The 72,089-nt window shown below is 30.7% G+C and overlaps 1 protein-coding gene across 4 annotated transcripts; it reads right to left on the bottom strand.

The window, feature by feature from the left end:
• Window positions 1-12,351: 12,351 nt before the first annotated feature.
• On the bottom strand, window positions 12,352-66,689 carry LOC143057498 (uncharacterized). Of its 4 annotated transcripts, none has more exons than XM_076230807.1 (14): window positions 66,493-66,689; window positions 42,310-42,453; window positions 39,492-39,661; window positions 34,404-34,447; window positions 29,142-29,458; window positions 24,653-24,725; window positions 24,040-24,397; window positions 23,501-23,605; window positions 23,050-23,137; window positions 22,108-22,356; window positions 21,351-21,571; window positions 20,511-20,693; window positions 17,239-18,158; window positions 12,352-16,837 (listed from the first exon to the last, which is right to left on the bottom strand). In XM_076230807.1, exons 1-14 carry the CDS (start codon window positions 66,533-66,535, stop codon window positions 16,675-16,677), a joined length of 3,078 nt encoding a protein of 1,025 aa, XP_076086922.1. In that variant the 5' UTR covers window positions 66,536-66,689; the 3' UTR covers window positions 12,352-16,674. The 4 variants fall into 4 exon arrangements, with proteins under 4 accessions (XP_076086922.1, XP_076086923.1, XP_076086920.1 ...); XM_076230808.1 differs by lacking the exon at window positions 66,493-66,689 and adding an exon at window positions 66,231-66,288; XM_076230805.1 differs by lacking the exon at window positions 66,493-66,689 and adding an exon at window positions 56,093-56,280.
• Between the last annotated feature and the right edge of the window lie 5,400 nt (window positions 66,690-72,089).

Raw genomic sequence — 72,089 nt, 5'->3', positions numbered from 1 at the left:
TCATTAAATGATGTTATTTTTCTTGTCTGTTCTCTCATGATATTTCCATACATTGCTGTTGTATTCTGTCTGTTATTTTGACGTTTCCATTTGTTCTGTCATCCCTTTGATTATTCTATTTTAGTCCGTCCTGTAAATGATGTTTAAATTCAAAGATGTCCTTCATTATTATGTTCATTCTTATGTACCCTTCGTTGGTCCTTTCTTTCAGTTTTCATGTTGTTGCTGAAGGTCCTTATATTCATTATTTTTTTTTAGTTTTTGGTCCTTACATTCTGTTTCCATTCTGTTCTGTCCCTACATGTTTTATTATCACCAGTTCTTATAAAGTGAATTTAGTTTTTACTGTTATCCGTTGACGTATTCATTAATCTGTGTGTCTCTTCGTTTTTTTCTTCCATTAATTTATGTTAAAAATGTTCCTCGTTTTGACGTTTTACTCTGATCTGTATTTCATTGATACTATAATCCTCCTCTAATCTTTATTATTTAATGCCATTTCAAATCATTGATGATTTATTCCCGTCAGTAAGTATAATCCATTGAAATTTACTTTCACGTATGTCTTATAATTGTCTGTCCTTCATTGATGTTTATATTCTCGTCTGACGTTCTACGCTCTTTCCTTTCATTCATGATTATTTCTGTTTGACTTTGTTTTCTTTCATTGATGTTTTTATTCTCGTCTGTTCTAATTTTGTTTTTTCCTTCCATTGATGTTTTTTTTATTCCGGTCTGTCTTTTATTGATGTTTTATTCAGTCCTGTCGTTCACTGATCTTTTTATTCTGGCCTGTTTTTCATTGATGATATTATCGTTGCATATTCTTAATTTAGAAAAAAAACATTATGTTTTTATAAGAAATAGGAGATAACTCTGAAAACTAATAAACATTTTTAGCAGGCGAAAAGACATAACGAGTTAAGTACCATTTTAAAACTTCAACAAACATTAATTGAATTGTGATGGAAATCTCTGATTCCTTTCACGGATTTGGCTATACTTTTTGGACCTTTTTGGTTATAGCTCTTCATCGTTTATATAAGCTTTGGATTTCAAATATTTTGGCCACGAGCATCACTGAAGAGACATGTATTGTCGAAATGCGCATCTGGTGCAAGAAAATCGGTACCGTTAATTTTATTGTTATCAATGCATTAAATAGATCTATTGTCTTATTTAGGTCACATTGATATGATTTTTAATTTTAGTTTCTTTTGTATAATTTGGAGTTTAATATGACGTCCCTTTTCACTGAGCTGGTATAGATGTTTGTTTGGGGGCAGCCTAAGAACGTCTCCGGATGCGGGGTTTCCCGCTGCATTTAAGACCTATTTGGTGACCTTCTGCTGTTCTATGGTCTGGTTGTTGTCTCTTTGACACATTAACCATTTCCATTTTCAATTTTACACAAAGAAGAAGAGTTACATCTGTACTATATGCACACACATTTCCCTTCTCCATCTATACTTTTTGTGGTCAAAGATGACTACTAAATCAAACAACTGAAATATAAGACATAACATGTTGGGAAAAAATATATCAAAAAACGATTACAACAAAAGGAAGCTAGCTTCTATGCCCACAACTGTTGGTTAAACACTGCATCCTAAAAAAATAGAATTAGAATTAGAAACGACACTCATTACAGATTTCATGAAATGTAATGATGAAATCTATAGTAGTTGAGAGATCCTAGTACATACTGTCATTACAGCAGCCAGACAGAATAGAGAGATCCTAGTACATACTGTTATTACAGCAGCCAGACAGCATGAAGAGATCAACATGTCATTACAGCAGCCAGACAGAATAGAGAGATCCTAGTACATACTGTTATTACAGCAGCCAGACAGCATGAAGAGATCAACATGTCATTACAGCAGCCAGACAGCATGGATATATCAATACTTCTTCAGTATGTCATTTATCTGTTATAATTGCAGAAACCCGCATCTTATATTGATTAAAGATGATACTTTAACGTCATTTTAGATACAATTAATGACAAAAGTAGTTTACTGATATTCAAAACTCATAATCTATTCTCATCATACAGATTAGGTGAGAACAACTTAGGGAATCACATAACATCTAACAGGAGCTAGACAGAGATAATTATCAAGGTTAACGTATTCTCCTGTGTTTGCCTGACTCATTGAAATGCAAGTTCGTAAGAGCATTATTTTCGGTTTTTGTTTTGGCATTTGTTGTTAAACGTGTTTGTGCTATAATAATGCTGTTATGTTTCGTACAGATCAACTAATATTCCTCACTAAAGCCTTATCAAACGCCAAATTAGAAATTAAATTACCGAGGCTAAAATTAGGCAACCTTCAAATTATTGTTCAGTCGTCGTTCTATTACTTTTATGTCATGCTCCATCGTGGAAAACTACCCAAGACATTGCATACATTATGATAACATTTTTTTTTTCAGACGAACATGGGTACTAGTAATCCCAATTCCAAATTTTTCCAAAAGATATTATAAATGTAACCTGACTAATGACACCCAATAGTCAACAAGAAAAATCAATGTAAGGCGCTGAATGTTTGGCAAGATAAATACTATTGTATTTCATCGAGAGTTATTTATTTTAGAAGGTTCCTAGGCATAGTTTAAGACTGCAAAACGAAGTGATATCATAATCTTGGAAATTTATTAGAGGCGTCTGTAAAAGTACCATCAGATAAAAAACCAACAAAATAATGCAATGGTTTGAAAAAAACAAGTGACGCGTTAAACATCTGTCAAATATTGTTTGTGAAACACGGAGGTGTTGTAAGATTGACCAAAACAGATGAGTATGAAAAAAATTGAAGGTATACAATGAGCAATTCACATCATATATATATAGGTATATGAGGTATAAATGCCTGTTATTGGCAATATGTGGAACAATTCAAGAGACAAAATCAAAGGTCTGATAAATGCTCAAAACAATACTTCAGCAAAACAAATGACAGACAGCAATCAACTGCAACTACTGAAAAACAGGATTTTTGCTTGGAACAGGAACAAATACAATGTTGTTTGGTAATACACGTTTGCAAGCGCCCAACCAGCACCTTAATCTAAGACAGTTGAAACACAGCAATACATTAGACAAACTGATTAAACCAATACTAAGTTAATATCCCCGTGCAGGAAAATATATCCCCGAGAGTATGTAAAGTGTCGGTCCTGTCCTGATTGACAACTCACAGAGATTTAGTTTAATTTAGCTTTTTTCTATTAATTCGTTTTGGTCGTATCCCTCCTAACGTTTCTTCATATTTGTCTATCTCTGACTTTCAAATTTTTAGGTTACAGTGTTCCTGGTGAAGGTAGATCAATAAACATCTTCAGACGCATGGAATTCATTAAGTTATTTGTTGATAACGAAATCCCGGATTTAAAAAGTTCACAGTTATACATAGATTGTGTTCATTAAAATTTATAACTTACCTACAGACGCAGGCATAGCGAATGAGTTTGAAAATTAACTCAACGTAAGGATATATGGAATTGATTTCAAAGTGAATACCTACATTATGCCTTTGAATTATATTGGTGCAGTAGAAAATTGACAGCTTTAAAAGAAAATATCAAGTACAGTACTATTTCGTGCTACCTACCAGTTGCAGATCCAGAATTTTTCATAAGAGGGGGCCCACTGACTGTCTAAGAAGGGGCCCGCTCAAGTCTTGCCTCAGTGATTCCCTATATAATCCACAAAATTTGAACCTCTGAAAAACCCTGTAATCCGCCTGTGCCTACGCACATTTCTTCAACAGGAACGCTAAAACCTCGAAAGCATGTTAATCAGTTCGCGTTTAATTCGCATGTTACAGTTTATACATTTGTCATGTAAATAATAATTACATTATATTCTACATTATGTATATACATGATACGATAAAAAGAATAGTACAAAGGGCCTAAATCTATAACATTGTGTTGGGATCAACAATTAACGAAAAATCAAATTGTGAGTAGCACATAATCTTCATCAAGTAATATGGATCATAACCGTATTGGTGTACTAGTAACGTGTTAGGCGCTTGTGTGTTGGTTGCTGGTATTGGTTTATTCTATAGAGAAGTTTATCCTTTATGTTTTGATTTTATGAAGTCTTTGTGCGTTGAGTATAGGTTAATTTTGTCGTTTTGCTTGTCTTTCGTATGTTTGAGTTGATAGGAGACATTTTGTCTTAGTATGCTGGAAACATGCTTGTTTATGATGAGCGGTGAACTGAGAAAGTTGGAGAAAGTTTTGTGATGCAATCGGTTTTCTTTGTTGATTTAATGACTTGTTTTTGTGTTGGAGTAAATCGTTCGCTTATTATGTGTACTTATATAAGTTACTAAATATTTTGATATGAGCGTCTCTGATGAGTTTTATGTAGACGAAACGCGCGTCTGGCGTACTTAATTATAATCCTGGTATTTTTCGAAACTAAAGATTTTCTTGCACCAGACATAGATTACCTTAGCCGTATTTGTTATAACTTTTTGGAATTTTTCGATCCTCAATGCTCTTCAACTTTGTACTTGTTTATCTTTATAAATAGTGTGATATGAGTGTCACTGATGAGTCTTATGTATATCTATAATGTGATCATTTTCATAAATATTCTATTTACAAAACTTTGAATTTTTCGAAAAACTCAGGATTTTCTCATCCCAGGCATAGATTAATTTTGGATCCTCGATGCTCTTTAACATTGTACTTTTTGGGCTTTTTAAATATTTTGAAATGAGCGTCACTGATGAGTCTTATGTCTGGTGAACTAAATTATAATCTTAGTACCTTTGATAACTATTTACTGACTTAGTACACGACAATGTGGTATGTCAATAATCATATTAGTTTTATCATCATTAGAACTGTATGGACAGGAAAATGAAATGTCAAAAACTATAAAAATGTTGTTTTTTTTTTTTTTATATCTGTTCCCATTGATTAATTCAGTACTGATCAGACTTTTCGATTGCATTCAATCAAACATTTTTAAGTTTCTTTCCTAACAATTAAGAATTTATCATTTTCCATATATAAATATCAACTGATAAGCATTTTGTTCTGAAAACGGATGGAACGAGTCTTAATAGCATCAAACAAAGCGTCGAAAAGTAATAATTCAACCGTAGCAGATTTGTGTAATAATTTAGCATCAAGAATGTCTTTTGTATGTTAATACTTAGTTAATTGTATAGAAGTATTTTGAGTGATGTGTCGGGAAAGTCAATAGAAGTGTTTGTCTTTGGAACGTTGACATTAGTTACTTAGAAAATCGTTTTGTTCTTTGTGGTTTGCACATTGGTTGATTTTGTGGGAATGTTTATTTCTTCGTATTTATGTTAGTTTCTTTTTTAATTTGTTAATTTTACAAATGGATATAACTCTTCGTGTTCAGGATTATTTGTTTTGTTTACAATAATGTCTGCGGTAATAGACTTTTTCCGAAAGAGGTAATATTGTTTCATGTTAGGGTTTTTTCGTAACGAATTGTTGTTGGTTGGACTTACATCTGTACGAGCAAATAATTACATTAGATGATGTATATTTTATTAAAATACGTTATACTATCAAATTATACCAGAATGTGTAATAAATTATGTTTTATGTGCAGTTTACTAAACAAATACGCTCAAATGGTATGAATTGTTTTACTTCCCTAACGAGAGTATGAATGTAATTCCGTGAGAAAGTGTCTTTTGTTTATTTTCAGTTCAGTTCAATAAATGATTTCTTTTAACAGTAACAAGTTAATCTAATTCCACAAACAATATAAGAATCCAACTATTTACATCAGATGTGATTTCATAAGTAAGGTAATGAACTTAAAGAAATGTTCAATTAAAACATAATTCAAAGGTTCAACTTAAACTAACCCCAATATATAAATACTATTCCTACTAGCTGTTGATCCAGTAACCTGAAATGTTTTGTTAATGTATTAGCTTCTTTTCTTTGTTATTGCTTTCATACAATTTATTTTTTTGCAATTTTATCAATATTGAAATTATAACTTTAGCGGTACCAGTAAACTTTAATGTATTTTCTATTTCTAACCAATTTTTATTCAGTTGCAATTATTAAAATGTAAACCATTCCACTCGAATATATATTCCTCGGGCAGTGGTAACTCATTTATAGAAATTTTATTATTTAAACATAAAGCCTAAACAATAGGACAATCACTTACTTAGAACACGATTTACACTCATTCCTCACAATTAAGTAAAAACAAACCTTACAAATTCATTGCAGGAGAGCACTTTTCTATATTCCAATTTTATATACATTTGTGTCAATCCAGCACTGTTAAGTCTGTTATCTGACAATTCACCTGGCTTGCCCTTTTGCACAGGTAATTCAGCTGCTAGTTATTCTTTCCAAACAATACGTAATTTTTTTTTGTCAGCGTGCAGTATATGCAAACAGTAATTAAAACCTTTACTAAATTCTTCCATAGATATTACGATTTGGTTTTAAAGTTTGGTTGTGCCTGTAGAAAACTTATTTCAAACGGAAGAGCACATCCCCATTTTACGTGCCCGAAAATTTAGAAACGATCCTGGTTAACTTATCGATCCTTTCAATAAACTTATTCTAAAAGGTTACCTATTCAACACTGTAATTAAATCATTGCATATTCTTTTTATTGGTATTGATATTGATTTTCTTATCAGTGAATTAAAAGCAAACTAAATATTATTGGTTTATAAATATACACATGAATGGATCTACAATCTCTCGATACCTATATCTTGGCATTGCACAAGGTCATGTTTTTCTCTGACTGTTTATGACGTCTTTACACTAAATCCATTGGATGTTTGATGTGTACTGATTGATAATTTAGTCTTAGATGCATGATTTTTTTTTTTAAGTTGTTTGTCTTTGAACTTGCCGTCAGTAACTGCGAGTACTGTCAGATCTTTACTTCGTGTCTTTTTGTTGTTGGAATGTACAAGTACCCGGCCACGACCACTTGTATTTGTATTTTTATCCATCTGATGAGTTAAGCTTTTCTCAATTGATTTTTATAGTTCGTTCTTATGTTGTACTGTTATACCACCGTCCAAGGTTAGGAGAAGGTTGATACATATCAGATAGGCCGTTATTTTTTTCTTTTGAAACGTTTCATATTGTCAATTCGGGGACTTTTATAGCTGACTACCAATCAACTGAACAAGTGAAAAGCAACTGTCATATTTCTGACTTTGTATAAGCAATTTTCGAAGACAAATGGTGAATGAAACCTGGTTTTATAGATAGCCTCGCAAAAACAAACAATTTTATTCCATTTTATTTTGTTATTAATGTCAAATATTATGAAGTCAAAGTAATTTTTCTTAAAAAATGAAATAGCGATTCTTTTTAATTTAAAACTATTAAAATTTACGAGAAAGATTCTTTGATTTCCGCCTGGCATTGTTTTTGGCATTTGTAGATAATGTGACACAGTGTTTTCTTCAAAAGTAGACCTTAAAATTTCACTGCGATGATTACAATACCAATTTTACTTTTGATGTTTTCTTATGACTGTTCGATCAAGAAAAATATAAAATCCGTTAGAAATACATTCAAACAAACGACAAACACTAAGTTCTGCAATTCGATTCTCTCCTCTCATCTACAGCCTCTAAATCTATTTGGAATCAACCCAAACTCAGTATTAGTAAGGGAGTTTGAACCAATAGTGACAGAATATACAAGGGACAATCTGAGGTACGTTTAAAATCTAAATTTTTTACTTGAATCCTGTAGTATATTTAGAAATATCGGGGTGTTTTTTTAACTTCACTGATAGTGTTACAATCTAATTTTAAAACATTCTACAACCACTGGGTCGATCCCACTGCTGGTGGAGTTTTAATTCTTCGAAGGTATCACCAGCCCAGTAGTCAGCACTTCTGTGTTGTCTTGAGTTATCATTGATATGTTCATAATCATAAATAAGCTGTTAATAAAACTTTGAAAATGAAATACTAAGGCTTTTCTACCTCAGGAATAGATAACCTTAGCTGTATTGGGCAAAACGTTTAGGAATTTGGTCCTCAATGCCCTTCAACTTCGTACTTTATTTTGTTTTTTTATCATTTTTCGATTCGAGTGTCACTGATGAGTCTTTGTAGACGTAACGCGCGTCTGGCGTAAATATAAAATTTCAATCCTGGTATCTATGATGAGATTATTATCAACACCGTATAGATTTTGGCTGAAATTTGAAAACAAATCCAAGGAATCAGAAATACCATTAACTAAACAGGTGAAAGACACAACGACCTATTGTATGCGTTAAAAAATCCTCAACAATTTTAACAACTATATACTTCCCATTATGAATACATAGGATCTATCATTACTTTGATATAGTTAATGAAATATAAGGCAACACCGAGACGTTAACCGTTGTTCAAATCTTGTGAATTCACGAAGACGGTACAAATCAAGATTTACAAATCCTTGTCCAAATCAAGATTTACAAATCCTTGTCCAAATAAAGATTTACAAACCCTTGTCCAAATCAAAGTGTAAAAGACACACTCTAAAACTGAGATAATCGCATTCAATTCAAGACAAGAAGTCATAACAGATACATGCATTAAACTTTTTATTACAAGAACAAGAACAACAATTTTTATTTGTCAATCAAGACGCCCTGAGGAGCAGTACAATTACAATTTAAATTAATATATATACAAATAATTGTGGTGATTTTTTTCATTGAACTATTTGAAATTACAATACATGACAATAAAACTATATAGGAAAAGGGAGATAACAAACACAGTATATATTCCCAAAGATAATGACCATAAAGCGGGAGGTTTGTCTTGCTATTTAACCAGGTTCAACCCACCATTTTTTTTTCTTAAAAGGTCCTGTATCAAGTAAGAAATATGACAGTTGTTATCAAATAGTTCCTTTCTATGTATGCTATCGTTTGTTTTTGCTGCACTTCAGAGTTACTGCTGTTTCTTTGTATTTTTCTTATTGTTGATTTGTTATCCTGATTTTAGTTTGTAACCAGGATTTGTTTTCTTTTAATCGATTTATGACTTTTAAACACTGGTATACTAATATTGCCTTCCTTTATCTAGGATCATAATAATTTATTATGTCAAGGCATGAATTACCAATCATGTTGTAGTTGTTTTTGCGGACACCATTTTGTGTTGTTTATTGATCACTTAGTAGCTGATTTGACACAACTGCAATCTTGATTGACAGATGTTATTATGTCCCATTTATGAACATTGTATTTTCTGGTCTGTGCGTTCGTTTGTCCGTCCGTCCGCTCGTTCGTTCGTCTGTCTGTCTGTCCGGCTTCAGGATAAATTGTGGTCGATGTAGTTTTTGATGAAGTTGAATTCCAATCAACTTGAAACTTAGTACATATGTTCCCTATGATATGAACTTTCTAATTTTAATGCCAACTGATTATAGTTTTTACCCACATTTTCACGGTCCACTGAACATACAAAATAATAGTGCGGATGGGGCATCCGTGAACAATGGACACATTCTTGTTCTAATTACAATGGACGTTAAGTTTGAAGGATGACATTTATATAGTCTGTTTCCCGGCCGTTATTGAAATTCTCGACCGTTAGTATTTGTATATTCCGAAGGCATACTAAATATTTTAAGGAGGGGACCAACCTAACATTTATATAACGTGTTTTTTCATTTTTTTTTTTTATATCCCTATATATACTATCAGGCCCCGAGGGTATCATCAACTCAGTAGTCAGTCGATACTGACATGATTTATAAAAGAGGGGTGAACGATACAAGAGGGACAGTCCTTTCAAAAAGTGTCCGTTCATAAATTTTAAAATTATTGAGAAACACAGGATTTAACTCCCTCAGACAAAGTTGGTATTAGATGGTTATGGCTATTTTATTAGGTTAGTTTTTGGTCATATAGCTCTTCAATTATTTTGGATCTTATAAATCCTTGGCGTTCAAATACTTTTCGAACGCATACAATTTATTTAGCTGTTGTTTCAATTGTTTGATGAACTACAAATGTATTAACATTAAATACCGGTTTGTTTTTTTACATAGATTGCTCTAAATAATCTGTTCTTTGTAAGTGAATTTAATGAAGATCTTATAAACAAATATATTGGTATTAATGAAGTTTGAATGACATAAAGATTTGAAGAATTTGTTGCAGGAGACAGTGATAGGACATGTTTAACTGTTGTGTAAGGAACACTGTAGTCTTTTTCCAAGATAATAACTTGTGATGAAGCTGAAATAAATCTTAACTATTTTGTTTTCGATTTTCTTTTCAGTTTTCCCAATACAACAAGCTGCTGTACAAGTCTGAAAATTTTAGAAATGTGGATTCATTTATTTTCGTGGATTGATGAAAACTTGTATTTTTGTTGTTTTGCAGAAGTCTGCATACAACCTGATGGAAAATTTGTTATTCGTTGAACATTTAAATTGGTTCAACTGTACCTACGGAATCAACGAAACTTTGAATCCAACGAATAATAAAGAATCCACAGTAGTTGATCGTCCTTTGAATGTTGAAAATAATTGGGTAAAAAGATTTTATGTCAAGTTATAAACACATACTTATCATTAAACACTTTCCGTGCATTTAATCGTTTAACCCACTGCAGTTGTTGGCACCTATCTTAAGTCAGGAATCTGGACAGTGGTGTTCAGAAGTTATCGTTTGTTGATGTGGTTCATATGTGTTTCTCATTTTATATAGATTATACCGTTGGTTTTCCCGTTTGAACGGTTTTAAACTAGATATTTATGGGGCCCTTTATAGGTTGATGTTCGGTGTGAGCCAAGGCTCCGTGTTGAAGACTACATTGACCTATCATAGTTTACTTATGTAGATTGTGACTTGGATAGATAGTGGTCTTATTGGCACACATACCACATCTGCTTCTATCTATTAATCGAAATTATAGGACTGATATTCATTTATCAGTTTGGATTCTGCAGTTCTGATAATTGGAACAAGATTCCAGTGAAATCTGTTCCTGACCAATTATGAAATCATTCCTTAATAAAGAAGATTATTAATATGTAATGAAGGTATTAGACAAACATACTAATGGACAAAATGATTATTGATACCATTGTGAGTAGGGGTATAATTACAGTACCTTCAAAACACCGAAGATTATCTCTTATTTTGATAGTTTTTTTTTTTATTGTTCATTGTTTTATTTTCTGTGTTATGTTATTATTGTTATTTTCTTTTTTCATTTGATTGCTATGGGATTGTCTGTTTTTATTGGATTGCATTGCAACTGCACATGTTTCTATCTAAAATTGTCATATTTTCAAAATCTCCATAATTTATTCTTCATACACGTGTGTTGCAGAACCAGTTTATCAAAGTAAATAAGAGCTTATTGATACTCAATTTTGAAAGTATTTTGGGAAAGGCCAAAATTTTGAAATGCTATTTATTATTGTATAAAAAAGAAGATGTGTTATGATTTCCAATGAGAAAACTCTTCACAAGATACCAAATGATGCAGAAATTAATAATTATAGGCATTGTAGTAGTGTTGGTCTTTATACATATACTTTTGATAATGTGTTTTATACCTTGTGTCCCTTTAGTCATACAGGAGTCAGATGTATACAATTGTTTGCATCTTTCCTAAGTCTGGAATCTGAAGTTCAGTGGATGTCGTCTGTTTATGTGGTTCATAAATGTTTCTCGTTTTTCGTTGGTACATAGATTAGACTGTTGGTTATTTGTTTGAATGGTTTTACACTAGAAATTTTTGGGGCCCTTTATAGCTTGCTGATTGGTATGAGCCAAGGCTCCATGTTGAAGGCCAAACCTTGACCTATAATAGTTTACTTTTATACATTGTTACTTGGATGGAGAGCTGTCTCATTGGCACTCATAGGACATCTTCCTATATCTAGTATAACAGTAAATCATTTTGATTTTTCAATGAAAGTAGCTGATCCTGAACAGAAAACAAAACAAGGTGCAACAAGTGCTGAAGTATAAAGTTTACCCTTAGTGTGTCAGAGTTCATTTAATTTAAGTTTGGAGTGTATTGCTAAATCTTGCAATTTTTTTCTGAGTTCATTCAATTTTTGTTTGGAGTGTATACGTCAATGTTTCAGTTTTCTGAGCATTTTTTTATACTTTTGCTCTTCTTCATTTGGTCAGTGTTAGTTTTTTTTTCTTTAATTAATATATTATATTTCCCCTTAAGCCACATCTAACTTTTTCCTACTTCACTTCAAACAAACAGGCTCAGTACCTGTTTCTCAAAATATTTCTTGTCATTGTATTCGACATATTTTACCTCTAATTTCTATTTCATAAAAGTAACAACATAAGACAAATAATAGTTTGGCATTTTAATGTCAATTGATAAGCAAAACTGGATCTCTTATCCTTAAAGCTTTAAAAAATAAAGAATCATCCACTCTTATGGCTATATAAAATATATTTATATATTCCAGATTTTCAGCTGATCCTTTATTATTGTGACAATTCAACATATAATTCAACCATTCAACTTCATCACTGGGAATCTAAAGATTCCAAGTTAACAAATCTTATAGGTGTCAATGAATTTTCTACAAATCAAATTAATTTTTAAAATAGCATGTGGCAAAAATACACAATAATAGTTTCTGTAAGAATTAGAATTGCTTTTTTTTCATAGCAAAAATTATATCTATCGTAACAATTGACTGCCATAGAATAAAACTTAAATGTTTTTGAAAGAAAAAACTCCCTGGTTCACCGATGAAAAAATTATTACAGTAACAGTTAAACTAGACATAGAGAATTAAATCTGAACACTGTTGGATCAAGAAAATCTAAATGTTCAACCACTGATAATCTTAAATACACTTTTTTTAACACTGTAAATCATGATATGTTTTTAACACTTGTAAACCAAAATATCACAAAGTTTCATCCCAAAAGACTAAGAACCTTTGATCTTCTGATTGTCTCAGATTTTACAAGGCCACAGACTTTTGGAATTGTACTTAATTGAAATCATATTATGAAAAATTCACCATTTGATTATAAATTCTTCTGATATGTTTATAATTATATATTTCTGTTACATACAATATGTAAAAGTTGCAAAAATAAAAACACTTGAGTACTGTAATAATTTTGATTTATCTCCCATGTCAGCAATTTGAATTATCTCCCTTACCAGTATTTGAAGCACTGTCTCAGACTTTTCTTTTTGATGATTGACGGACACATTTTGATAATTGAAAACAAAATTACTTTTGCTGCTTACAGTGTCTAGTTTCTGGTTATAATGAACAGAAAATACATATTTTGATTAATTTCCATAATAATCTTGGTTAATTTCATAAGATATGAAAGACTTCTTAATAGTTTTCAAATTTAGAAATATTTTCTATTGCTGAATAGAATTTCCTTTAAAAAAGCAGCTACTTTCATGAATGAAAAGTTCCAAAAATAACAATATCTTTCATGGTACTATCCAGATTACAAATGTAGGAACATTTGTCTTATTTCTTTTAGATTTTGCTTACAACATGTACAATGATATATGTCAGTATAAGGTCAAGTTTAAAAAATATTCTTTTGTATATGTTGTTAATTATTTAACTGAGAATGCTGGTTTGTTGTTTTCCAACATTTGGCTTAGATCAGACTTGGGGTCAATTACATTGGAATGTAATTAATTAAATTACACATTACATTGCAAAAATGATCAATTACATCAATTACACATTACACTGTTTTTGAAATGTAATTAATTAAATTACAATTACTTTACTAAAGTAATTAATTAAATTACACATTACATTTCGTCATGGTATTTTTTAACAATATTATACATGTATAAATATTGCATGTGTAAAATATTCAAGTAAGTATAGTTTAAGCATTGCATTTGATAATCATTAGCTATTTTAATGTTTTGCCATTAGTCTGAATCTCTCTGGTCTGAACACTTTTGACATCAACTCTAAATAGTTTTTCGACAGGAGCTAATGTGGCAGATATTGCTTGATCAGAACATGAAAGTTCTATGATCAGAAGATCATCATATTGAAAGGAGGGGGAATAGGTTCCTACATTATTTGTATTAACTTGCCAATACATCAAGGGGTATTTTGACATCTCAGAAATTAAGTCATTTAAATTAAACATAATATAGATAGAGAGATAATACATAAATCACAAATATTCAAAAAGTGTGCTTGTCACAATATTGAAAATAATTTTTAGTACAAATAATGAATGTATAACATGTATAATGTCTAAATATTAGCAATATTTTGCTAATTAGATAAAAATACATGTAACAGTGGCATTGCCCCTGGACATTTTAATCTGATTAACTGCTGTTTGTTTTTACAGCTGTTAATTTTTATTTCTATAATCCTTTTGTGTATACTAATTTGACAAAATGATTGTGTGCAGTAATTTTAAATTCTAAATGAACTGTCTAAGAAAGATTTTTCACAGTGACACTTTTTTTTTGTTTTTTGTTTAACAAGGTGATTAATTACTTATCAATCTATGTAGTTAAAAGATGATTTTTCTTAACAACTGAACACTACTATATGATTCTCACATTTTTTTTTTACTTTATAATTAAATAATAATTATTAAAAAAAAACATCTGTAGGTCAAATAAATATTAATATACATTGTGACTTCAGTATAAATTATAGACTTCATATATTAAAAAAGTATGTGATATCAATATTTGAAAAACAAGTATTATTTTACAATTTATATTATTAAACACAAATCCTTATCTTTAACACCATAAAAGTATATGTAATTGAAATGTAATTCAAAAGTAATTGAGCATTACATGCTTTTTTCAATGTAATTAATTAAATTACCATTACATGTAATTAAAAAAATGCTCAATTACACATTACATTCAATTACATGAAAAATTGTAATGCATTACACTTAATTACCATTACATTTTCAATTACCCCATCCCTGGCTTAGATCATTATAGTTAAGATAACAATTTGTACATTATGATATGTTTACTGCCGTTTTCAGGTCCGCAAAACTGGTGCATGTTTTATTTAAAATCTGATCAGAAAAATAATCTCAGGTGAAAATAAATATGTAAAGAGTGGAAGAGTCCCTTGACAGTAGATATAGAGTGACATCAATATCATTTTCAGTATTAGTCCAAATAATTATGACGTCTTAATTATTTGGACTAGTTCAGTATAGAACATTACATACAGTAAATTCAGAAATTATTTTTGCGATGTTTTTACTATTGCGAAAAATGCGATAGAGTTATAATCGCAATAATTAAAACTTGTATTTTTAGTTTTTCATATGAATTTAACAGGAATTTTCTTAACTTTGCAAAAAAATTAAATCGCATTTTAGTCTAAAATGACAAAATCGCAATAATAAATGCACACAATAATTTCTGAATTTACAGTATTGTTAATACAACCTAATATGTGTATACACATCAATGATAACTTTGCTATTTATAAAACAGCTCAGTTGTAAGTAGGTATATTTGACCTACATTTTACCTTAAAGGTCAAAAGGTCAACATGTAAAAACAAAAACAATATACAATTCTACAATATAAAACAAATAAAATGTATGATATGAACGTTAACAATAAAAACATTTTGATTTGAACACGCTATTTACAAATAAAGAGATCTAAAAAAATATCATTGACCAACTTATATCACAACACAGCACTCAACATTCCCCCCAAAAAAATATCATTAATTAATATCACAAGTGAGCACTACAAACTTAATATTACAAATATCTGACATTGTCACATTGGAAAGAATCAACCAGTCAGAATAGTCATTAGAAATACTTTCTTTCCACATTGTTCTTCTAAACTGAGTTCAAAAACAAAGCTTTACACAGTCAAAAGTTATGTTTAACCATAATCAGTTGTAAATTTAGAATCGGAAATGGAATGAAATTTTCCCCCCCAAAAAAAATCCTCTCAACCTTTGAGTTAGTTACCCTTTTTGATCATCATGCCCAGACAACAAAGTATATACATCCCCAAGAGTATTAAATTTCAGTAAAATTGTCCCTTCATTTTTTTTACATGTTGCAATATTGTATTGGTAAGCTGAGAAAACTGAGGGTAAAAACAAAATATGAAAAGTGCTTATTTTTGCTTTAATATAACGAGTGCCATATCTACATATTGCAAATAAAGTATAAATGGTCCCATGAGATTCAACGCTATGATAAATATTATGACTTGCTATAAACTATCAGTTGTAAGATAGATGCTTGAATATACTGTAAATTCAGAAATTATTACGAAGTTTTTATTATTGCGAAAAATGCAACAGGGTTATAATCGCAATAGTTTAAAGTCGCATTTTGAAATATTTTCTATAAGGAAATTAAACAGGATTTTTCTCCAAATCGTTACGTTAAAATCGCATTTAAGTCTAAAATGACAAAATCGCAATAATATATGCACACAATAATTTCTGAATTTACAGTAATGTAAAACCACTAAGTGTTTCATTTTATCTATCCTTATTTAAAAGGATTCACAAGTATGAGATTGCAAAATAAAGCTGGTTATTTTTGACAGATACATTTTGACATGTGAATGTATAATGCATGAAATGCAGGGATACAACTTTCAGTTCTCCATATTGAGTTCTTATAAAATTCATTTAACAATTATCATAACCCTCGTGTAGTGATAAACGTTCTTCTAACAATGATATTTCGTCTGTAATTGTTCGACATTCTTCATCCAGTCTGTCATATTCCTCTTCAAGATAATTCCTCTCCAAATCTTTCACAGCCTGCTCTTTTTGATTTCTGACAGAAATCCTGCAAAAGAAACCAATATATTTTCATTTTTTAACCTGCTTTTTAAAAAACAAAAATGAATTTCTATGATATATGGTATCTTGTGGATAGCTGTCTTATTGGCAATCATACCACATCTTATTTTATGTTTGATATTTTGATCAGGTAAAGGAAAAAAAGAAAAATCAACTTTCTTAAAATTTTAGCAATTTCATTGGATAACTTAATAATTATTTTAAAGATATAACTTTATTAAATAATATGTTGTAAATGTTAAACTAAAATAAAATAATTTAGTTATGGTAATGACAAAACTTATATAACATCATTTCATCCTTTTAAAATTTCCTACATTGTATTGAAATAGGGAAACTTTTTTTCACACTTTTCTAGTTTTATTCAACAAGTACATCAAAACCTACCTGGTTTTCTTAAGTTCAACTAAATGAGTTCTTAGTTGCTCTATCTTCCGTAGAAAAGCTTTTGGGTTACCATCTAGATCTTCTAAAATGGATTCAGATTCGAATATAGCACTGTCACACTGGTCCCTAGATACAGATTTAGAATCAACAGTTAAATGAGTCTGAATTGTTTCATTTGTCCGTTCAAAAATTGTTGTTGTTTCTGTTTGGCTAAAGGTCTGCACAGAAATATTTGATTGGTCGATTATAGAATTGGTAATTTCAAAATTGGTCCTTGATGATTGGTTAAAACTTTGAGTTGAAACAGTTGATTGGTCCATTATACATTTGGCATTGATATGGTTTTCATAGCCATCATTGTGATGGTCAGCAGTATGTATGACAGGAGAGAACTCCTCAAGAGGACTGACTTGGATATCGGTCCCCTGACTTAACGTGTCCAAATTGTCACTAATGGAATGTACATCTTGGTGAGGTTTTCGTTCTAAAGAACTATTTTCAGAACACACAGCACTATTATAAGCAGTATCACTCTGCACATTAAACTCTTCAGAAACTAAAGAGTTCTCTCTGCTAAAATGGTGATTAATTTTATTGAGAATGTCTGCAAACATACTGCCATCCTCTTCAGAGTTATCTCCCTGTCCTAAATGACTGGTTTCCTGTTCATCAAACTTAAACACATTATCTGATACCCTATGATCACTAGTTAGAGATTCCTCATTGGCTGATTCTGAACTTTTCCTCCTGACTTGTGAGTATAAATCTCCTGTTACCTCCCCTTGAATTTTAGATATATCGGATTCACATTGATCTACAGGGATTTGATAGTCAGATATCAATGTAGTATTAGCAGTAATGTCTAGAGCAGAGTCTTCATTCTCCCCTTCAGAGCCTTTATGTTTCACAATGTTCAAATCCTGTAAAAGAAAATTGTAATGTTCAATAAATATTGTGACAAAAAAATTAGATTCTCTTTGTATCCAAATATGTTTGGGATTTATTGTTAGGATATTTATTCATGATATCAAAGGAAATCATGTCCAAAGTTTAATTTTATGTAACAATTTTTAGGAGCCATTCAAGCATACAAATGAGAATGTATAAAATACAATTGATATTTGTAAAATTGATAAAACTTAAAACAAATTAAACAAAATGAAAAATATTAAAAAGATTTCTAAAAAAGCCTTCACTCTAAGAGTGACAGTTACATTTTTATAATTTTCATATTTTTTATTGAAGAAATTTTATGATGTAATTAATATAATGAGGAAAATTAAATTGAAGATGATATGAATAATGTCTGACTGATTTATCCAAAAGGTGCTACTAAAAGATTGCTAAACTAGCAAAGAGCTTAATTTCTAAAAAAAAAAAAAGTTTTCATTTGATAAAAGTTGATTGCTGCTTTATGAAGTTTTATTGGATAGTAAACATGTTAACCAAAGCACATATTGTATTTAACACTTCAAACTAAAACACTGTGCATGGTCAATAGTTATCAAAGGTACCAGGCTTACAGTTTGATACCCCAGACTTGCGTTTCGTCTACATAAGACTCATTAGTGACGCTCAGATCAAAATAGTAAGAAAGCCAAACAAGTATAAAGTTGAAGAGCAGTCATCCCTTTTCCATACATAAATGAGCACCAAAAAAACTATTTCTTAAATTTCATTTTATTTTTTTATTTAAGTAAGGCTACTTGTTCCTACTATTCTTATTACATCATGTAGTGTACATTTTATAAGAAGTAATGAATGTTGCTCTATGTGCTTGTCGACAGATGATAAAAATGAAGGAATCTTGACAAAACATGACATGTGCATGGTTATAATCATATTTTCATAATGCTCACTTATTTTTTTAAATTCTAGTAGTTTTTCAAATTATTTTTGCAACATGCCCCCAAAGAAATCCTCAAAAAAGATTCTGTTGAAGGGCTTATTTTATGGTATCATTGACAAAACTCATTTACTTACTCCTATACAAAACAATAAAATAACTATCGAAAAATAATTAAATTGATTATAATTTTCTGTTTGAGCTAAATAATATAAATTTTATTGAAACTACAGCTAGGAATGGAAAAAAGCTCTGGTTGGAAGCAGAGTATTCTATATATTAAATGAAATGATCAAAATCATTTCTATTTGACCTATATTTAACAAGAAAGATAAAAGACATAAGCAATTAAGTTACAAGTGTGAATGTTAGGTCAAAAGTCTGAGGCAGGTAAAAGACTAAGCTTGAGAGAAGTTAGATTACAGAAAAGGGATAAAATGTTACCAATCAGTTTAGATTTTTGTCTCGTTTAAAAACAGTATGGCCTTCAGTTACAACAACATATTGACAAAAAGATCTTCTCTCACAAGTTGGAAAAGTTTATTTTCTTCAGCAGTGAGCACTGAAGTATAATCATAGAAAGAGTTTTCCAGACATGAGCAAGAATGACCCCTCTTCATATCAGATGTTATTTCAGAGTCTACCGTGAGTGCATGAGTATCCTGGAAATTAAGATGACATATAATTCTTACATTTCAGTAAGCATAGACAGTATTAGCCAAAATTATATGTACATTAAATATATACATCAAGTAAATTCATTTAAATTGAAATTTTCATTTTCATTTTTCCTTAAGTCATTGCAAGTATCTAATACATAGGAGCTTTTTATCAACGAAAAAAAAATGAAGTTTGATGAATATTTCAACATGCATTTTTGGTTAATGTTAATTTTCAGATAAAATATGAACAAAATCCATATTTTCATAATTGCTAGTAGTAAATGAAAGGGGGAAAATATTGGAATTAGACAAGTTTTTCTGGCTACAGATCAGAACTAAATTAGGTATGTACCAGTGCATACAAAGATGTATTTTTTATTTCAATCAATAATCTCTTTGCTCCTGAGTTTTAAAGTATTTTAACTACTACTCAAAAATTGTAAATGCTAATGTTTCAGAATGATATTATAAATGTATAAAATTTTCTTATTCCACTGACCTAAAGAAACAACTCATTTTAATCAACATGAATAAGTTGCCTTTAAATTTGATTCAATTATTGAAATGTATTTCAAAATAATGTATTTCATCAATCTTGACCTTGTGATAAGGTATGAATAATAGATTCATTGATAAGACCTTTCAACAATTAAGATTTTCTCGGATCATCTCTCCTTGAAATACTTACATCTTTAATAGAAGAATTATCTCCCCTTAAAATACTTCCATCTTCAAATAAGATTATCTCCCCTTAATATACTTACATCTTTAATAGAAGAATAACCCCCAGCATCTGATGTTGGAGAGGATATGTCTGTTGGATTTATATCATTGTACGGAGATTCTTCTTCTACCCAGAATTCCTCCAGACCTTCAGGAACAACCTCTGTTGATGTCTCTCTCATCAGAACTCGTAACCATCCAAACATTTCCTCCCGACTGAGTGGCTACAAATATATAAATAATGAACAAAATTTTTTTTTTTTTATTTATTATCTTTAAATTATTTTGATAGGTAACTGTTGCATTTTTTGTTGACAGAGAAACTGATAGAGATCACTTATGTCCTCTGGTGTACTGTCCACTTCACACTTCTATCTTTATTCACAAATGCTTCCAAAGTATTTACAAAATTTGACCCGACTTGCATGGATCTTTCTACCATGACAAAGGTGTGCACCTGCTAGCTTATATTTTTCAATTAAGCAGAATTCAAGTTTTTAAACTGACAACCGCATTTTTGCACCTGTCCCAAGTCAGGAGCCTCTGGCCTTTGTTAGTCTTGTATTACTTTAACTTTTAGTGTACAATTTGGAGTTTAGTATGGGGGTTCATTATCACTGAACCAGTATATATTTGTTTAGGGGCCAGCTGAAGGATGCCTCCGGGTGCGTGAATTTCTTGTTGCATTGAAGACCTGTTGGTGACCTTCTGCTGTTGTCTGCTCTATGGTCGGGTTGTTGTCTCTTTTGCACATTCCCCATTTCCATTCTCAATTTTATACCATCTGGTATCAACTTAAGGTAACTCTATCACCATAGGGACGTTGGTTCAGTTGGTTTTTTTATTTTACCATTATGTAAATTCTTCTTTTTTAATCATACCTCAATTGTTATTTTCTCTCCAGCTTTCTCAACCAGCATTAAGCCAAGTTCACTCTTTGTTTCTACCATTGCTCTCCGTAATTTACAATATCGTAATAAAAAGTCCAATTCACAAACACCACTAGTCTCATTTCTGTAACATTCAAATGTGTTATCACGTACAAGACACCATCGTTTTCCCCATTTTCTTTTGTTGAAGTTGCTATAGATACATAGATACCCTGAAATAAATTAAAACAAATAGAAATTTGATCAATTATAATGATGACAGTATAAAATAAGTCTTAAATAATATATTTTACAACCTATTCACAAGAAACTAATGAGATGTCTTAAAAGGGCATTTTTTGTGAAATTTCTCATCTTTCAAACATTTTAAATGTAGGTAAAATTTGTTGAAAGTATATACAAAAGATTTTTTTTACTAAACAGATAATTAATAAAGGACAACAAAGGTTAAAGATTACAAAATTAAAACCAGTACAGCTTTAAAATAACAAATTTCCCACATTTCTACAGAAATTTTTGATGATCAGTAAGCAGTCATTACTTAGTCTTTGGTCATTCCATTTGAATTAATTAACACGTGGTTATTTACTGGTCTTGTGCAAAACAACGTTTGTTTTAAATTGGTGCAGTTATTTAGTGGATTATCACATAAATTGCATATGGCATATCCACTACAAAGGGAGACAACTCGAAATATTAACCATGACAGCATTGCTGACAATTTAAGTTTTTACTTATTTCAACTAACCTGAATGTGTTATAGGTCTAACTGATGGTAGAGATGGGATTTCAGGTAAAAAGTCAGGTAAGAACACAGGTGTATCTGGAGTCGTTACAGGTGTACAGGGAGACCCTAGAGAAGTCGATGTACCAGAACTCTCCCGAAGATTGTTTAAACTTGATACTGATGATAACTTTCTCCCAGATTTTTTACCAATGGACTCAAAAAACTGTGAGGCACGGAATGCAAAGGAACCCATTCTGGAAACTTTAGGTTCTGAAAATTAAACAAAATTATCGGTAAATAATTAAACAGAAAAATAAATGATTCTCAAAACCTAGTTTCTGATTTTTATCATATCTAAACTGTGTAGCATATACTGCATTGTCTTAATGTTGATCTTAAAATAATTTTCTGTGAGTGTTAACAAATACCTTTTAACTCAATAATGAACACTTGAAAAGCAGCAAATTTTGAATGTTTTACTCAGAATGTTTATCTTATAAGTTTAATGTATACACATCTTATAAGTTTAATGTATACACATCTTATAAGTTTAATGTATACACATCTTATGTTTAATGTATACACATCTTATAAGTTTAATGTATACACAGTTTAATGTATACACATCTTATAAGTTTAATGTATACACAGTCTCTTTTTGTTCATTTCTATGACAATTGGGTATCTGTATATGTCAAAAAAGATATAGAAACAAATATTCAGAAATTTCATCTAATAATCTCCATCTATAACTGTACACTGTTTTTCTTTAAAGTTAATTGGTTGCAAGCTGCTTAATTTCTTGATTAAATTTTTTGGGGAAAGTTAAGGATACCTTTTTTTTGTTAAATTAACAGTATTTTACCCTGTCAATCAATATTGTTTTATTTTACTTTTACACAATTGACACATACTTTGTGAAACAATTTCTAACCATTGATGCATAAACACAGAGAAACTTACTATTGAAACTGTTTGATCTGACAAAATCTTGGTCTAAACCATCACTACTGGCTAGAGATCCTTGGGATTGAGACATCTTCAGATCAACCTGGCAAAATAAAACAAAATCAAACATAAGAATTTGTCTGTTATGGTGACAAAGTTTTGCAGAGTTTAAATTTAAGAATTTCTTGATCTAACCCTGTTTACAGGTTTTATCTTCATGTTTTTCCTATTTTATCCCTAATTTCTCTTATACCTTACTGTTCAAAATGAAATGAGTTATGGAAATTGGAACCATCCTCTATTTCAAAAGTAAGATATATGTTTAAAGTTGTTTTTGTATGTAATTCATTATATTGCTAGCAAACCAAATTTTTTTCAGTGTACTCCATTTGATGTCTTTTTTTTAAAACTTGTGTTTAAACCCCATTAATTCAGATTTAACAATAGAACTGTACAAATTACAAACCTTGCTACCATAAATCTGGCTGTTGTCTACTGTAAATGAAGTGGTTCTGGCCAGATGATAGTATTGTCCTGGTGGGACGCCACCTTCAGCCATAGCATTGATATACTGAAAATACAAAAAAAAAAAAAGATTTCCTAAAGTAGATAAATGTGATTTGCATAGATCATGGTTATTCAAGGCTATATATCAGTGATGTCAAAATATATTAGTGTCAGTTAGCAAGGACTACATGTAATTCCAAGTCGTCAGTTAGCAAGGACTACATGTAATTCCAAGTCAGTAATATCCATTGATTGTTTTGTGTCATTTGCAGATCTTTAATATGTTCAATTTATTCATTTAAAGACAATTTAGAGTTTGACAAATTGTATAGCATGATATGTATAGTTCACTCCTTTGAGATGTGGAAAAAAGAAAATATTCATGAGGATAAATACAAAGGCTAGCTAACAAATAAAGCAAATAATATCCAAAAATATCCAACAGATGGACAAACTCATAAAGAAAGTTGAATGACTTTAGTTTTCATGTATACTTACATCGCACCACAAAGAAGCCCATTCTTTAAATTCCACAGAAAACACATGAAGTTCAAGTGAAGGATGAGTTAATTTTATATCAAATCCTTTACGATTGTCTTTTTCTGAGAAAGCACTTTTATATCCAGTCAACTGTATGACTAAGGCGGGTTTGGAATCACACTTATCAGGTTTATAACACACTAATCGTCCTTCCGATAAGGCACATGTTTTTCTGGTCCAGGATAACTTTCCTTTGAACAAGAGCTCTCCTGACAGAGTCAATTCGTCTAAACATCGTAAAGGCACATTTAAATCCCACTCTTTGGATGAACGAGATTTGGATAACTTTTTGTGTTTATTGGATTTCTTGACTGGCCTGTAAAAAAGTATCAGGTTTATGTACTGTTTATAGCTACAAATGTATCTTGAAAATCTTTTTTTTTTTTATAAAAAGTGTAAAAAAAGTATTTATGTTCATTAAAATATCTTATAAATTATAAAATATAAAATAAATTTTAAGCTTACAAAATTATAATGATAACTGGCAAATATATATTCATTTTAATATTCAAATTTACAATAAAATTAATTTTTAGAATTAGAGTTATCTCCCTTAGATCATTGAACTTACTTTGGTAATTGAACATTGAATTTTGCAGCTTCTTCTTCAGTATAAGATTCATAAGATGTCCCATCTAAATCATCTGAAAAATATATTCAAGTTTGATTATTATAATAAACAGAAATTGTTAAAGTCTTGCAAAAAATATTAATGAATATATGTATAAAGTGAATTATGGGGTACATCTCTGAGATAGCAACAAAAAGTTAAAACTTTTTAAAATGCTTGAAATATTTAATACTATTTTTCATTTTGTCAAGTATATCTTTTCAACTAAACTACAGTCTTGCACTAATATAGTGTGAACCCTTTGACAACTATTTAGCTGAAAGAAAAATTCAGTACATTGCTAAAAAAAAAATTTAATATGATAAGCTAAAACATAGGAGAGGATATAGAATGTTCAACTTGAATATCTATAAAATTATAAGTATATTATATTACTATTGATATTATTGATGGTAACAAGATACCACTAGATTATAGTCATGTTACAGACAAATTTACATGTGTATTTAGTCATGTTAAAGCAAAACTACATTTGTTTTGATTGTCTATGATAAACTAGATTATTCCTGATATGGATTGTATAAGAATTTATCAAGTAATTAATCTGGTTGTTTTTGTTTATATATGTTTGCATTTTTGTTATAAAAGGGATTTTGTTTTAAAGGAATTCTTTGGTTGTCTATGATAAACTTATTTACAACTTGATTAATAGATATTTGTCTGTTGTTTTAAGAACCTATTATATCTATTATTTTTTTTTACATTGTTTGAAGGTTTCTCATTGATCCCATATCTTGATATATCCATATTTACTTGTCTTATTCCATGAATCAAATGAAAAAGGTCCTTATTCACATAGATTTTATTTTCATTACTCTATTTTAAAAATTCAGAAACTTTTTGAGGGTTTTTTCCCTCCTTTAATTTTTTAATACAATACCAGCAGTAAAAATGTAGATATTTCTGTCCTCACATTAATCTTTGTCTTCACATTTTAAGATGATATTACTTACTTCTTTCCAAAATATTTTCTATGTAGAAGACTAAATGTATGTCAAATCGATCCATGTTTGAAAAAGAGGACCAAAAGTCAAAAAAGAATGGTGTAAAACAATTGTTCATTATCTAATGATAATTAAATTCAATGCCAAAACAATAATTTACATAAATATTATAATAGAGGGAAATGTAAAACAAATATCCTTATTAATTATTAATGACATCTGATTATATACGGCTATTTTATGCATAAAAAGGGAAAGCCCCTTGCACAATACACAATGTGTCAAGCTTAAAAATCAGGCAAAAGTACAAAATGTGTGTAACAGATAAACTAAATAAATTAAAACAAGAAATTTTTGTTGATTCAATTCTAATATTGTCAAGATCCTAGAAAACTTGGGTTTTAATTAAAGGTTTGGGTATTAAATGACTATTTAAAAATGCTATTAATAGAACCCTTGAGTGCCCTGATCATTTGAAACCTTGTATTGATTATTAGCCGTCTCATGGAAATGTTTAATGTTACTGTAATTTTAAATTATCCTGGGTGAGGCATCTGATGGCCCTCTCTGAAAACAGGAGTCACAAAACTCTGTTGTTTACACTTTCACAAGAAGATAATCTCAACAAAGTTGTAACTATACTAAAATTTGGAGGTTATATTTCTTATATAACCTCCTTGGTTAAACAAACCATTGAATTTACTAATTTACTAGAGACTAGCAAATTATTTTTAAGATATAACGAAAATTGGAAAAAATTACTTTATAAACTGTTGAACTGACTAGTTATATAAATACTGAATAATTAATGAGATCCTTGACAGCATTAATTAATTTCCTATTGAAATATGTGTGATTTTTATTACAAATTGTGTATGCTTTTTATGCTGAGATCATCTTCAATTGCGCATTTAATTGTTTGTATTTTATTTTTATGTAATGCTATGAACTAATACATGGTTTATTGCCATCCTTAATAAAGTTAATTAATCAAGGTTTAGCTTGGTCTATAAATTATAAATTGAGGTAAAACAGACTGTATGGTTTTTGAAAGAGATTACATTAATCTTTTATTCAAAGAATTGAACTAATTCAAAATGTCTCATTATAAGGTTAAGTAAACCGGACCAAGTTTAAATTAAAATGCAGTCAATAAATCAACAGGTCAACAGCCCAATTAATTATAGGTTCTTTGACTCAGATCAAACAGAAAATATAACCTGACCTAATGGTCAAACGCACCCCTTAAAACCTATAATTGTTCATCAGATTGATCTGTAACCTGATCCAATGATCAAAAACTCAACAGTTAACCATAAATTACAATGTTAACTGGATCAAACAAAATCTGGTAACCTAACCCACTGGTCATCAGCCTTGATTACACACCCACTCCAACAAAGGAAATTAGTCCTGTCAATGTACTTAACAAATTCATTCATATATTTTGCTACAGTAAAAGAAAGAAGTTCTGTATACTATTCATTTTTCCTTCAAGCTTTCTTTTTAGAAAAATAAACGATCAAGTATAGGAATTTCAGTTAGTTTAATATTGATTCTTAGTAGCTGAAGTTCGCAAATTGTCAAAAAATTTCAAAAGGCCTTATAGTAATGGTTCCGCAACTAGGACTTAGGTAAATAGTGGTTTGGTTAAAACAAGAGCTGTCAAAATGACAATAAACCGGATTCTTTAACATTTATTTGTGTTCTGGCATTTATCAATATTACAAGGACCAAAACTCCTAATAGGTAAAATTTATGATTATCAATATCAAACTTGACTTCCATGTTGTCAACAATAACAACATATAAACTAAGTAACAACATATTAAAATTTTAAAAGGTTTGGTTGAACGGTTCATGAGTAAATGCACGGACACAACATTTTTTAAACTTTCAAGAACCGTAACTCCTGAAAGGTAAAAGTCAAAATCGTCATTATTGAACTAGACCTCCATTTTGTTGTCAGTAACAACATATTAAAATTTTAAAAGGTTTGGTTGACTGGTTCATGAGTAAATGCACGGACACGACATTTTTTAAACTTTCAAGAACCGTAACTCCTGAACGGTAAAAGTAAAAATCGTCATTATTGAACTTGACCTCCGTTATGTTGTCAGTAACAACATATTAAAATTTTAAAAGGTTTGGTTGAACGCTTCATGAGTAAATGCATGGACAACATTTGGTTGCCGCCCGCCCACCAGCTGTACATCCCAAATCAATAACCGACATTTTTGACACAAAATCCGGTTAAAAATGTCCAAAATGAGTATGTCTAAAGTTGTCAAAGTGAATTCAAGTTGCCCTTAACAGAAATGTCCCATAAGTAGAACATGTACAATTCACTGTAAAAATCTTTTTGAGAAAGCACTCATTCTTAAGAAATGCAATACAAATTAAGTTCTCAGACCATATAGAGGTTGTTCTATACATATATATCTTGTTACTGTTCTAGCTATTGTTTCTAATTGGACCGGAAATTACTAACAGTCTAATCATCAGAGAGACAATACCAATTATTTGTCTTTTAAACAGACAAAATCAATTCTAGCGAGTATTCTTTACTTTAAAAATTTACTTCCTTTACTTTAAAAATTTACTTCCGTAGTTTTGACAATTTACATACTAGTCATCTTTTTAAAGTACTCATTGATTTGGGAAATGGTGTAGTAACATGTCTATTCAATAGTGTATTTTTAAACGATTTGTCAAGTTTTTTTTGTTTTAATGTACATTATATGCAAATTTACAAAAGTTTTATCAAAACAAATTCAATCTGATTGTCAGTGTATGAAGGTCGAGTAAAATCAGTACAAATGATCAAAACTTCCAAATTTTTAAGTTCCGGTTAATTCTGATTAAACAAAAATATGTGTTAACAATGGGTATCGGAGATTATATGCATATCATTCGCATGTGGTCTGTTTTTTTCATTGTCACATAATTTAAACTGACATGATACACCAGACAATCATACAAAAAGTTAAATAATTTCTTGCACAATACAAAGAAGATATAAATTAAAATTGACAAGATAGATCCAATATAACTATATAAAATATCATTTTACACTTCTGTGGTCTCGGTTGTGGTAAAAGATTTCAGAAATATTTCCTGTCAAAAGATTTTTTTCTCTATTATGTAACTACAAAATTTGAGAAAGTTATAAATGAATGAAAGTTCAGAAGCATGGATGAACATGTGCTTATAGAATTCCATATTGAGCAGCCTGCACCACATTGACATATTTACACTTAATGTATGCAAATTTGTGCATCATTACTTAAAATCACACAAGTTCCAACAAAATATTGCATCACAATTTAAGAATTTTGATGTCATGTTCAACAAGTCATTGTTGCTTGACGTCAGAAGGTTATTTCCAGACAAATCTAGGGTCATTTTGAGAGACAAAATTCAGCTAACTACCAAAAGTATGAATATGTCCTCATATAAATTTTCTATTAGAACAAGATTCCTACCACAAAAATCATCTTCTACAAGTCTTTCATTGGAACCTTTATAAATCTCTGATTTAGGTGTGAGTTGTGGTCGTAGTGGAAGACCTGGTTTGATTTCTTCTAGTATACTACCACACGAAGACCGACTCTGGGCATCAGATGATGTCCTATCCCTCCTTGGAGGCAGAGGGGGAGGGACTGGACTGGCAGACTGTTCCTCCTTTTCTGTGGGGATTGGAGATATTGTCGTCTCTTCATAATCATTCTCCTTTGGTGGACTTTGAACTCCTTTAGGTACAGGAATCTCATATAAATTTACTTCATTTTCTAATACCTCACTGAAAATAAAATAAAAATCATGTCTTTTACTGGGAATAGTATATCAATGAAAAAGGAAAGACAACGAAAATTGTTAGGTATGTTATACAAAAAGAAAAGAAAACACTTACAGAATTTAATCTGCTTTAATTGGTTAAAGTAATGTGTTGGAAAGACCACACTTTACGAAAGAAGAAAATATAATATTTGAACAAGGTTAGGGCATCTAAAGTGTATGGGTTCCTGTTGCTGTATACTGGTAAAGATTTGGAATTATAAGTTCAGAGTTTGAGCTGATTCAGTCTAGTGTGACTATCCCTTTTTTAATTTAGTTTTGACAGTTCTTTGAAATGTTTGAGTTGACTGTTGTGACAATGGTTGAAACAAGGATGTGTTGTGCGTCATACATGTTGTTAGTTAGAATATTGTTAATACATATAATGATGTCAAAATACATGTATTTCTCAATGATTCTGCTGGCATCATTACAAAATCTAAATCAAAACATTTTATTTGAATGGGTTCACAAAAGAATTCTAGATGATTAATAAAATTAGATGTGTCAACAAGACAGCAACCAAACAATGAAAATTTATCAAATTAGACATCTAAAAGTCACTATTTGACCCCCTTAACAAGTGTGAATAGATTCAGATTCAAAAGCAACATCTGAATACCTGAAACCAACAACCAATATTCTCAATAAGAACAAACCACTGGTTTACTGTTACAGAAATAAACTCATTTATAGATTTGATAGGTACCAGTCAAGAATATATCATTGACAAGGATTATTTTAAATCAAAATGTTATTAAATTGTTAATGGGGACAGAGGAAAACCAAAAATATATATATAGTAAAAGATTGAAAAGATCTCTGCCTTACTTCTAGTGAACTTTCAGAACTGATTAAAATATGATAAGTAATAACAATGTTAGGATGAAACTGTATAGGATATTAGCAATTATCTTTTTATGAATATGGGAGTATTTTGTTTACTATGTTGACTGATTAGTGGTTCTCTATACATAACACTCCAAGTTTCTACTACAAAGCTCAGATGATTCAAATTGAATTTACTTTATTTTATATCTTAATGATTGTAGCCCATTTCTGAAGAACAGTTTCAAAACCAGAGTAACAAACTTGGTACTGGTGGTCCAAGGGTCACAGTTTGAGTAATTTGACCTTGAAAACTTTTGATTGTCTGAGAAAAACTGCTAGCAAAGAGTTTCTAGGAAAATAACCAATAAAATTTCTCCTAAAATGTTGAGACTGTTGATTAATTAAGTGTTGGCACAGTACAATCCATTTAAATTACAAACTCCCCAACCAAATTCCAAAGTTCAGAAAATACCAACTTCTTTAATATTAGAAGAGAATTAATTTCATTTGTATAAAAACAATACGATAATCTTTGTTTTACGAGATAACAAGAAGGCAGGTTTATATATTATTCTTACTGACTTTTATATATAATACAAATCAATTATTTATATGCATATAAATCAATATACATGACAACTACCTATCTGACATACATTGTTTTGTGATTGTCAATGGAATACATATATATATAGACAATACATAGGTGTTTTATCAGTGCATTTTTGTGACATACTGAATGAATATGTCTATTCTACAGAACATATGTACCTTATTTAGATATAAAGATATTGCTTTATGACCAGGTGATGATTACAAGTGAATAAAAGGAGATGTGGGGTCACTATACATCAAAGAGATATAGCAATTAACCACTAAAATAAAGAACCAAAATAAATATAGATAAACTATCAAAAGACAAATAAATATTTAGACCAAATGGAAAAATCACTTTAACTAACAAATCATATCCTTGTAAGCCCAGTGTTTTATTGTTTCCAAAGAGATCATTCAAAAAGGACCCTTACTTTGAAATATTAAATCTAATGTATACTACATGATATCACAATTTCTTCAAAATCTTCAACTGCAACAAAATCTAAACTTGAAGCAGAAAGAACTTAGATATCAGGGGCCAAGCCTACTTGGGTATCAGGGGGTCAAAATTGATTTTAGAGGTAAAAGTTCAAGGTCTTTTTCGAATTAACAAACCAAGATATTTAAGATGAGTGGTCTCAGACCATTAATAATAACATACTGTACTAAAGAAGTTATACTATTAATAAAGGAAGGATAACTAATGTTGGGCTAACCTTAACGCAGGCATTTCTCATTAACTTGAAATTTTACGTAATTAAATTTGCATTGTTGTCATTTCTTAGACAATATTATGCTTGACAAAATACATTTACTAACTAAATATTTATGACTTTTACCTTAAGATGAACTTAGAAGGCATGCATTATAGTAGATAAGTACAACGCCACATATGTATAATTTATGTGACAAAAACAAGGACAGAGTACTACGTGTACCATATATCATCTGTCCAAAAACACATACATGTCCACACATCCTTCATTTTATTATAATATACTAAAAACCTATTTATCTTATTCCAAGTATGGAAACAAATTTCGGTGATTTTTTGGTTTTCAAAGTGGAAAAAATCGGTGTATGTCAAAATTTTGTCATGATTTGTCGGGCATAAAATATTTATGAGAAGAAAATGCTAAATTAATTTTGTTGGCCTCACTGTTTATTCTGTTCTATTCAGTATTGAATGACAAGAAATCCAGCCCTAAACCCTTTCCTGATAGGTTTTAATATTTTAATAGCAACATTTTGGACCTAAGAACAGATATATATTCTGTCAGATAACTGGTTTAAAGACATACATGCATGCCCTCTTCAAATTAAAGATATATTCTCTTCTATATACTTGCAAATCCGTTTATTCAAAAAAGGTTTACCGTTTTCAGATTTAACTTATCATGAGTAAGCTGCCATGTCTAAGTTTTGGTTGTGTTTTCCAAAAAATATTAACTCACATCTTACATAGGTTTAGCAAAGTATGATCCGTAGATAGGGTATATAATAAAATTGAACAAAAAAATGGTTTGATAACATATTGCTATCAATTGATAAAACATCAAATTTGGTAAAAAAAAATGATTTTAAACCTCTCTCTATCATACTTTTATGAAATTTTGGTATACAGCCTCAACTAGGTGCAACACTTCTTAACTTGCCAGAGGATATCATTATATAAATCTCATTCGTGAACTCCCTTGCATGTTTGTGTGCCACAGTATAAACATGCGGTACATGTCTTTACAATAACATGAAAAGTCCAAAGTTTAAAATGTACGTCACCCCAATTTAAGTCTACGTAATTTATAACAAACAATGTGTCTTTGGCATAACTTAATGTGTAAAATATGCCATGTTTTATTATTTAGAATAGATGGCATCTTATAAATTACAACTGTCACCGGACAACATGAATAGCGTTGTCACATGATTGTCACATGACATTAACACAATACTTCCCTTTTTCTTATACAAAACTTTGGTCAATTTCTATTTGACAAAATGTTTTGTAAATAAATGGGGAATGTGTCCGTGATCAAGACATAGATAATGCCACACTTGCACATCATATTCGGAGTGCATTTGTTTCTAACCCGAAATTTTGTCACCGATGACTATCGTTTAGTAAACGTTAAGCTGCTAGAAACAAATAAATCGTTTAATAAACTTCATCGACCCCACGCTGTCAGACAGAAATAGATTACACTCACGCACTGTAAACAAACAGGTAAAAGTGCGGGAAATAAATAACCCGGACTTTGCGAAAACAACATGTGCTCGTAATTATTTAAACGACAGATGCAGAAACAAATTTATCGTTTACACGTCTCAACGATAAACGATCAACGCCTACGCGATTATTTTGCGCGTACATCGTTTATGTGAACGATGTCAACGTTGACCAAAAAATGTAAGAAACAAATGGATTAAACGACTAAGCGCGTAATCGTTTACATCGTTTAGGTTAGAAACAAATGCGCTCTAAGTTATAGAGGGAAATAAATGAAGAATGGTAAAAGTGATGCTATTCAAATTTGTACTTGATCCAAGTTTTGCGGTAATAAGAATTGTGCATAAGTTTCGTAACATTTTGGTGGAGGCAAACTAAAGTAAGAGAATGCTCCCTCCCTCCTTTATCTCAGGGCATAAAAATTAATTTGGATTCACAGTCAGAAGGATGATGGTTTTAATTCTTTAATCATCAATATTCTGCTTGCAGCTACTTCTTTGTCACTGTGGCTATGAATACCAGAATATCAGCCACTTAGGTCTTTGAAAAAAAAAATAATAATAATACATGTCTGACTGAGATGTTTATAGATACAAGTCTGTATCATAGTGAAACAAACATTACGTAGAATTGTTTTTTTCTGAATTTGGTATCAAAATAAATAGATATGATTAACATCATACGCTCCACATAAATCCGTGACAATTTAAAACCCCCTCAGGGCTGACAATAAAACATCATCATTTTGAAATGAACTTATGAATTTTATGTCATAGCAATGTTGGTTCACAATACATTAAAACCTAACCTACATTTTAATTTTTATTGTCCATATTTTGAGATAAATGATGTCAAATTTTAACTATTAATCATTTTCATATTTAATGTTTAGTTACATGAAGATCATTATTTGAATGATGAGAGTTTCGTGGAAAGAAGTTTCAATTTTGTTATACTTGTTAATTTGTATTCTGACGTCCAACTTAAAGCAGTATGCATGCACTCACCTATTTGGCTATTTCAACAGATCCAAAGTTCATAAATTAGTCGCATGTTTTAGTTTTTTCAAAGAACCGAACATAATTTCAGTTAAAATTAAATTTGTCAGAGCACGAGTTAAGGGGCGGCTAGAGGTGCCTACAGATCTGGGATTTCCCCCAGTGTGTTTTGGACCAATTTGGGCCTTTCCCTGTATTCTAGTCTTTGAAAGGGTTGACAGTTGTCTCTATTGTCGTTTTACTATGTTATATCATACCTGTTATTATTCTGGTGGTCTATATCATCATACAACTTCACTCTCTGAAAAAAAAAGAAGATAAAATACCATTGTGACACAACAAGATACAGACATTCCCATACAAATAAAACCTTGTGACACAACAAGATAAAGACATTGTAGGTCAAACTAAATAATTAAAAACTAATCTTGCTGAATTATGCAATTGGTCAATAATTGTTGTTTTGACACTAACAAAGTATGGTTTGATTTATTGCGTTTGACAGTCTGCTAGATAATATGTCTAATTTTATAGTTGCCAGTTTTCTCATTAAACACTAATTTTCAAGGCAATGTGCAATTTGCATTCTTAGAGTATATTCTCATACAAATTTGGCAGTTATTTCTAAAAAAATATAACAGTCAGAGGTTCTCTGAAAGCACTCCTGCTTCCTTAGACCTCCATTAAAAACTAGATACCATGATATAGAGTTCTGATTAGTGGTGTAAAACAACAGCAATCAATCAATCAAAGCAAAAAGATGGCTTTATAAATTTTTAGATCTTATAGCCAAATTATATACAACAATTATTTCTGGTTGAACTTCTGGAAATCTGAAATTTACATCCAGAGCAATTGTGTGACCGAATTATAAGAATATTTTAACACCCATTGTGCAGGTACCTGCTGTCAAATGCAATTGAAACTTGCTAAAAATACAAAGTATCTGACTCATATAAATACCATTGACAACTTCTAAGTACTTCCTACAACAAAAACAAAGATTGCAGAATTTTTCTCAATCAGATATTTTTAGTCACATTTTTCCCAAAATGCCTGGCAATTGACTAGATGTCTATAGGTGATAAAAAAAGAAAGTCAAGTTGATAATTTAGCAGTTTTTATAGTTATGTAAGATCAAAGACACAAATAATATAACCTAAGGTTAATATATAGATCAAACAAAAATAAACACTTCAGCAGAAACATTCATCAACTTTAAGTGAGATTTTTATTTTTTTATTAAAAATAATGTGATTCATCTAGTTCCTCTTAATTTTTTCACTTCCTAAATTATTGATAATGTACTCCACCCATTAAACATAATCTGGTCTATTAAAATTCAGATTCAAGAATAAAAATGTCAGTGAGACAACAACTAAAAGACACAAATACACTAAAATACATCTGGGGGGCATTACATACATGTCCCCAATAATTGACTCTTATTACTATAATACAAAAAATTGAGTTTTATTGCACAAAAACTAGTTAGTTGGTGCTGGTGTTGGCTGGAAATCCAGTTGAAGATATACCATGCATATCATGAACATGCACTGACATGTTACTTTGTTTTTCAATAAATTTATTTGATGTTCATTGTAAACTACATGACATTTTAAAAACTATTGGAATTCCATGATTTAATGGAAGTTACAGCTTGACTGTTGTGCCACTAAAACTTGGTACCTAGTTTACACTCAAATCACTTTAAGGGTAATTGAATCCAGTCCTATATAGTCCTCGTCCTTAAATTAAGCAGTCAGTACAGAAGATAGCACTATATGTTCTATACTAATCATTCTCAGTATCATGAGAACCAATTGCAACAGATTTGTCCTGGAGATTAACCCTGTTTATACTTATGACCTACTGCAAAAAGTGAAATATTCTTATTTAATAATATTGCACTGAAGTCATGTTGTTGGTTCATTAATGATAGCTTAAAAAAGTCAAGAGGAAAATACTTCATGCATACTGATACTTAGAATGGTGCACTGTAATCTAAATTCTTGCGACAAATTTAAAAAAAAAATCTTACAAGAAATAATACTGCTAATTCATTAACATTTCATTGTAACGTTACTTACAATCAATTATTGTCGTGAGATTTTTTGTGAAAAGAGGACCTGTATCAATTTATAAAATATCTTATTTTAAATAAAGTGAAAATTAATCAGCAGCTGCAAGCCATGCAATGAATTTCTGTTAAATCAAATGTAGAATCCAATGGCTTTGCACTTATATCAATTTGTACAATTCTGATATATTGAATGATATCTAATTTTTTTTTTATCTAAAATCACTATCAGTTCTTTAAATTATTCATAGATAGTGCATAAAAAATTAACAGTGCATGTCTTGTTATAGCATGACCTCTGGTATAGTTTAATTATTACTCAATTAATTAATTGATAACCTTGCACTAAATTTCCTATTACTATACGATTAATTTATTATTATAACCTTAAGGTTAAATGGGAGTAAAAAAAAACTGAATTTCCTGTATAGCTATATAATGTGATTTCTAATTAAAAGGAAAAATGTAAATGTCATCCTTCTTTTTTACATAAGCTAGAGCAACTTTCTCACATTTTGTGAAGATGATATTATGAAAACCCACTGTTATGTCACAACTAAAAATAAATCTTATAGAATTTTGAAATAAATACTAGACAGTGACTATGCTAAATTGAATTCAATACTTTTTTGGATGATTAATTTAAATATATTGTATTGATAAAAAGTCTATATTTTCTACTCTGAATGATTCAAATTAAAGCTTAATGGGTTGTATAGATAAGAATCTATTATTGAAGACACAGCATGTTGTTCTTGTATTTGAGAACTTTTTGTATCTTTTGGTTGTCAGCCGAATCATTTGTACCCCAAAGCCTTTTATTCATAATTCAGAAAAACAAATTGTGGTCATGCTTATTTTTCTTGTTGAGAAAAACAAAATAATCATACCTAAACAGTACAATAATATATGTCATAGGAATGCCATGAAACACAACATCCATCATTACAATCACCATTTAATTTGGATATCATCATCTCTTACACTGTGATCCATATAACTGCAAATTCAACTTAAACTTCACATGGAAAAGTACACTCATCAGAGGCACTTGTCTCTCAAAAGTCTTTTGAATTTTTAGAGACGACACTTTACATTATAAAGATAAGTAAGATACTGTCAAATGGAAAACTAAAATGTCCATTACAAGTCTGAATGAGAAAATGAGACTTGGCATACAAACACTAAAAAGCATTTTTAGAAATTAAGGTTATAGAAATTAACAACTGTAGATCACTATATGGCCTTCAACAATAAGCAAAGCTCATACTGCATAGTCAGCTATAAAAGGCCCAAAAATGACAAATGTAAAACAATTCAAACCAGAAAACTATACAAGTATGCATGTATCTTGAAAAGAAAATGGTTTAATTTATACTTTGGAAGTAAATTGGAACTACAGTACTTAGCTTTTGTGATATGATTTACAGTAGCGTGTGGTAATGAACTCAAATTTGGCCACAAAATTATTTTATATATATATTATCAAAATTATTTCCAGTCTTATATTTCCTTAGAAGTATTTGTATAAGAATTTGTCAAATAAGACAAATGAAATTCCAATAAAATGTCTGAAATGATGGAATAGAATGCTAGAAAAGGATTGGTTCATTGGCTGTTACTGAAACACAATCCAAGCAGACAATATTTAGAATGAGAATTGCTGCAAATGAAACACGATTCTACACAGACAATATTTAGAGTGAAAATTGCTGCAAATGAAACACTGTTCTACGCAGACAATATTTGAGTGAGAAAAAACATGATTTCTTAGTAAAGCATATAATGATACAATTTGGCTATAAATGAAAAAGATTACCAACCAGACAATATTTTAAGTGAGAAAACAGGATTTGTTAGTAAAGCATATAATGATAGATAGGAGAAGCTGCTATAAGATTTATTTGTCAGACTATGATTTTGTCTATATAGTTTTCTACTTGTTTTACTAACTCAGCATGTCTGATGAACATTGTTTTTATTGAGCAAATAATTTTGATTGATTGATTGATTGATTGATGTTTGCTTTATAGGATATAAGACTGATAAGGTCAAGGCCAGATTTATTTTTTTTTTTGGGGGGGGGGGGGGTGAAGGGCAATGTAGGCTGGGGCCAGGGGTCTAGCCCCAACCCCTCTTATGAAGCTTGCTATATGATTATAATGCATTGACTTTATACAAGTATTGTCCAAACATTGCTTGGCTTGCCAGAAACTCATTCCCCCCTTCCCTTTTCAACATCCTGATGAGCACCTGAAGTTCAAGATGCTCATTTAGAGAAACGTAAGCACAATGATGAAAACACAACCAACGATGAAACAACTTCATCTGCTACCTTATATCACTTTATGATCCTAAATATATCTTAGTTTGAGAGTCTCCTACAAATTATTGTTACAATTATTTATTGCCATAAACTGATTATTTAATTGTACACCAGGACCATAAAAGTAATGATCTCTGTCATAAAAGACCTCCATTACTCAAAAGTCACTGGTATGATTACTGTAAGTATTATAGGATATAAAATACTGTAAAGGCCTAGATCAATACATGCCAATTATGGAAGGTAAACTTTTATACTTGGGAAGTATATATACAACAGCAGCAGCTGTACAATAATGGGACAACAATTTTAAAGCTCTAATTTCTATCAAAATGATGTATCTCTGATCCTGAGGTCAGTAGATTGATCAAAAGGTCAGTTATTTGACCAGATGGACTGCTGTTACCTAAGATATAATTCTTTTCATTGTCAGCTAAGTTCAGAAGGTCCCACCGGAATGAGGTTCATATTTTGTTTACATAACCATGATTTCCTGCCTTTCCTACATTATGAAAACAATCTATTGGCCACTTTTATCAATAAATATTTTCCACAGAAAATTACTAACTTCATCAAAAGAAACCCCCAGATTGCTTGTTTATTCAAATACTGTAAAAAAGTGAAGAAAAGAGTGGCAATTTCTTTTGTACTGTTGACCCTATACTAATGCAATACCAATAAAATGTTTAACATTTTTAGTATGAAGGTATAAAACTAAGTTGTGATTGTGCAGTCTTTAACACCATTGAAATCTTAGACTTAGTTTACTTTGCTTTTGGAGATATTATGCCAATGACTTGACCATCATCCCCCATGGAACACTTTGACCAAAGACATCATTCAATTTTTTTTCCAAATAAAGTAAAGTTACATATCATATTACACTGGAATTAAAACTTCTCTTATTTATAGGGGCCATCAATCTTAATATTGACCTACCAATTCTTCTTCACTGTATGCTCCAGACAGTAAGGATCGCGAAAGTTCTCGTTGGTATGCCACAAAATCTTCGTCTTCTATAGATGTTGGTGATTTTAATTCTCTGTCAGGAGAGCTTTGGCGGTGGGTCGGTGAACCATGGATTTCAACAGTTGTTTCTAGTCTAGTGGCTACACAAAAGAGAAAAAATATTGTATATTCATAAAAGGCAAACAAATAGATTTTGTTGTATACCTTAAATTAACATGCAAGATGATGCAATTTTTATGTCATATTTGCTGTTCTTTATTGTTTTGTTATGATTATGGCAATTTGGGAAGGGTTTTACTTACTGATGAAGGAGTGCATCATCATGGCATGGCGACCTATAGTTGCTTACATCAACATCATTATTAAATTATAGTTTTCCATAGAAAATTTGAACACATCTCTTTCTTTTATAGCTATAACATTTGTGACTACCTTAAATCAGCAGGGAAATCTCACAACTTATAAAAAATCTTAGTACAAGTTGAAATTCTAAGTACACTGATTCCTAAACAAAAATTAATGAATACATTTGTATTGCAAAGAGATATCCCCCCAGATTTTGTTTGGTTCAACCTTTATGTAACATGTCAATTCAAATATAATCTGATGGTCTTAGAGGCAACTATTCTAGGGTATTGCCCTCGTATTGTCATGCAATAAAAACAGCTCTACTGCACTTCTACACAATGAAAGAGACCTGATATAGTATTCAGTGGGATAACTATATTTGTCAACATTTTATCTGCTGTCATATCTTACATTCATACTATATTATGTCATTCTACAGTCTAAATGTGTAACTCAAACATCTTTAATAGTGTCTATTTCAGTACGACGACCTCAAGTTATATTTCATCAAAAGAATTTACAGTTCACAAAGTCAAGCCGTCAGCATATCTGCATGCATTTTTTTTTAATAATTGCCTTTCTGATATACACATTAACATGGCTAGAAAATTATGAGATTGTAATCATAATTAACTATAATACTTAATGGTATTTGGGAAATTATTAAATATTATATAATATAAACATATGTATATGTACTCAACGAAAATATTAATTTTGACAAACAGAGAGTGGTAAATTGAATAAAATATGTATTTCTGACGAGCTTTTTTTTACTCTACTGATGCATGTACAAATCTATTTTAAATTTTGGTTTAAGAATGCAATTTTGATTCACAGATGGAAAGAGAAATTGAGTGCATGAAAAAAACACCTGAACTTGAAGAAGAAAAAAGGTTTTTGTACAGGAAATACTCGAGGCTAATCCTTAGCTCAGCTCTCTATTAGTCGCAAGTTTTATTTCAGGAAAATGCATAAAAATTGGTTTTCAAATTACATTTGTTAATGTTATTAATAAAAACATCTTTTACATATTTGTTATCTCAAAATAATTCAAATCTTACACACCAGGTACTAATTTTAATGAACAATTAGGTAAAATAAAATGTTTACAGTAAATTTTCTTATCAAGCAAGGGAGATAATCCATGATTTTTTACAAAGTTATCATTTTAGACGTTAAGATTTCTGCTGAATGTAATGTGCTAGTATCATAATTTTTACAACTTTATAAGTTTGACTGCACAATTGATGGATCATCACCTAATTTGAGGCCAAAAAGCGAAACCTTTTTTCTTTGGTCTTATTTTTTTAGTCATCTGCAGTCCGAATGGAAGGGTTACTATAGTCATAAAAAGTTATCTTAAACAGATTAAGCCAGAAGTGTACAAAAACAGTAAAACAAACGACTTTTGCACAAAACAAAATTAAACATTTATTTTATTGTTTGGAAATGATCAATTTCACCTACTTTAGAAATTGGAATACTAATGAAGTTTATTTTAAGATCAATTAAATAATTACAAATCGATACAAAAAATACAGGATGTAGTCTCAAACTATTTTAAGAAAGACGTAGTTTTAGGCGTAAGCAATTGTAATGTACAATTTTTAAAAAAGTAAAATCGTCATGCATGTAAATTTATTCTGATACTTTGTACTGAATAAATTGACTTTGGTAAAAGCCATCTATTAATATTAGCTATTACAAATTATTCCACTAAGGAAACTTATATACACCTGTCTGACATACCTATCAAATAATTAGTATAGTAATTATACTTATATCACATGACATAGTAATTACTTCTTATTTACATTATTTGTATACACATATATAATCTATGTACAGCAATTGTCATAGGCGGATCCAGGGGGAGGGGGGGGGGGGGGCTTGATTCTTATGAAACCTGTGAATTTTATTTTAAAGGTTTTAAACAATATATAAATGCACATGCATAGTAAAATTGTTGATAAATTGTTGATAAATTTAGAGGGACCATCAAGATGAAAAAATTAATAGATCTGTTGTCACAAAATAACTGACCCAAGTCCAACCCCAATAATTTCACATACATTCACATAATAGCAAAGAATCTGTCACTTGAGAATACTACTATTTACTTTGCCATATAGTTGTAATTAGGCAGCTTTTTATCAATACAATCTACTAGTATTGGTTTGTTCTTATATGAGCAATATGACTGTGTGGCAGGATCTGTTTACCGTTCCAGAGCACCTGAGATCACCGCTATTTTTTTGTGGAGTTTGTGTTGCTCAGTCTGAAGATTTTGTATGTCGTGTTTAGTATACTGTTGTTTGTTTTTGGTCTTTTTTTGCCATGGCGTAGCCAGTTTATTTGTAACTTATGTGTTTGAATGTCTCCTTGATAACTTTAGCCCCCCCCCTTTTTTTAAAGACAGCACTAAGTTTATACTAACCACTTGTCCTTGGAGGAACTGATGGTGGAAGTTGGAGGATATCTAATCGTTCTACGAAATACTGACGCTGCTGCTCAGCTTGTTCTGATAGATGCTCCTTAGCTAAGGTTTTGCACAGGAAATCTTCTATGCCTGGTAACAACTCTAAAAAGACAAAGAAAAAAACAGAAAATTAACAATAGGAAAATAGAAATGACAAATCAAAAACAAAGAATACAAAATGTTACTCATGTTTAAACCTGCTTTATGTTATGGTTTTAATGTTTAAACCTGCTTTATGTTATGGTTTTAATGTTTAAACCTGCTTTATGTTATGGTTTTAATGTTTAAACCTGCTTTAAGTTATGGTTTTAAGACATTTATAATCATCAACACAATGATGCAAGCTGTCAAAAGAGAAACCAAAGGGAATCAAAAATTAGTTTCAGTCAACATGGTCAACGGAATCCACATGGACCCACAAAACTATTTAGCTCTGGATAAAGAATTTTGACATGAAAATTCTCAACCATCTGTTTTTAACCTAGTAATGATAATTGTCACCAAATTTTTTACCTTTTTGTCAAACATGCCATTTTTATCAATAGCTTATATTTGCCTATAATTTAATTGTCAAGCAAAAAATATTTGGAATTCAGTTTCACAAATGTCATACAATTATCATGCTAATAACCAGGTATAGTGCTAACATCTTATAATAGTTAAAGCCAGGGGTGGAGACTGCACATGTGGAGAGTCACTGCTAAACTATTTCTATAACTTAAACAGATGATAAATATTACATATTACTGCAACGAGGAAAACACATGATGTAATAATTGTATTGCAAAAACAATAACAAACTTCTATTGAAAACTGTAATTATAAACCTTCTGCCAACGACCTTATATTAGCTGGAATAATAAGTTATCATGCATTTTCAGTTATTTCTTTGAGAAAAATTCCTCTTTGCCTGAATAAGCTCAAGGAAGCTTAGGAATTATCAGATTGTTTTTAGAACTTTAATATGTTATCTTTATAAATTAAGATACCACTGAGGAAGCTATTTGCAAGAAATTGTCTCATCATTGAAGAAGACAGCAATTTGAATAGTAGGTCTCATGTATTGACATTATGTGTGCCTATTGCATAACTTATACAATTAATTTTAACCTAAATATCAGGGAAACACTCTCTGATATAGGTTATCATAATAAATCTAAATCCCTGAAACAGCTGCAATGTGGAATTGCATTTAAGATCATTTCAAGTCATTTTATATATCAATGGAATCATGCATTCTAACTCAGTACCTTAGACGTGCTGAGAGCTCTCTTTCAGATGTAAAACATTCAGAATATCATATCCATTGTATTAGCTTATGAATTTAAAAAAATTCTGCATTAAATTATTATTGGGATGTTGAACATTGAAAAAAAATTGAGATTTATAATGACAATTTCATGACATGCAATAATACAATCAAGATTTCTTAAATGTTTACTTTTGTGAAACCAGAGCAATCTCGATGTAATTTAGACAATCATAAAAATATCAGCTCATCTAGTCCCAAAAAAATACTTGTTCTTCAATATTCAGATACTCATTCAACAGAATGATTCATTTTTCCTTATCTTATTCAATTCTTCTTGTTACACATAAGACAATAAAGCAAATTTGCTACACAAGTGTTTTCTATCAAATCTCTATAAAAATCTCATAATCTACAAGCAATAATAAACAGCTACTAATTACAATACACTCAATAAAATATTAAATTGAATTTCAACAAAACTTAATTCAAAATCTATTATTACATCTTATTTATGCATTACAATAAGAGTTTCAATATAGAACTTGCTTTCTATAAAGATTTTAAACTCATTGTTGAAAAAAAACAAAAATGTAAAAATGTTTGAAGTTATAATCTTACGGCAAAATCTTTTAATATACAGAATATAAAAAGTTGCTCACCATGTAACAGAATTTTTATCTTTTTCAAATCCTCAACTTCAATGTCTGCCATTAAGAAACTTCAGGAGGAAAGATTCCTCCTTCCAAAAGATAAACGACAATAAATTTCCATCTCAGCCAAAACATCTGTCTGAGGATTTTATGAATGAATGTATCTTATCTCATACAGCTGCATTCGTTTACAAACAAAAATCTGATGCATTGTGAAAAGCAAAACTTCAGAAGGTAGATATATTATGTAGGAAAGATGATTTTATAATTAGAATAACATCATTTTAAATCATAAAAAAAATAAAATGGCTCATTTTACATAGATAAGAAATTATGCCAAGTTTTTGTGATTTTCAAAGAACATTATGTAACTCTCTGACAGAAAAAGGTGGGTAGCAAGGAATTTAAAGATGAACCAGAGGGCTACTATACAACAAAAATTCTTAACCATCAATACAGCTTTGTTACATTAAAAAAATTCTTGCATAAATGCTATTTCAGGTGGCCTTCGGCTGTTGTCTGCTCTATGGTCGGGTTGTTGTCGCTTTGACACATTCCTCATTTCCTTTCTCAATTTTATATTGTATCCCAGTTTTCAACTAAAATTTCAAGAGACCCTTTAGTAGTATAAGTGTGTCACTCTGAATTTAGCTGTCAACACTCAATAAAGTAGTAAAGGGAAAAAATATTAAGTAGAGAATATAGTAACAGGTGAAGCAGGGGTGGATCAAGCCATTTTTAAAAGGGGGTTCCTAACCCAGGATAAAGGGGGATTCCAACTACTTGTATATATATGTCCCCATTCAATTGCATTGATAGTCCAAGTAAAGGGGTTTCCAACCAAAGACCCCCTCCTTTTAGATCTGCCACTGTGAAGGAGGTCTTTCCATTTACAGATAGAATTATCTTGTATTTGTAATGTAGTGAGATGGATTTAAGTCACATTTTAATCTGGTACCAACTAAGAGGGTTACAGCATTTTAGCTTTCTTCAGGTATTTAGACCTTAGGTTGCAAGAAACAGCTATTAGCCTCTCAAAAATGTTTATATTTAGAAAAATAATGTTGGGCAAAATTAGAAGCTTTATATATACAAGCATCATTGCTGGTATGTAGTCTAAAATTCTCAAGAGGGGATATTTTAAATTAGTCTGGTAGAAAATAGAAGGAAACTGTTCTATTCAATTAGTTTAATACAAGTCATTGTGCGTAATATTGAACTGCTCAATTTCAGGAAGAAAGTAATATTTACGTAAGAAAATTGACTAATTAATAAAACCATTGCTATTTCTGTCAAATAAGTGCAACCACAAGTATTCCTGCACTTCATTAATGTCGAACAATTAAATTTTTAGTGCACGAATTCATTTGAAAAGATTGCAGCTTTCGTCATTGAAGATATTTCATACAATTTATAAAATGTCACTAACATCTCTTTATATGGTAACAACAATAGCGTAAGCAAACAGATTCATACAAAAGACACACAAAATAACCCATCGATCTTACTTAATGATCAATCAAATGATGGCTTTCAATTCAATTTTTTCAAGAAACTTGAGGATAAATGACGCAAATAGAGAGACAAAAAATATGCATGTTATTTATTTATTAAAATTGCTGCATGCATCTTGAACAATTTTTTTTTAGGACAACGCAAATATAATAGGGACAAAAAACATGCATGTTATTAATTCATTAAAATACTGCATATGTATTCTAGAACATTTTTATTGAGATCAGTTTTTGTTATTTCAGATAATTGTGTCGTGTGCTGCGAATCCTATTATATCACTGTTAACTGTTTTTATGAATGAGAAGAAGTTTTTCTTGATAATTTCTATTTCATATGAAAAGAAGGAACTACTGATGAATACTTTGCAGCAACCCATCAACAAACAAATTTAAGTCAATATAAATAAGAAGATGTGATATGATTGCTGAATGGGACATTATCCTCCACCAAAGACCAAGTGATGTAAAAGGTTACACAGGCATCACTATACCAATCATTCTCAAGGTCCCAAGACCTTGGGAAAATACCACTAAAACTTGATTTCATTTGCAGTAATGAGATATGTGTTACTGGATTGTTGGGTCTTACCACTGCAGTACAGCTTTAAACCACGAGCAAAACCCATACTACATAGTAACTTTTAAAAGTATGATTAAATCACATCAGCAAAAAACACATGAATATAAAAATGTACACACAAAATCAACAGAAGAATTAAAAATATAAGATTAACAGATTATTACATGCAAGAAGTCACCAGAAGGCCTAATATAAAGCTTTTAAAAATAATTTTAAAAAGTCATTTTGCATTAATGTATTTTAAGCCTTGAAAATCTATGAATGTGCCTTATAAGCAATAAGGAGCCTCTGAAAGGTCGAAAGATAGATTAGAATAACTGAGTATATATGTACATTGAATTTCTATCATCAATATCTCCTAATATTTAACTTCATTAGAGAGATTTACCAATTCAAGTTATAAAATTTTAATGCTATTTCAAAATAGAATTTCATCTGGGTTAAAATCTGTAATATACCAGCTTGTCTGAAGTTGAGGGTATGAATGCCCTTCATCATCAAGTGTTAAACATCTGATTTCTGCTACCGTTAGTGTTAATTGAGCATTAATTTTTAACCATCCATTGTCAAATCCCATTTTGAAAAGTTTAATTTAATTGTCAAATGTAGTAAAATATTTACCATCAGTGTTATTTTAGCAATTTGTTTACTGTCCTTTGTAATATCTTATGTGGAGTACCCCATCCCTACCCTCTTGTGTGTATATATTGTTTATGAACTGTTATGCAAACCTGAGCTCATCTGCTTATTTTAAAATATAATACAATACAACAAGCAGGTCTATGCATATATTATGTAATTGAATTTTGACACAAATTCATGGGTATCATATCTTTATGACTCAAGTAGTTCTGCATCCATTGACACTGCTGATGTATATAAATGATATTTTCAACCACCCCGAATCTTGAAGAGTAAACCATATGTTAAATGAAACACTTTAAAAGACATCTAATGCATAATTTGAAATAAGATAGTACACATTACTAATAAATCAAGTGTTATATAACAATTCTTATAACTTATTATTATGCCACTTTTTTTCTAAGGGGAATGTTGACCCCAGATATTATATTGGCCAGGCACCAAAAAAGTTTCATATTATTTATTGTCTATTAACAAAGTATGTGATCTTCCCTATTATATAATGTAAACTTAATATCTCAACAAAGAAGCATAACTTTTTGTAAAATTGATTACACCATTGCATCATTGCACAGGGTGATAATATGGTATTTCTCCACTGCAGACCATAACACTTAGGATTTATTTTACTTTAATTCTAAAATACATCTGTGCTAAATTTAATTTTCAACTTTGCTATCATTTATTTTGTCACATTTAATCACAAAAATTGTGTATTTGGGTAAAATTCTCATCTCTTACACATAAATTACACCCCCTTTCCCCTTTCCCTTAAACCCCCTGTAAATTCATATAATCATTTGGTAATAACTTCTTTTTGATTAGGTTATATTCTTTTGGAAGAGAACCATCTTATATGATTACAAGAAGAAGTAGGTCATGTAGGTTACATGTCAACAAGACAGCAACCCCAAAACAAAATACCATTTAGAGGTCAATAAGTAGTGTCCTTGTCACAATATGGACAGTGGTGGGACAGCAACCCAAAAACACAAATTCCATCCAGATGCATGTACTTTTTTCAATTTTTTCATCAACAATAAGAAAGAAATCCAACATGAATTAAGATGTACTAATTTACAACCACATATCTGCCTTACATTTTTTAAAGTCACAAATATACAATACTTTGGTGCATGTTATGATTTAATGTAATGTTTACAATTTGTCACAGAACACCTGCATACCTTGGACCTTGCATCTTAATGATTCTGAATAAAAACTATGACACTAACACACCTGGAAAAATTAATTACCTTAAACCTGAAGATGAATTTCATATGTTATATTTAGTTACAGGTAACTGTATCACACTTAAACCTCATGCACAAAATGTATTTAGTTTAAAAATTTCTAATTATACATTTAATACATGTAGTGTACAATAGGAGACACACACCCAGATATCCAAAAATTGTGCCAAGAAATTTTCATCCAAAGTCCTGAAGTTCGTGCAAATGAAAAAAAACAAAGAAGAAGTCTATCTACATGCATATCAACTTCAAGCTTCATATACACCAGGATCAGAATGCATGGATTTTGCAGAATATAAAATGATGAGCAAAAAGTGCAGAGTTGAATGATAAAATTAAATAGAGAACAGAGACAAATGACAAAACAAATAGAGAACTATAGGATGAAGAATAATGGTCAAAATATAAAAAGAAAAGAGAAAATGATTAAGAAAGTAAAGAAAATAAAGAAAAAAATAGGACACTGATGATGCCTCTGCTTGCATACAACATAATAAAGGGACATAACTCATGAACATTAAAAAGTACTCTACCAAAATTTAAACTTGATCTGTGTATTGTGCAAATAAACATTGTGTATAACTTTCATAAAGTTAATTAAGTTGAGGAAACATATAAGTTAGAGGAAAAAAAATCAGCATTTTTTCCATTGCAAAGGGGCATAACTTTAGAATGGAAAAAATGATGCCACTGAAATCCCAACTTAATCTGTATACATTTAGTGGTAACATTATAAATACTGTTATTGTTGTAAGAGTCATAACATTTGGTAGAGGCAAACTGAAGTAAGAGAACAGGAACGAAAATTTCAGCATTTTTTTCATTTGTAAAGGGGCATAACTCTAGAATGGTAAAAGTGAAACTTGATGTGTTTTGTGGTAATAAGCAATGTGTTTAAGTTTCATATAACAGTTGGTTGACCCAAACTAAAATTAAAGCACAGAAACTGATTTTGGAACGTATGGACAGATGTAGGAAAGTACAGACACACAATGGTAAAACTTTAATGCTCCCTCAAATATGTTGATGAGCATAAAAATGAAGGACCCCTTGTCAATCATTAAACCTCATAATATACATTATCAAAACTTTCAGTTTTCTGATAGAGAATTCTTAAAAAGAATATAATTCTAATTTAAAACATCTTAAAAACAAATAAAAACATAGAATTCATTCACAAAAACTTAAAGGTGTGGTTTCCGCTATGAATTTCATAAAAGTTTCACTCAAAAACAAATAAACAACAGAAAAACAGGATAAACATGTCAAATTTGTTATTCTTATGAATTTATTATTCTGTAAAAATGCAGAATAAACTATATAAGTTTGGCAATGTCTCTTAAAAATTTCATAATAATTAATTACTGTCACATTAGGTAAAGTGTGAAATGCTTAGGTGTGAATGGCCTCAATAAATGACAACTGACAGAAGGCAGGCGTCTTCCAAACTTTGAGAAAAAAATCTTTAGGAATAAAAACATAACTCAATAAAAAAACTTTATTTGGTTGTAGTCATCCATTAAATTTAAAATTAGCAAATATTTTTTAAGTAAGTGTCAACCTTTTCACATCTTTTTCCTTCTTTATATCCTATTTAACTTATACTATGCATTTTTAAAGATAAACCACAAGAAAACAGTCAAACCTGCATATGGCAACAACCTTACGACCAGACATAACTGACCCTTAAAAAGCTGGTGACATTTGATTTTGAGGCTGAAAATGAATAGATATAACTATAGTGGGACAAAAAGAGCACGACCTCAAGACCAGCTTTTTCTTCCTAGAGGTGACCTTTAAGAACAGGTTTTACTGTATTTACATGTGTGGGTTTTTGTAATGGAACACTTAGTTAAAGAGGTCTTCTTAATTCATCAAAGGTGCTAATTATAATTCATCAATATCTTGTTAATACTTTGACAACTGTACTCAATGATAAATCACACAAAAGACAAATTGGAGTCAAGGTTAAACTATACAACAAGTTTTTTTCTGAAAATTTACAAGTTTTCATGTAAAGAAGAGTCTTCATGCATGTAATATCAGCTGAAACCAATCTTTGCAAACTTTAAGATTGTTGACCTTTTTAGTGATGAAATTATTATGTCTCAAAAAAGAGAAGGGCAAAAGATAACAGAGAGGACATTCAAACTCATAGATCAAAAACAAACTCACAATGCAATGGCTAAAAAAAAAGACAAACAGACAAATAATCGGGGACACAAGAGAAAACATAGAAAACTCTGGCAGGTTAAGCAGATTCTGCTCAACATGTGGCACCTGTGGTGTTGCTCATGTTGGGCTATATATATTGAATTGATGTTATAATGTTCAGAGATTTGAAGTTCCACTAGGCCTGTACTCAGAAGAGGTACATACTGCTATTAAAGGCTGCTTTCTCATTTCTTTTATATAAAAACATGTAGGTAGATGAACCAGTATGTATAATTTGCATTTGAGGGAACAACAATAAAAAATTCGATAAATAAATGTCTTCAGAATTTGAAGATTCCTAGTATTGTTACTGTTTTAGTTTGCTCGAACATTCCTTTCATTTTTGTAATGGCCAAGAAAACTGATTCAGATGACTGCATTGTTGGATTGCTGTATTGTTGCCATGTATCTGTTTTCAGCCTACTACGTTTGTTACGAAATTAATGATCAACCTTGATACCTAAATGCCCTACCCTATATGTTTTTCTCTTGTGTGCATTTTGAAATTTCACAGATACCAAGTGAGGTTTGACATGACTAAATTGTTCCATTCACAAACCAACAAGAAAAAATAAATGTCAAAGATAAAACATGCCACTTATGCACCATCTTGAACTGAATATTTATATGTAAATGTCACCATTAGTTTAAGTTTTATTATCTAATCTGTGTCAAAATGCACATTAATGCAATACATGATTTGCCCTTCATGTGCATGCTCAAATATTAAACTTATGTATAAATATCAAATGATTATGTATTAGCAGTCATAATACAGGTATGTATGGGTCTTTTTCTTCCATAAATGTCCTTCTAAAATAGTACTGGAATTATCCAAAACCAATACACATGATTCTTAATTTTGACAAAAAGAAGCAGGATTTTTTACCTCAGTTGTACACCTTGTATCAACTGTTTTGATTTGACCGCCACTGACAACTTTGTGTAGAGGAAACAGACATCTGGCATACCAATGTGAACTCATTTAAATTTACGAAAGTAAAAACATTATTTTTTGCCACCTACCAAAAAATTACCACCTCCAGAATAAGAAATAAATACCTATTATAAAATTAATGTCTGTTTTGCCAAGCAACTTATGAACAACAACACATAAAAGAAAAGTATTTTAACCAAAAATAGTAAATTTTGTTTTAGTCTTAACCACACGAGGCAATAAGAAACCCACATCTATCAGAACAACATCATCAACAGCTCAGTGATAGAATTTTAAATTTTAAAGGAAATAATTTAAATTCAATTAAAATAAGGATTGGTTCATAATGGATCAGGTGCATGACCATTATTATGATTCTGACAATAATTAAAGTTCTTAAACTTTCTTTCAAGACATGGATTAATACACCCCCAAAAGCCCTTTAATGTAAGCACTGATCTGACATCTTGTTTTAATATAATTTTTATGTACACCTGTCCCCATTGGGAAGGTATCATTCCCTTTGATGTCTATACCTATAAAGGTGTAAACAGTTTTACCTGCAGAAAAGTTCAATTTTGTTATTTATGCAGTGACTGGGGAATTTGCAGTCGACCATGAACTGTAAAAGAACCATAATGAGAGTTTTTAATACTTGTTCACAAACTGTAAACAATATTTTTAAGGAAAATTACACCATTTCATGTCATGTTTCTTTATTTTACATTATTTATTGTTGTGCTTAGACTTAACATGTAATGCCACAGTTAAAATACAGCAATGTTTAAATTGATATCATCAAATCAGCCCTCATATGTTAAATCATTCGAAACTGCATGTTGATATAGCTTTTCAGCCCTTTGGCCAATACAGTAAGAATAGATATAAGAAGATGTGGTACAAGTGCCAATGCGATAACTCTCTATCCAAATCACAATTTGTAAATTTACAACGGTCTTCAACATTGAGGCTAATGGCTCACACCCAACAGCTAGCTAAAAAGGTCCAAAAAAAATGACAGAAAAAAAATCTGTATTTAACTGGGCAAACAGACGAAACATCACATCCTAATTATATTTTTGGATGTATTTTGGACTATACAAAACATTTTTTATCATACTCTTTTTCTTTTCTTTTTCTTATAAAGAATTGAAATCCGTACATGTATAATTATACTTCCATGGTGACTTGACAGTCAGACACCATCACCTACCTTTTATAGCTCAAACAAGATGTAATTATTTTTGCTTAATCATTTAGTCAAGGACTAATAAATTTCTTATTCTGTGTCACAATTTTACAGCTTTAGAGTTTAGACATGGATATCAATTTTCCCAAAATCTTAAAACAAGAAAAGATTTAGAGTATTTTAATTGGATAAAAATGGTAATTCATCTTTTCAGCATCTTATCTAAAACTTAAAATCAAATAATATGTTAAAACTTTTTAAATCGTATAAATTCTATATACAACAAGAGGCTCTCAAGAGCCTGAATCGCTCACCTGGTAAACAATGCCTTATTGAACATATTGAACCATGCCAGGCAAACATGTACAGCTAACAATTCTTCAATATTACAAATATATATATGACTTACTGTTTATAAATAAAGAAAATGAGACCAAAACACAAACACTTAAAACTTAGCAATGGACTGTGAAAATGAGGTCAAGTTCAAATAAAACCTGCGTAACCGACATATAGATCATAAAATATTTTCATACACCAAATATAGTTGACCTAATGCATAAAGTATTAAAAAAATAGACCAAAACTAAAAAAGTTAACTTTGACCACTGAATTATGAAAATGAGGTCAAGGTTAGATGACACCTGTCAGCTAGACATGTACACCTTACAATCATTCTATACACCAATTTTAGTAGACCTATTGCATATAGTATAAGAAAAACAGACCAAAACACAAAAACTTACCCCTATGTTCTATTTAAAGTAAGGGCGGCCATGTTTTTTGACGGATCAAAAATCGAAGCACACACTTTGTGCAGGATAATCTAAGGAACTATCATGCTAAGTTTCATCCAAATCCATTCAGTAGTTTCAGAGGAGAAGATTTTTTAAAGTTAGCAAATATGATGAACAAATAGTGAAAAATTGTCATTAAAGGACATTTACCCCTTAAGGGGTCAATTGACAATTTTGGTCATATTAACCTATTTATAGATCTTACTTTGCTGATCATTTTTGCTGTTTACAGTTTATCTTTATCTATAATGATATTCAAGATAATGACCAAAAACTGCAAAATTTCCTTAAAATTACCAATTAAGTGGCAGCAACCCAACAACGGTTTGTTTGATTCGTCTGAAAATTTCAGGGCTGATAGATCTTGACCTAATGAACATTTTTACCCCATGTCAGATTTGCTCTAAATGCTTTCGTTTTTGAGATATAAGCCAAAAACTGCATTTGACCCCTATGTTCTATTTAAAGTAAGGGCGGCCATGTTTTTTGACGGATCAAAAATCGAAGCACACACTTTGTGCAGGATAATCTAAGGAACTATCATGCTAAGTTTCATCCAAATCCATTCAGTAGTTTCAGAGGAGAAGATTTTTTAAAGTTAGCAAATATGATGAACAAATTGTGAAAAATTGTCATTAAAGGACATTTACCCCTTAAGGGGTCAATTGACAATTTTGGTCATATTAACCTATTTGTAGATCTTACTTTGTTGATCATTTTTGCTGTTTACAGTTTATCTTCATCTATAATAATATTCAAGATAATGACCAAAAACTGCAAAATTTCCTTAAAATTACCAATTAAGTGGCAGCAACCCAACAATGGTTTGTTTGATTCATCTGAAAATTATTGGGCTGATAGATCTTGACCTAATGAACATTTTTACCCCATGTCAGATTTGCTCTAAATGCTTCCGTTTTTGAGATATAAGCCAAAAACTGCATTTGACCCCTATGTTCTATTTTAAGTAACGGCGGCCATGTTTTTTGACGGATCAAAAATCGAAGCACACACTTTGTGCAGGATAATCTAAGGAACAATCATTTTAAGTTTCATTCAAATCCATTCAGTAGTTTCAGAGGAGAAGATGTTTGAAAAATTGTTAACGACGACAGACGACGACGACGACGGACGCCAAGTGATGAGAAAAGCTCACATGGCCTTTTAGGCCAGGTGAGCTAATAATAAGGAAGACTGTAAAAAAGAGTACTAAATATAAGTTTCATAGAAAACTGACCATAATTATAATTTTTATATAACATTTTACAGCCTAATCTTTTTATTTTCATAATATCATCAAAACTTTTGTATTAGTTGCATAATCTTATTATAAAAGGAACAATAAAATTCAATATACAGTTTAAAAAATTAGAACTTAAATTTTAAAGTTTAGTCAAGCATCAGCCTTCTCAACTAGTCAGAGAGGCATTATTATTTGACCAAAAACTGGTTCATCATTTAGGACAATGGAATATAGATTATAGATACCAGACAAAACATGACCTTGCCAGGAGGTCACCAATTAGCTGAATCAATGAACTGTCAAATTATTAATAAATCAATTCCTGTCTTTTAATCAGCTCATGGAGTTATTTCAAACAAAGCTTCCTAGATCACATGATAACCATGTGACATGTCAGACAATACAGAGGCTCCATCCTATACTGCCATCACAAAAACAACACAATTTATACCATTTAAAATATGAAAATTATAGATAATGATTTGGGTGTGGATTTTAACTGAATGGGAATTAGCTGACTTAAATGGCCTTAAAATAGTTGACATTAATTGTTTTGTGGTGACAAAACTGGTGGTGGCCAACAAAACATTTAATCTGAGTATTTTCAGTCCAAGGCCTGTTTACACATGCCATTATCAACTGTTTTAGGGCTGGTATTTGCTTCAATAAGCAAAACAAACACTGGATATATATTAATATAGTTTTATACACTTAATGTACTTTGATCAGAGAAAAAATACACTTGAAATTTTATTCAACTGCAGGCAATTTATTTACAACAAAATTTTTATACTGATTAATATATAAAAAGATCTCTATTGACCTCAAACCTTGCTGTGCACATAGTTATAAAAAATAAAGTTTTAACGAAAACTATTTTATCATATTTTAGAGAAAAAAAATCATTTTGATGTTGTATAATTTTCGTTTGAACTTTCTTCATTTAATACAACTTCACAATTTAAGTTTTAAAAAATTGCAACACATCACACATCAGGCATTTTTGAGTTAGGTAAGAGGATCTCATCCAGAATTCTAGAGAAAATGAATACCAAATCCAGAATCTCAAAATAGAAACCAATAAAGGCAACAGTAGTATACCGCTGTTCCAAAGTCATTAAATCAATTGAGAAAAAGCAAATCTGGGTTACAAACTTAAACTGAGGGAAACACTTCAACTATCAAAGGAAAACAACAAAACAACAGAAACACTTAAGTGCAACAAAAAACCAAACTACAATGCAACACACATACAAACAAACAATAAGATAACAAATGGCAAAACAAAACAGATTCAGGCTAGAACCCTCACTACTGCGTATTTAATAAATTTCCAATACTTGCAATTGTAAAATTCCTGAAAATAACAATAAAGCTTCTGTATAACAGAAACACCTTCTGTATAACAGACTAACACCTTCTGTATAACAGACTAACACCTTATTTTAAAGACTCTTATACATGTACCTCTACAGTAGTCAAGTTGGTGTCCAATCTCTCTCCAACTTCCAAAACTAAGCTGGCGAAAAAGTGTCATTTTATAAATCCAAATTCTTCATCTATTGGAATACACAATATTTATTTACTCCTGAATACATGTTCCTTGCATGTAAACAAAATATTAATATGAGTGCAAATCAATTCCACAATTAACATCTTATATGTCGATCTGTCAACAGTTGACCACAGAACTCAATTAGTTCAAATAAATATGTTAACCAGGTCAAAAACATAAGTGTCTGGGTCTTTTGAAGGATTTCATATTTTTGTTTAACATTTTTTTTCATTTAATATAAGAAATTAATCTCCATCAAAAATAAGACAGATAAGAAAAAAGAAAATTTAACATTAAGCTGGCAAACCAATGAAACATTGTTGTGGCAGAGTCTAGATTAATTGCTTCTCCTTATATTTTTTTCTTACAATTTCCCTTTTTGTACCTTACACCTCTCCTGAGGACACACCTCTATAAAAGAAAGAATCAATGACCACTAGGCCAATCCAACCATCATAAAAAGATGACCAGTACCCTACAGGTTACATGTATATTGTCTATAAATCACTTTATCTAATGATCATCAAAATATATCTAGCTTATGACCACAAAGACAAGGACAACCAATCAAGTACACCTTAAATGCAAAGGTATATTTTTGTACAAACTGTAATATGTTTATATATCTATTAAAATTCTTATGTTATAGTCTACCATATACATATGTGTGTTGCCAAAGCATGTAACTACTGATTTGCTATAAAAATAAAATTTAATGTGTGTATTGCTGTGTGTTTGTTTTCGGGCGGGCAGTGCATTGGCTAGAGGTATAGGAGGGTTACGAGAGCTCACAAAACATTAAGCTAGCATGTATCAATCTTTCCATCAAAGGCCAAAAAGAGATTACTGGTACTTTTTTTTTTAATTTTGATTTGCACTTCTCAATTGACCATATACATTTTATAATACATGCTTTTTTTTTTACTAAAAAAGGGTCCAAAACAATTCTATCTTATATTAATGTTCAAATTTAACATTGCAATGTCATTCACACAAATACATTATACAACCTTTTATTTCATCTAATTCGTTTCCTACTTTTTATATTTTCCTGATCAGACAATGTAATGAAAGCTCCATATAAACCTAAATAAAAGGTTTCATTTTACTCATTTTTCATGTGCTTTTAAAAGTTAATTATAAAAAAAAGTCACAACACTTACACAGTAAGGTGATACTGATTTACCTCACTGAGATAAATGTAAGCTGTCATCATAAAAAAAGTCCTTGAAAAAGCCCAATTTTGTGGATTGTTTAAAAATCTTTGAAACTTTTGTTTGAATTAATCCATTTGAATGTGGACCACCTAAGGACCCCCCCCCCTTTTTTTTTGGTTTTGACTTGCTCAGCCTTTAATCGTTATATGTAGCAATTCGTAAAATTGGCAATCATACCACATCTTCTTACTCTTATTGTTTGTTGTTATTTTTTTTAAAGAAAATAACTTGTTGATTAATGAAAACTTATAAATAGAATCACTGTAAACAATTTAGGAACCCTTAAAGCTAGCCAAAATTGTTTTGATGGGTGTTTCTTAGTCATCAACAAGTATTCTATATATCTATATGTGTAGGTAACAATATATAACCTGCAAAATTATCGATTCATTTTCAATCATTTAAATCCTTTTTATATAAAATTTCAAGTAAGGCGTTATAAATTTAACACCTACAAGTTTTGGGATTAAAATTCCTAAAACTGTCAAGGTTTTAATCTTTTGAAGATTATAAAAGGCTGGATGATGTGTATAATTTAAATATAAAAAGTTACCTCAACATGGGGTACATTCATACACAATGTTTTTCTCAAACTTCATTTACTTTACAATTCTGATGAAATTTCAGATGACATCACACATTTCTCTTTCTTAAAACTTTATAGAAATTTGCTGTAGGCGTTAAAAGATGTTGAGAATTGTAATTCCCAGAGAAAAGGTATTCAAAATAATGAATCATGCTCATACTTATGTGATAGATTTTTTTTTATAACAAATTCAATTGCATTCTAGTATGTTTATGAAGTTCTGCATATATACAAATCATGAAAGAAATCTGTTTTTTTAGTTTCCAAAATTGAAAAAGCTTTTTGCTATAAAGGTATTTAATTGAAATGACAAAAAACAAAAATTAATACCAGTAACTACATTATATAACAATAACATAGATAACATTCCTTATTCACTAACTGAATGAAGGTATCAAACCACATTTTGAACTTAAATTTTAAGTCTTACAGGAAGTTTTTCACCTCAAGAGAAATTTAATGTGCTAATTGTAGGTTATCGTAATATATTATTATCTCCCCTTAAATTAGCAGTTAGACATCAGAAAGATACATAAATTGTCACAGCAATGGGAAAACTTCCTATGATCAAAGAAAAACTATATAATTATAGGAATTCTATACTTTTAACAAGTTTCTTAAGTTTCTGCACAGTCAATACAGTTTTCAGGGGCGTAGCTAGGTGTCCATTCAACTGTAGGCACAAATAGGCAGGGGGTCTGGGGGCTGCTCAAGGCCCCAAGCAGGTCCAGGGCAGAGCCCTGGTAGGGGGTTCAGGGGGGCAAAGCCCCCCTTACGGAAAATAGATTTCAGCGTTTTGGCTGCAAAATTTTATGCACAAAATTTTTTTGGTTATTTAATCATGATAATTATAATATACATGATGAAAAGTTTGAAGAATTAAGAATAATTTACCATAGCATCTGAATGGTGAATTAAATAACGCAGTACAATTGGAAAATCAAATATTAAAAAAAAATTTACAATATGTACTGCCCAGCATAGATCCGCGTATCCCTTTAATTAAGTAGTACACCCTGTTTGGTATTTTCAAATCTATTCCGTTATAATCGATATATACGTTTAACTTAATTGATAATACATATTCACGATCCTTCATTAAAAAGATAGGCACGTGCACGTAAACACTGATATTACTATATAATAACACTATCCTTTTGGCTAGAAAGACACCAACCATCAATCTTTTGATTCTTAAACCTTCACCCTAGCCACACAAACACATACACACATAGTCGATGCCTAATGCAAAAGTTCTGTTCTGTTCATACTAACGTAACAAAATTCAAGAAATTCGTATTTCTTTATATCCCGCTCTACTGTAAAATTCCTACCTGCTTAGGAATTTGAATAATTCTGGTCATTACACGTAGATCTGAGAGTACTCAAAACTACTGGAAGCTATTTGATAGATTGATTTTTAAACATCCAGTGTAAAATATTTATGCAAGTTTAGAACAAAAAAAAAACATTGATTATTTACAATAAACACAACAGGGAGCTTAGTCCTGTAATAGGTGTTGTACAGGACGAAGATCTGGAAATTTGAAAATGCCATGCATTGGAAAATGAGGGATTATTGGATAGGAGCAGAAACTTTGCCTTTCAGTAGACCAACTACGAACTCCTCAAAGAGTGGCATTCTCTCTACAACTAAGCATAATATTAAATTTCCCCATTCTGACCAGACGTGACTACGTATTTATACATCCTGCATGCACTGCCAAACGGACGACCAACATTGGCAAGTCGGGTGAAGACAAAGTGGAAAGCTAGTTGAAAACTAACAACAACTAATTAATAATTCATGTGTCTAAGTTGAGGTTCATTTAAGTCTTTTGTTGATATAATTGAAATGATCTGAACCAAAGTTCTAGTTTATAGTTTCTATATAAGGTACACACATAAAAAACATTCAATTCTATCCAATATTCCATTCACTAAGGACGAGAGACTAGTGTACACATGACATTCGATAATTAGAGTTGGGACAACTTCACTGAGTTCATGTACATATAACGTTGTTTGTAATGCACAATGTATTTGTGAAAAAAAAATATGTGTAGGCACGTGCCTAAAGTGCCTAACGGCAGCTACGCCCCTGGTTTTAGATAGTTATCCAATGTAGGTCATCAATAGTACTCTTTGAATGGGGATGGGGTCAACCAACCCATCAATGAAGGACATGTCAATTTCAAGGTGAATCTAATCATGTTCTTATTCTTATACATAAAATATCAACAAAGTGAATTCATTGAAAAGTTTAAAAAGTTTATCCAAAATATTACAGAAAACATGGGTTGAATTTCAATTTCACTGTTAATTTCAGCGCCTCATCATGTCCTCATGGCTCATAATTATAAAGAAGCACTTGCAATGTTAATTGTATTTAAAGCAGACTATACTTGAATGGTCACTCATGGGTTTCATTTCAATTTCACTGCTTATTTCAGCCGCCTCAGCCTCATCCAATAATTATAGAGTAGACACTTGCCATTGTGATTGTATTTGAAGCAGACTATAATTGAATGGTAGTGGTGAAGTGTATCTTGTTATTAAACTGTGATTAGGTGGACTTGTAAAGTACTTCTAACACTTCAATGACTATTGATAATAAATTGGAGATCAGTAAAGTAGCTCTTGTTATCACCTCTAAAATCCACACATAGTCTCTTGTTCAATTACCGAACATTTAAAAAGAAGGTTACTGGTACTGTCAAGTCTTCACACTTAAAGCCAAGGTCAGACATATTATGTAAAATGTGGCATAATAGCTTGGAGTATTAATTACCAAATCTATCAGTATTATCAGCCAAGAAGGTATTAACCACAGTATGGAATCTAGAACTGTATCAGCTAAAATTAATACTGTAAATTGAGAAATTATTGCCAGGTTTTAATTATGCCACTGGGTAATTATTGAAATTAAAAGAACTCACATTTTGATATCTGATACTAATATCTGTATGCAGATTTTCTTTAAATCGTGATAATTAATCTCACATCTATATATGTTCCAGACCATACAAGTATTTGGACCGTACGCGTAAGGTCCAGACCATACATGTTTTGGTATCATATGGGTTAAATTTAAAAAAAAAACAATTACCAAAAATTTGTAGCTTTAGTTCTCCAAGATGCTACTTTTACATTAGATGGAAAGTGAATAAGCATACAATTGAAATTAAATGTTTGTTTAATTCTATATCTGAATCCCATTTTTTTACTCTCGCTCAAGTTTATGCACTAAACATGCTATTAAACTACCACAAGAAATGTTTTTTTTTTTTTTTATTATTTTACATTTACATGTTTGCAGTTCATGCATGTTCCTTTGCATATGCATTTTTTTTTTTTAAAGTTCACAAATATTAAAAAACAATTGTCCTTGTACCTTTTTTTTACATCCATTAACCTCAATTTCAATGACCATACTGGCCTTTAATTAATGTATTACTGACATGCTAATTACAGGAGATTAACATTAAACTAGCGTGACCTTTTTAAAAAGTTAGAATATTTAGTTTTTATTTCAATATCAATTGAACTTTTTATATTTATTTGAGATATAAGATTTGATGATCTGTTATTTACATTTGTATCTGATAAACTTGACCATCTTCTTATTATCCGTCAGACTGTATGTGTACGGTCCCTCCGTATGGGTATTTTGAAAAAGTATGCATACGGTCCAGACCGTACGCGTACGGTCCAATTACTTATACGGTCTGGAACATATATATATTCTTATCCAATTTTTAAGATAGAAATAAATTCTTAAATTACAGTTGTCAGACAAGTATTTAGGGGGTGGAGGGAGAGCAGGTAGGGATTACAGTCAAATTATTATGGAAAGAAGAACAGTTACTTTTTTGTGTTTAACCGTCTGTTAAAATTCATTTTAATGCGACACTAGAATAAAATTTTTAAAAATTGTAAAAAATATTTACAGATTGCCAAAGATCTGATCATACTTTCATCGAATTGTTTGAAGGACAAAAATTGAAATACTTTCTTGTGAACTAAGATGTACCACTTGCAAGGTTTGGACTTGTCAGACACCGACAGCTACATTTAATACAAGAAAAGTAGTAAAATTGTACACCAATTATGTATACATTTCATTTAAAAAGTCCAAAAGAAGGGTCATAAAAATTGTTTAAAGTAAAACCAAAACAAACTTTGTAACATAAACTGTATAAGTTACTCAAACTGCATTAACTTTTTGACTTTACATCATAAATAATAGATTTTAAAAGGGTGCTAAAACTACCATTAAAAGCATGCTTCGGTTCTCATTTTATGCATATAGCTAGGATGATTGCATAACTAATAAACGCCTTTGTCAATATTTCTCATCCTGACACAAATTTAAATTATATCTAAGAAGATTTTTAATTTACTGCATCTCAGATTTCTTTGGGTTATTTATAAATGCAATAATTATAGATATTAAATTTTTTCTGCCTGTAAAAAAAAGCTTTTAACACCTACATTTTATTGTTATTTTAACACTTCAGTACATACAATTGCTTGGGAATGTTTAAGTAAAACAAAATTCCCAAATTATTACATGCATTTTAGAATATTTCCACTTTTTGATGAAAACCATTCAACTGAACAAAACATGTTCAAATTTTTTTATTGGAAAATATAAATCATCCATAAAGACACATTATATTTCTTGTCATTTATTTCTACTTTGAATTTTATGTGTCTTTTTTGTGACATTATATAATCTTGTACTTTCCAATTCAAAATTTTCATTTCATACATACAAATTTATTTGATTTTTAAAAATTTGTAATTTTGTCACTCTCTTTCAATAAAATGTTAAGAATAATCCTCAATTGTACTAACTATACTGGAGGTAAACAACTAAACAAATAGGAATCCTTCAGGTGTACAGTGAATCTTTTAACAGTAATGTAATAAACAGCAAAACGAAAGAAGAAAAATTTCAAAAGACAAGACCAATCAACAGATCAGCCAAAAGATTTGAATATATACAATGTACCAGCATTCTTTGATTCTTATCAATACCTCAATAAGATTTAGACCTAAAAATAGTTTGACTTGTCAACGAAGTTTGATTATTTCAAATGATTATTAATATTCCATCTTGTTTCTTCATATTATATTCATTAATAGATAACTAGACACAGGTAGCAAAATATGAAAATGCATAAAAGTATCAGTTAATTCATTATATATATAGATATTCAGATGCAGAAGCAGATTATTTTTTAAGGGTGGACCTCAACTAAACAACACTTGGAGTGAGGCAATGCCATATAGGTCTATCTATTAACCATGTACGTACCGGTTTGTAGCTCCATAATTATAAGAGAGGAGGTCTTAATCTGCCTCTGATTTTTACATTATTGTTAAATGCATGTTCTAGCCGTAAACATTTGTCTAAGATTTGTTTCATGGTGCAGGTTTACCTGTTGGCTACAGCTTTTAACCAATCAATATAATCAAAAGCCAATGTTTTTAAAGGAATTTTTTTATATTGTACGACTGTATACCCAGAGCATTGACTGTATATCATCGATATCGTGCAGCATTTTACCCAGAAGTATCATGTAACAATTTAAAGGATAAAGGTCACGAGACATGATAAATGGAAGATCTTCTTACTTTGTTTGGCGGTGTATCAAATTCAACCAACCACAAAAATAGCTAGAAGATATAAAGCTTGCGAAAACCGCACTGATTTTCATGTCACATAATAATAATTTCTGAAAAACCACATCATATTTCATTAAGCTGATATTAGTTGTGTCAAACATACAGCTTTGTTGTATGAACAGTTGTTTGTGATGTTGTTTTTGTGAATTTATGACTATTAATGGTTTGTTTTAACAAGGGGTCATTTTTCAAAATGGGTTTTCATGACATTCAATATTTACATTTGCACGTGTTGACATGTTTAGAAGTTCATTACACCCAGATCTTGTTTTCTGATTTTTAAACAATGATCAAATCATAAACTGTCCTTAAAAGATACTACTTACCAAGTTTGCATTATTTAGTGATAAATAAATCAAATATTATCAGAATTGCATGTTGTCTAATTGATATTCCATGTCTCTGATAATCTGAGAGTCTAACTTGTTTTCTATGAAATATGTCAATGCTTAGTGCATTTCTTAATATTATTTACTTAAAAAATAACTCATTACAAGGATTTGAAACTGACTCTAATATGTTCTTGGTCATTGTTGAAGGCTGCACAGTTACCTTTAATATCATTAGATCTCTGGTGAATTAGTTGTCCAAATCGGGAATCATACCATATTTTTGATCAGTTTGGCATTTCCCAAAATTCACTAATCAATGACTCTCCAAATAATTCAAATTATATTTGTACTTCTTAAATATTTTGATATATTTGATTTATTTAACAGCAAATGATCATATACATGTATACATGTATTGTGAGAAAAAAATACGCTGTCATAATTTGTTCCTGTATTGTTATATCAAATCTGATAAGTTTGCACCAGGAACATGTATTTATTATGACATGGTCACACCTTCTGCCAATGCTTTTTATCTACTTTTCAATTATTAAATATTAATACTACTAAAAAGACAATAGTAACATACATTTAATAAGTAACTTTGCCCAATAGAAAGTTCAAAGGGCATGTTATTGCTACCTAGTTGTGAAAATCACTCCAGTTGATATTGATCTAGGTTATTGACTGGATAATAATTATTGACTGGGTATAATAACTGAGGTAATGTTACATAACAACAAGTGAAAGTTACAATCAATATGGAGTAATTATTTGAAGTTAGGACAAGTGTGAAAATAGTTTGTTTAGACAGCTTTGTAAATATATGTGAAATGGAAAAAGATGAGCTATATTTAGTATAGTGACATGGTAGGGGAGGGGATAATAAATTGATGAAAACTTGTAGTTTTGGACTTTCTTCAATACATGAATAGATTGGAATAATTGGAATCAATTATTGATCACCAAAAAAATAAGCCTTAAAGTCATAACAGGTAAATAGCGATTGTTTCCCTTATCTATTTCCAAAAGTTTGAATAAAGATGAAAAATTGAAAATTGAAAAGATTGTCTTTTATTATCATTTATAACTTCCCAAGTCAGCATCTAGTTTTTGATTTTTTTTTTATAAAATAAATTATTTCAACCATATATTTTTCAACAATTAAAATATTGTAAAATTTTATAAATAATTTCAATATTTTGGCAATTATCTAAATAACACTGCACAATAGTGTGATACATGTATATGTAAAAGTTCCAAAATCTTGTTACTTTAAAATAATACATTTCCATAAAAAGTAATGGGCTGTGGTATCAAAACAACTCTCAACTTCTAAACACTCAAATATTTCACAACAAAAAATGTGTAATTCAAGGACGTAAAACATGAAGTTGACGTAGAGTAATTAAGAGATGTATCTTCATTATTCAGAGGTCAAACCTTTGGAATATCAGGTGCAGTTTTGACAAATTGTTGTTTGTCTTGTTTGAGGTCATATAACTACCACAGTTAAAATTTACGACAACACAAATATTTGTCTTTGACAAGACACTGTCATAAAGCTAGAAAAACTAATTTTTTATCGCTTAAGGAATTAATAAACAAGGATTTTTTTTGTTTTTTTTTTATATATGAGCTGCCATGGATAGAAATTGACCTTATGCAAAAGAATATCAATACATATGTTAACTTTTTCTGGTTGAAAAAATCTCTATGTAATGTCTGTTATCTTTTTGAAAATTTATTTGTTCTTAGAAGACAACAAAACAGACCAAAATTAATCTCTTATTTTGTATTTGAATGTTCCAAAATCGTTCAAAATCTTAAACATGTACATATATACATGTACTTGCATAAGGTGGATTTCTATCTGACATAGCTCATATATTGACAATATGAATTCCTACAAACAAAATTTAAGATGAACACTTGTAAAAAGTTTGTATAGTTGAAAACAGCTAGAAACATAATTTCTTTCAGATTTTTTAAATTTTGAGTTTGCCACCTGTTAAATTTTTCAGTCCACATCTTCACTAACATTGTACTATAATGAGAAATATCAATAAAAAATTCTAATGTATGAAACTTTAAAGGGTCATTATCAGTGGTCAGTTAGTACATATCTATTGAGACACCAATAATCATTACTTTAGTTTATTGCTACAGCCATAATACATAATTTAAACAAATACACATTCGGTATCACAAACTTAATTACCCTTAGGCTCAAGATAAGCTTCTCTTTCTACCCATTTAAACATTTTCCGAAGTGTTGACAAACAATCAAATCTTATCGACTAGTTCTTGACCCCCAGTATATGTATAAACATCTCAATGATAATGAGTAATCTGATAAAAAAAATATTTAGACACGACCGAACAGTCCTGAAATCACAAAAAAAAGAGAAAAAAATACCAGTAGCATAGAATAAATGGAACATGTGTTACTCCAAACAGATAAATTGTACAGTTTCACTCACCTTCAACCTTGTCCATTTGTCCTAATAAAATATTAAACACCATAACTGAAAATATCCATTCACAACACAACTATATTATCCCATATTTACACTTTTTCATAACTGACACTTTGTTAATTCTAAATTGAGAAAGATACTTGTCCTGTCCCAAGCACTGTCGTTTGTATTCTGTCAGCTGATAGTACCGCAACGCTTTGTGTACAATGTTTCTTTGGGTTTACCTTTAAGGAAGAGCGATAAATTCAGACTTCCGAACAACAAGATAAATTTCCCGGGAAAAAATAAAGCGAGATAACTCAAGTCCGTTTTTGAAATTAAATAAGTGAAAATTCCTTTATATCGCTAAATTATACATATTGAAAATTTACTTTTAAATACATCAATACTCTAAGTAATACAGTCAACAAATAAAAAAATATAACATTAGCCAAAGAAAGCTAGCCCAAAGATTCAAAACATAGGTAGACGAAACACTAACAATGCCCCTGCAAAAAAGAAGAAAAGGCTCCTATGAGCTCGATTCGCTCATATGTAATTGGCAAAAAATACAAAATATTAGCTGAACATGGAGAAAGGCACCAATTGATATTGCATTATTTACAGTAAGTAGACATCTTCCTTATCTCAGAATGGAAAGTGAAAAATGTTGTTAGTTTCTTTCCATTATGATACTTCATATGGTATGGAATCTCAAGTTCTCGTGTGACACAGGGACTTTGTCTCAGAAAAAAAATCTTATATACCTTTAAATATATCAATGATATAGGAAACTTTTTTCTCAGACAAGTGCCTGTGTCCTGTGAACAAAAGAACATGTCGACAAGACAGCAACCATAGGAAAGCCGATTGTCTGCTTTAAAAAAAAATAATTGAAGCGATAGATAATTGAAAACTGACGGTCACATCTTTAGTGATATAGAAATTTATACATACAATGTGATATCATTGTCAATGAGATAACTTTCCACTGTGATATAGAAATGTGTAAGTAAGATACTGATATAGTTGCCAATGAGATAACTTTCCACTGTGATATAGCAATGTATAAGTAAGATACTCATATCATTGACAATGAGATAACTTTACACTGTGATATAAAAATGTATAAGTAAGATACTAATTTCATTGCCAATGAGATAACTATCCACTGTGATATAGAAATGTATTCGTAAGATACTAATATAGTTGCCAATGAGATAAATTTCCACTGTGATATAGCAATGTATAAGTAAGATACTCATATCATTGACAATGAGATAACTTTACACTGTGATATAAAAATGTATAAGTAAGATACTAATTTCATTGCCAATGAGATAACTATCCACTGTGATATAGAAATGTATTAGTAAGATACGGATATAGTTGCCAATGAGATAACTATCCACTGTGATATAGAAATGTATTAGTAAGATACGGATATCATTGCCAATGAGATAATTATCCACTGTGATATAGAAAAGTATAAGTAAGATACTGATATAGTTGCCAATGAGATAACTTTCCACTGTGATATAGAAATGTATTAGTAAGATACGGATATCATTGCCAATGAGATAATTATCCACCTTCAGTGATATAGAAATTTATAAGTAAGATGTGATATCATTGCCAATGAGATAACTATCCACCGGTGGATGTAACAACCTCTACGTCTGTCGTACGATCGTCTATAATGTAAAAAAAACCAATAAAATCAACGGCGTGACTTCTGTTTTTTTGGTTTGAAAAACAATAACCAAAATTGGAACAAAAAGAACCTAAACGCGTCCGACAACCACTCAATTACAGGTTCCAGACTAAGCACAGAGACATTTTATTAATTTGGCGTTATCAAACATGTTGGTATTCATTTAACCATTTGCAACTGCTTTTTACACTTTGTTCTTATGTTGTGGTGTAACATTAATTTCCCATGTTATGATAGCGCTCACAAACATGATTAACCCTGCCACATTATTCAAGAGCTCGTCCAAAGTCAGTAGCCTTAAATTCAATAATTGCCGTTGGTTTTTTGACTGTCATATTCAAACTTTGTAAATTGCAAATTGTACTGTTGACATTGATAAGGCCCGACCATGACCTATAACTGCTTTGATTTTCGTCATTTGAACATTGGAATATAGCTGTCTCATTGGTTATCATACCTCATCTCCTTATTTCTTTATTGTGAGCGTTCCATCCATACCTCATAAATGTTCACATTAAGAGTGTTCAAGGACATACCGGGTAACTCAATATTTCAGCACGAAACACAACAAATAATCCAAATAACTTTTAAAAAAATTATATATTTTTTTCAACAAGTAATTAAATTACTGATTTCTTTATAATGGTAAACGTGCTCATTCTACAGTGTTAAACTTTTTCTGTGTTACCAACCGTGCAAGGGCTGTATAGCCAGCCAAGGTCGTTAAAAACTTCAGTCGTCGTTATATTGTTAAAATTGTGAACTTTCCATTTCTATCTAGCAAGGATTTGTATCTTAACATACAATATTAATTTAATTGAGATCTTGAGCTGGCATGTCAGTAACTGTTAGTAGTGATTTGTTAATTTATGTATCATTGTCATTTTGTTTAGGTTCTTTTGTAACCCATTCTGACAAGGCAAATTCGGACTTCTTTTAAAATGAGTTTTACTGTGTTTTTTCTACATTGGCTAAAGGTATAGGGGAATGTTGTGATCTCACAAAACATGTTTAACTCCGCTGTATTTTGCGCCTATCCCAAGTCAGGAGCCTCTGGCCTTTGTTAGTATTGTATGATTTTTAATTTTAGTTCATTTATATATTTCGGAGTTTAATAAGTATGACGTTCAATATCGCTGAACAGTAGACATTTTTGTTTATGGGCCAGCTGAAACACGCCTTTTATTGCAGGGTTTTCTCGCTGTGTTGAAGACCCTTTGGTGGCCTTCGGCTGTTTTTTTCTGCACTTTGGTCGGGTTGTTAAATCCTTTATACTCTGGGGAGGTTAAATTAGGTTATATGAGCCTCCTCGTATGGAGCAACAATCCAGCGGCGACTGCATATAGAGTATAAATATATCTCCAAGTTGATTATACGGACGCCATCCATGACGAGTTTGTTGACTATTATCAGATAATGGAATAAGGCTGTATCACAGATGACGATGGATATTTTCCAATTGTCGTAACAGCAACCCCATCTTCCCTCAAATGTGACTTTCCGAACAAGACATAACTGGATTTGTAATTACATTTCTCGTATATCCCAAAAGGTTCAAATATACATACATAAATTAGGCTGTTAGTTTTCTCGTTTAAATTGTTTTACATTGACATTTGGGGACCTTTTATAGCTGACTATGCGGCCAGTATGGTTTTGCTCATTGTTTAAGGCCGTACGATGATATATAGTTGTTAATTTGTGTGTCATTTGGTCTATTGTGGAGAGTTGTCTCATTGGCAATCATACCACATCTTCTTTTTTATATTGTTCTGATAAGGTTGACTTTCATGCACCTTTTGGTATATCAGAGTATGCACGAGACTGAAACAGGTCCACCCATAGCGACCTGGTGATGGATGCATGTCCGCTTTTTTTTTTTTTTTTGTACTTTGATCTTATGACATTTTAACATGGATTTACCACTGTGTCCTTAGTTCAGCAATCTAATTAAAACATAGATTTCTGATTTCGTTATACAATATAACTAAATTACTTAGTTCATGCGATTGTTAAGATTCAAGGATTAATATAAGGCAGTTAAATGAAAATACTCATAGCAGTGCATCACAACAAAACACGGTCTAGTATGGTGAAACCAGAGACATGTTATATTGTTTTATGTCTCTGTGAAACCCATGATGTGAAGGGAAGTATTTTTTGTTGTGCAGGATCCATAACTTTGCATTTTTTAATGACATTCAAATCTGATGCTTTGAGTAACAGTGGCGGATCCAGAAATTTTCATAAGTGGGGGCCCACTGACTGACCTAAGAGGGGGCCCCCGCTCCAGTCACGCTTCAGTGATTCCCTATATAAGCAACCAATTTTTTTCCCAAAAAGGGGGGGACCGGGCCCCCTGCCCCCCCCTAAATCCGCCTATGAGTAAAATTCCTGTGTCCTCTGCTTCATATAACACACTTCGGTTTTGGATCTTCAGTGATTTCTAAAAAAATTGTTCTTCTGACAAGATAATAAAATGACCATCTGAGATACAGAGAGAGTATGCTATCAAACGTAAACAAATCTGGTTATTCAAACACAGTTGGTATTTGAAGAATAAACTTAATTTTACCGAACCATTACTTTATTTTCAATGTTGAACAGCTCAACGTTCAAAATTTACATCTCGACTTTTGTAATAACATAGTAATAACATAAGCAACACGACAAGTGCCACATTTGGAGCAGGATCTGCTTTCCCTTACGGGGCACCTGAGGTCACCCCAAGTTTTTGGTTGGGTTCGTGTTGCTTAGTCTTTAGTTTTCAATGTTTTGTCTTCTGTACTATTATTTGTGTTTGTCTTTTTATTTTTAGCCATGTCGTTGTCAGTTTATTTTTTAATCTATGAGTGCAACACGATAAGTGCCACATGTGGAGCAGGTTCCGGGGCACCTGAGGTCACCCCTAGTTTTTGGTTGGGTTCGTGTTGCTTAGTTAGTCTTTAGTTTTTAATGTTTTGTCTTCTCTACTATTATTTGTCTGTGTGTCTTTTTATTTCTAGCCATGACGTTGTCAGTTTATTTTCTAATCTAGGAGTTTGACTGTCCCTCTGGTATCTTTCGTCCCTCCTTTATAACTCTCAACTGGACATTCATAACTCGTTAAATCTTTAAGAATATATATATGAATGATTCATTGACAGACATGGTGATTATTCTAGGCCTCTCAGATTGTTTGCAAGGGTAAATATTTGGTTATTTCTTTCTCTGGTGAAATGTTTGCTAGCCAAATCTCCTTGTTAGGTAATCAGTTTGTTCAAGCAGAAAATTAAGGCCTAGGTGACCTACTTAATAATGATTTGTTTGCCTTGTGCGAGTATATATATTCAATGGTCAAGTTTACTATCTAAGATATGCATTAAACACAAAAAGAAAACCAATTTCTAATAGTACCTTTAAGGCTTTCAAGAGAAACACATAGAGAGAAAAACATCTATGGGTCACTCACAACTGGCAATCGGGCACTGAAAACAAATTTATAATCTCAGATGTTGAATATCAGGGATATTTTTCAGGAGGAAACAGTTAATAAAAAATAATCAAAGTTCACTGAAAAGTGAAACCACAGAAGTTTGCTCTCAGCACCAACCAGCCAACTGAATGCTCATGGTCCAATAAGAAATATAACCACATAGGTTCAGTATCAGCTTTAAACAGTTACCTCTGTTAATATGAAGATTTTACTACAAGTATCGGATAAGCATAAAACTGTCAATGTTTTATGGAAATGAACCATGATAGACATACATATAGGTACATTTATAAGAAGATGTGGTACGAGTGCCAATGAGACAACTCTCCATCCAAGGCACAATTTGTAAAAATAAACCATTATAGATAAAATTACGGTCTTTAACACGGAGACTTGGCTCGCACCGAAAACCAAGCTATGAACCCCACCCCC

This window comes from Mytilus galloprovincialis, chromosome 13 (genome assembly GCF_965363235.1).
Source record: "Mytilus galloprovincialis chromosome 13, xbMytGall1.hap1.1, whole genome shotgun sequence".
In the NCBI taxonomy this organism is placed as follows: Eukaryota; Metazoa; Mollusca; class Bivalvia; order Mytilida; family Mytilidae; genus Mytilus; species Mytilus galloprovincialis.
The sequence above is the reverse complement of the archived record's forward strand: the minus strand, read 5'-3'. Positions and strand labels throughout refer to the sequence as shown.

Excerpts from the sequence above, each read along its gene's own strand:
- LOC143057498 (XM_076230805.1), bottom strand. The coding sequence starts at position 56,162 with ATGACACTTTTTCGCCAGCTTAGTTTTGGAAGTTGGAGAGAGATTGGA. Across the intron at positions 42,454-56,092 it reads CCAACTTGACTACTGTAGAG|AGTTGTTACCAGGCATAGAA; the intron begins GTACATGTATAA and ends TTGTCTTTTTAG. Across the intron at positions 23,138-23,500 it reads GCCAGATTTATGGTAGCAAG|GTTGATCTGAAGATGTCTCA; the intron begins GTTTGTAATTTG and ends TTATTTTGCCAG.